Raw genomic sequence first — 60,948 nt, 5'->3', positions numbered from 1 at the left:
AGAAACTTTCTCAAGAGGCTTCTTTGAGAAACTAACGCTTTAATTACTAACACCCTTTTAATAACTAAACTCACCTCCTTGAAAATAATTACGGATAAAATAACACAACAAATATAATCAAACATCAAATGTAATTACCAATAATATATATATATATATATATATATATATATATATATATATATATATATATATATATATATATATATATATAAGGATGTCTATCAAATAAAAATCATCAACTTCCCTTTTTCAATTCAACTTTGTCTAGCACTAGGCCTCTTGAAATAATTTTCTCTGATGTATGGGGTCCCACCTTAGTTGAATAAATAAATGGAAATTTTTATTATGTTATTTTTATTGATCACTTCTCTAAATATGTATGGTTATATCTAATTAAGTTAAAATCCGATGTCTCGTTAAATTTTCCCACCTTTAAATCCTTAGTCGACCAATTTGATTGTAAAATTAAAACCATATACAATGACAATGGTGGCGAGTTTATTTAACTTAGAACTTTTCTTCAGAAACACATAATTTCTCACTTAACCACTCCTCTATACATTCCCCAACACAATGGACTCTCTAAACGTATACATCACCACCTAGTTGAAACTTCCTGCACCCTTCTTCATCATGCATCACTACTGCTTACCTTTTGGTCATATGCCTTACAAACTACTACTTACTTAATAAATCGTATGCCCTCACCTGTTCTCAAAATGAAAAACCCTTTTGAAATTCTATTTTAGAAACCTACAAACTACTCAAAATTACATGTCTTTGGATGCTTGTGTTTTTCGTGGCTTACACCATACACTACAAACAAACTTCAATCAAAATCTCAATCATGTGTCTTTATTGGATATAGCAATACACAAAGTGTCTATCTCTATTTTCATCCACCCTCACAAAAGATATACACCTTCCATCATGTTCATTTTGTCAAAACAAATTTTCCTTATTCCATCAAATTGTCCTCATTTTCTAATGCTAATTCAAAATTCCAAGCCTTAAATTCCATCAATCACTCTTGTAATCCTCAACCACTCACCCTTATCCACACTACACCACTTAACAGTTAACTCCCATGCACAACAAATTCAAAACCACACAACTATCCCAATGTCTTTCTCCTCACCAACCAATGCACAACAACCTCACCTACATATATATGATCCAATTTCTATTTTCTCACCAATTAATACTCCATCTCCCTTGGGTCCTACTTATTTTTCAAATTCAACCAACCAAATCACCTCCCACCTATATTTCATCCTTCCACAACATGACTTACGCTATCCCAACCAACACTCAAATTTCGAACTACACTCTTGATAAACGTTAAATTTATCAAATTTTCATATGCATTTTGTGATGTTTATTTGACATTTTAGTTAAATTTAGGCCTTGCTTTGAATCAAATTAGCTTTAAATTCAGTTTCTACTTTGTCTTAGGTAGAATTTTATGTTTTAGTTATTTTTAATGAATTTTTTATAGTTTTTTTTTCTAAAAAAAATAGGTGATTCTGCAATCTCCTGCTTAAGCGCCAGAGCTCTAGAGGCACAAAATCAGTAAAAAGTTATGGAAGGAGAAATTGTAGAAATTGAAGATAAAAGTTAGAAAAATCAAGAGCAAAATTATTGTTCAAGGATAAATCAGCTGAAGAAGAAGATAATTACTTGAATTAATTAAAGATATTATTTGTTCGAAATTTCTTGTGATTATCTCTTTAATTAAACCTAACTACAATTCTATAAACAGAAGACTAGACATTCATTGTAACAGAGTAGAAGTTCCAAACAGTTCTTACAATTATATTTTAGACTTCCACCTACTAGACGCCTCATTATTCCATTATACACTCTAGGTTTCATTGAATTATTTTTATAAGAGAAATTCCTTCCACCTAGGAGGGGAAAGGATGATCCTTGTTTTCCTTTTATTATATAAATTCAATACTTCATCTTGAGTTCTTTATTTGTCTTTGTACTTGATGCTTTTATTTGATTGGTCATCGTATAGATGGATTCAGGAATTGACTTGTGCTTTGGTGAGCCTTGTTAAAACCCGAACATGAATCAAGAACTTAATTAAGATTATCTCTAGGGATAGAATAATCTTGGTTAAGCCTTTCTAATTCTCTACCATTAATGATGATTGCTTGTGTCGGTATGTCCAAAGGATTGAGTATCGGGCAAGAAGTTTAGAATCTGCGACCATGCAGGAGTTGAGATAGAATACATTAGTGAATTAGGGATGATCAAGAGAGATGAGTAGAGAATTGTGAAGTTATAGTGGATCAAGTGAATTCCAAGTCCAAACCTATACATTCATTCATCAAGATCGGCATCACCATTCAAGTCTAGTATTTCTATCTTTACTTAATTGTTTTACTGACATTTAATTTTTATTGTAATTTATTTTATGTTATTTATTTTTTAAAAATCACAAAACAAAAATAAAAAAACCTAATTCTTAGTTAAATAATTACATGAAATCCCTCCTTTATTCCTTTGGGAGACGACCTGGACAATAGTTCAGTTACTACATCATGATTGGGTTACACTTGACCTATAAGTTGAATTTAATGTGAAATAAAACCCTAACAACTCCCTCACTACCAACATTTACTAGTCCTCCCATTATCCAACCAAATTCGAAAGTCTTACCTTCCTAACAACTTGTGCCTTCTATTCACACCACTCATGAGCCTACCAAATGCAACTTGCATACCTTTTCTTCTGATAATCTTTTTCTTGTTAAAGAATTGCCATCTCCTTCAACCCATCCCATGGTTACACATTCTAAAAATGGGATTTTCAAACCCAAATAAATCAACACAGCAACCAAATACCCAATATGACAACCAATTGAACCCTCTTGCCTCACTTAAGCTCTTAAAGTCCCCAAATGGAAAGCTGCCATGTTTGAAGAATTCACTGCAAATAGAACATGGAACTTAGTTCCTAAGTAGCAACACTTTAATATAATTGGCAAAAATGGGTGTACGTATCAAGCGGAACATAAATGGCTCTTTTGCTCATTACAAGGCCCTGTCATGGACAAAGGGTTTCATTAGCGACCAGGAGTTGACTACACTGACCCATATAGCCCTATCATGAAGACACAAACAATCAAGTTAGTCCTGTGTGTGGCTCTCTCTAAACGCTGGCCTATTTTTCAAATAGATATTAACAATGTGTTTCTTTATGGCACTATTGAGTAGGACATCTACATGACTCAACCACAAGCCTTCATTCATCCACAGTTCCTTGATCATGTGTCCAAGCTTCACAAAGCACTATACAACCTTAAACAAGCCCCCCGAGCCTAGTTCCATGCTTTGAAACAATTCTTGTTTAGCATTGGATTCACGAACTCTAGATCTGACACGTCATTGTTTGTTTATCATTATGCTTCAATGTTGGCTTACTTCCTTGTATATGTGGATGACCTCTTTCTCACAGGTAATGACCCAAAATTCATTAATTCCTTCAAGCTCTCACTTGCCAACAAGTTCTCTTGCAAAGATCTTGGGTTAACAAGTCACTTTCTTGGCATTGAGTTGGTTCCTACACCAGACAACCTCCTCCTCACTCAACACTATTACATTTGTGATCTGCTACACAAACACAGCATGCATGATGCCAAACTAGTATGCACGCTTATGTCCACTTCGTTTAACATCGCCGAATATGATGACACAACGTCTTGTGATGAGCATGAGTACCGTCACCTAGTTGGGTCTCTTTAATACATAGCCTTGACTCGTCCTAATGTTGCTTATTGTGTCCCCAAATTGTCTCAGCATATGCATGATCCCACCATACTTCATATGCAAGCAAAAAAATGCCTCCTTCGATACCTCAGGTCTACATTGGATTATGGTCTTCATCTTCTCCATTCATTGGATCTTCACCTCTGAGCCTTCTGTGACTCTGACTGGGGTGGAGACTCTACTGACATGAAATCCACTACTACATACATTGTTTACCTAGGACCTAGTGCTATTTCCTGGTCTTGTTAAAGCAGAAAATAGTTGCCAAATCATCCACAGAGGTAGAATATTGCACCATTGGGTCTACCACGATTGAAATTCTTTGGTTACGAGAACTGTTCAAGGAGCTTCACCTAAACCTTCTGGGCAAACCACATATTTATTTTGACAATACTGGAGCTACATATCTCTATGCCAATCTTTTGTTTCATACGCACATGAAACATCTTGCCATTGATTTCCACTTTGTTCAAGACTTAGTCAACAAGAAGGAACTCATTGTTTCTCATGTTCCTTCCAGCCATCAACATGCAAATCTCCTCACAAAGCCTCTTAGCTCTACAAGACATAATATATTGTAACAACATTTAAATTCAAATTTTTAGATCCTATTTTCATGCTACTATTGGTGATGGTTGTTATCTAAGGTCACCTTATATAATAAGTGTATCACAAGCATTCGATGAATAAGTTTGAATTGTTGTTCTCTATATTTCTATGGCAAATCTAGGACCTACGATTAGTTAGGACAATCTATTTAAAAATAAATAAATCTAACACATAAATATAGGTAGTGGGTTCAAACACATAAAAATAAGAGATGTAAGATATAAAATTTTAAGATAAATACTTATGATTTTATTAAAATAAGGGTGCTATTTGTTTACCCTTACATGAGAACGAGTTAAGAGGTTCAAACACATAAAATAGGGGATGAAAAATAAAATTTTTAAAATTGAGTTTATCAGACTAAGGGGGTACATTTGTCCACCCTTATACAAGAGTATGCTCACCACTACAAGCAAACACACACACACACACATGAAAGACGGTGTGTTTAATAAATCATTGTGTATAAGTGTCATCTTACTATGATTAATTCGTCTATTTGCTACACAAACACACTTAGTCTTTCTATGTAAAAAATTATTTCCTTTGTTTGTTTTATCAAAACCAAATGAGGCCTAATAAGTGTCCTTTCACCTAGCCAAGTATAATGTTTAATGGCTAAAATAGTGTAATGGTTAAAATAAACCATGTACAATGAGAAAAATATAACAAATAATATAATAATAAAAAATATAAGAGACTAAAAGCTAACATTTTTAAGCACACTATTTGAATACCATCTCAAAATGCATACATGCCACTAATATTGATTTATATTTAGTGTAATAACTTGTGTCATGTATGGATGTTAATTTATAAAAGTTAAATATGATTTTGGTCCTCCAAATATTGACTCGTCTTGGTTTTAGTCCTCCAAAAATAATTTTATTGCCTTTGATCCTTGAAATTTTTAAAATTCCTCTTTTAAGTCTTCTATTTAAATCCGTTAATATTTTTATGTTAAATACTTAAATGTAAGCTACCTTTACCTATTATAGACAATATGATTGAGATTCAAACTGTTATAGTTAATGCACTTGTTGATGTTTATGTTGGACCAAGCAAAACTATCTAGAGTGGGGTAGGGATGAATAAATGTTATTGAAATCTTTTTCTCTTTTCAAAGTTGTTTTACCACCCTCTTAGATTGGATTAATTGAATCAAATGGAATCACCTAATCATAGTTATAAGACGAAAAAACCCTCGAAAAACCTAATTCAATATCAAAATCCAAAATTAATTGAAGAAATATTCAATTACTCATATTACACGACACGTAAAAGGAGATTGAGACAGAAAGATATATGACTCAAGCAATTTTTATTGGTCCAATCATTTCTAACCTACATCTAGTTTGACTTGACATCCCTAGCCAAATCTTTCCACTAACATTCCTTTTTAGTTACAATCACATCCACACACGACAAAACTCAACCCATTGTTGAATCCTACAACAACGTGAGTGAAAAACAAACCCTTTGTTAAACCCTAGAACAAAGTATCTGCAAAATCCTATTTCAAAAATCACTTTTTAATCAAAAAGAGAGTTAAAGGAAAGAGATAACTAAATCCTTAAAGATTCAAATCAAATTTTCTCTTGGTTGAACACAAGCCATAACATTGTCTTCAATCTTCTTGATCAAGGATGATAATCTTGTTGATCCCTATCACCTTAGCATGAAAACCTTCTTGATAGCTTCCCTTCAACTAGTCCCAAAATTAAAAAACAATTTGGAAGCTTGTTGACTCAATGGTGGGTTAGTTATGTATAAAAAGTATGTTAGTTAACAGTTTTAGTTGACTTGGTCTTCTTGTAATCGATTAAATCGTTTTTGCAGACCTGGGTTTTCAATTGAACAATATAATTGATTAAAATACCTTGTAATCGATTAAATCAATCTTACAGAGCCCACAGTGAAACTTTAGAAGCAATGAAACATGAGCTGTAATTGATTAAATTGATATCATAGAGACTTCCTTCTAAAGGGAGAAGCAATCTAGTTGATTATGAAAAATTTGTAATAGGTTTAATTGAAAATCTCATCCAAAATAGAAATAAGCCTCTTGAACCAACATTGGCTTTTGTAATCAGTTACACTTAGGTTGTAATCGATTACCAAGTGCTAATTGTTCAAAGAACTTCCAAAATTTCAAAGACAACTAATCACAACTAATCATGTAACACCCTAAAATGTCGCTAATTATAAATCGATGTTTAATTGTATTTATCGTGTTATTTGATTATATGATTGACTTGAATGAGTTAAGGTATGGTGTAAATTAGTCATGTATGATTTTCTTGATGTGGATGTTGAGTTATGTGGAGTTTTATTGACCTAAGTTGAAATTATGAGATTTCAAATTTCACCTAAACCTATTCCGGTAAAACCGTGATCCTGGATTCTTTAATCGTTGGATCGTCTTCAATTTTTGACTGTAGGTTCTTAACACATGTCCCCACAGTCTGACCATTGAGATTTTCAAAATAATAAATTTTCACCTCTCTCTTAGCGCGAGAAGCACAATTTCAACCCGAGAGGGAATTATGCTGAGCGAGAATTATTGTACTTAGCGCAAGAAAAATTGCGCTCAGCGTGAATTGTCACGCTCAGTGCAAATTCCAACCAGAGAGGGAATTGTACTGAGCGAGAATTATCGCGCTTAGCGCCAAAATTGGACTCCCGCTTAGCTAGACGAGCTCGCTAAGTGAGATCTGCAGATTATAAATACATTCTTCAACATGTAAAAATGATTTTTTTTCACTTTCGTCCTCTCTAAACGCTCACCCAAAACCTAACACCTTCTTCTCCACCATCCATGACCACCGGTGGCCACCACGAACTGCCGTTGCTTGCCGCCAAACCACCACACCAAGAGGGATGTTTTAATCGGAGCGGAATCCTCAGAATCCACCTCAAGGATTCGGTGGAGAAAAATCCTTCAATCCTTTCTTTCATAGCTTCTCTAAGGTAATCTTGATTTCTAAGACTTTCTCTTAGTTAGTTTGAGTTTATCTTAGTGTCTCTTGTGTTTTGGGTACTATAATAGGGTGTTTTTTACACTTCCTTTGAAAAACCCTTGAAAATGAGACATTGTAAAAGCTATCTTTTTATAAAATTGATGTTATTTTTGTGACCTCCACTGAACCTTGGTCACATTGGTGTGATCGGAATTTCAAAATGACGTCTTCTTTTAGTAGAATCTAAAACACCCCCTTAGCCCTTTATGTTTTGGCAAGGGTAATTAACCCCGAATATTGTCATTAACCTTGTTTCCGAAATCTATACTAAATTTCCTTCAATTTGGTATATAGAACCTTGTGTTTGGACTGACGAATGTGAATGAGAGAGGTCTTTAAGTGATGCAAAAAGGAACTGACGTAGAGCTCACTATAGGTGAGAGGAGTTTATTATAATTTACAACTTTTGATTCCATAGTTGGGGTCAGGGAACCTAACTATGGGGATGTGTGCCTATCCTTATTTCATGTTGTTTTTCAAGAAAAACAATGCTTTGACAAATGGGATGCGATATGTCTGTTATTGATAAATTACATTATTGTTTTTATTATACTTGTGTTGTCTGAAGACTTGGGGAGTGTGAATCTCAGGCATGAACTGCATATGTATGTATATGCGGAACGTGATTTACTGATGATATTGTTATTGATGATATTAATTGATAAGAGATGATGGTATTATTGATGATATTAATTGATAAGAGATGATGTTGTTATTGATGATAATATTGATATGAGATTATGTTGTTATTGATGATAATATTGATATGAGATGATATTGTTATTGATGATTATGTTGATGTGAGATGATGTTGTTATTGATGATAATATTGATATGATGTGATGTTGTTATTGATGATTATGTTGATATGAGATGATGATGTTATTGTTGATAATGTCATTGAGATGAGATGATGATGATGTTGAGAATGATATTGAGATGAGATGATGTTGATGTTGAGAATGACATTGAGATGAGATAATGTTGATGTTGATAATGACATTGAGAAGAGATGTTGATGATGTTGAAAATATCATTGTGATGATGCATGTTGTGTATGTACATGGGGGGTGCAATGACCATGTTGGATATCCCTACTGGGAGAAATAGAGCGGTTAAAGAGTTTTAAGCATCTCTGGAGGGGGATGGCTTAGAATATTTAATTATCCACGGTCAGTGCATTGATGGGTGCCCATGTTTTATACTTCATAGTGCATGGAAATAGTATAAATTTTGTTAGTAAGTACTTGTAGTTTCTCATGAGGAGGAATACTTGTACTTGGGGGCATGTCACTCGGTTTGAAACTCCCTTGAGACTTAAGCTGATCACCGTGGGAGGCGGAGGTGGGGGGGGGGGGTGTAATGACCCGCCTTGTCGCTATGATATCATCATCCTAAACCATGATAAATTCAATTTTTAAATAAAAACTCCCTTAATTTTAATTTTTGCTTATGAAAATAAATATAATTTTTGTCTTGACATACATTCACCAAACCATACACATTTACTTAAGAGAATATATATATATATATATATATATATATATATATATATAGGAATAGTAACTCAGTACACTTCATACCCATAATGGAAATTAAGTTTGTTCATACATATAATTAAAATATGAGATTTACATCTTTAGTTCGACAAAAGGGATCATGAACCAACTATGGAGGAGTTGATTAACAAAACACAACTCTCTCCCAAGTCTAATTTCAACGTCATCACGTCGGCTCGGTGGCTCCACAATAGAATCTCACTTTCGGCACCCTACTGCTGTCATTCTGCTCCCACGAACATAGTTCGCGATCATCACAGGTATCAACCACACGATACAAAATTGCAAGGGTGAGTTCATTATAAAAAGAACCAATACTAAAATCCAAATAACCACAATTAGTAAGAAAACATAGGCAAACATCATGAGCTTACACAACATTCGTTAATCAACACACACATTCAACAGTTATTATCATCCATCCATAGACCCAATCAACTATGCTCAGAATGATGCATGCACCTGACCTCAACTCTCAGATGCAATGTGGTACGTACCATATCCAATACCAAGGAAATAGCTTAACCGTGTTCACACGACACCTAACTTAGGAAACCATGCAGTATTTGTCGAGGCCACCCAACTGTGCACCATAACTCCTCCCTCGGTGATCTGCCTGGGCCACAAGGGAGTTCCCTATCTGGTGACACACCCCCTAGTACAAAGTACACACTGCCACAGTTTATACTATTTCCCGTGTCATATGAGGCATGAACCATGGACGTCGTCAAGTACCTGACCATGGATGAATTAAAGCACCTAAGCATCCCCTCAGAAATGCTTAAATCCTTTAACCACTCTATTTTCCCCCACAAGGGACATCCGACAAGTTCAACGCACCCCCCGATGAAGATACACAACATACGACGTATGACCATGGGCGTCGTCAAGTACATGACCATGGATGAATTAAAGCGCCTAAGCATCCCCTCAGAAATGCTTAAATTCTTTAACTACTCTAGTTTCCCTCACAAGGGACATCCGACAAGGTCACTGCACCCCCCACGTATGAAACATGGGCGTCATCAAGTACATGACCATGAATGAATTAAAGCGCCTAAGCATCCCCTCAGAAATGCTTAAATTCTTTAACCACTCTTCACAAGGGACATTCGACAAGGTCACTGCACCCCCCACGTATGAAACATGGGCATCATCAAGTACATGACCATGGATGAATTAAAGCGCCTAAGCATCCCCTAAGAAATGCTTAAATTCTTTAACCACTCTAGTTTCCCACACAAGGGACATCCGACAAGGTCACTACACCCCCCGATGAACATACACAACATGCACATCTCAATGCATTTCCAACATCATCAACATTCCATTTCAATATCATTCTCAACATAAACATCATCTCATCTCAATGACGTTATCAACAACAAAAACAACCTCATTTCATATTCACATAATCATTAATAATAACATCAATTCATGTTGACATGATCTTCATTAGCAACGTCATCTCAAATCAATATCGTCATAAATATCAACATCACCACATATCAATTAAAGTCATTAATAGCAACATCAACAATAAGTCACATTCCGCATATACATATTTCTTTCATGCCTGAGATTCACACTCCCCAAGTCTTTAAACAACACAAGTCAAATAAAGACAATAATTCCATTCCTCAACAATAAATATGTCGCATCCCATTAGTTAAAAACGTTGTTTTCTATAAAGGAAAATAAGCATGCAATAAGGACACATATATTCTCATAGCTAGGTTCCTTGACCCTAACTATGGTGTCAAAACGGTAAATTTTATAATAAACTCCCCTCACCTATCATGAGCTCCCCGTCAGTTCCTCTTTGCGTCACTTAGAGGCCTCTCTCTTGTTCACGCTTGCCTGTCCAACGCAAGTTCCTACTACGCCAAAATGAAGGAAATTACTATGGATTTCAAAAATAAAGTTAACAACAATACTCTGAGTCAAATACTCATGTCACTACATGAAAAGGCTAAGGGTGTTTCGGATTCTACAAAAGGAACATCATTTTGAAATTCCGATCACGCAAATGTGATCGGAGTTCAGTGAATGTCACGAAAATAACACCAATTTCAGAAAAAGATAATGTTTACAAAGTCTCTTTCTCTAGGGTTTTTCAAAGAACACGTAAAATATACAATGGAGGTTCCAAAGTCAGAAAAGATGCAAAGACAAGCTGAAACTAACAAGGAACAAGTGTAAAATCACGGTTACCTTGAAAAAAACCGCAAAGGTCAGATTGGGCTTCGTTCTCTACCGAAACCGCGAGACAAGCTTGGAAGATTTCGCTCCAATTGAAGGGTTCCTCTCAGTGTGGGGTTTCAACGGCGGTTTGTGGCAGCCACCAGTGGTTGTGGGTGGTGGAGAATAAGCTTGGGACATTGGGGAAGGGTTTTGGAAAAAAGAAGGAGAAAGGAATGGTTGCTTTCCAAGGCTACACGAAAAATAAGACTTGAAACACTCAAGTGTTTCTGCTATCGGGAAAAGAAGCTTTTCTCACACACCAAAAGACATATCGCAGATCGCAACGGTTAGAGCGTGGAAATATGCTCTATGAACCTCCAGACCAAATTTCAATAAGATCCAACGGTTAACGAATGCATGAGGGTGATTTTACCGAGACAGCGTTAGGTAGCTTCCTTGAGAAGCTTCCTCGTGAGGCTTCTTTGAGAAGCTTCCTTGAGAGACTTCTTTGAGAAGCTAGAGTTTTAACTATCCACACCCCTCTAATAAATAAACTAACCTCCTTGAAAATAAAACATGGATAAAACATCACAACAAATAAAATCAAACATCAATTATAATTACTAATAATATTTCAGGGTGTTACATGGGGGGGAGGGGGAGGGAGTTGCGTGTGCACGATAGGGTGACTTCGATACTTACTGCCTAGTTTTCTTAAGTAAGTGTCATGTGGACACATTTAGGCTATTTCCTTGATGAATGGTACCACATTGCATTTGAGAGTTGAGGTCGAGTGCATACATCATACTGAACATGATTGATTGGAATTATAGATAGACGATGACTACTTGTTGAGTGTATGTTGGACTAATGAATGTTTATGTATGCCTATGGTATTTGTTAATGTTTTCTTACTAATTATGATTATTTTATTTTTGTATTAATTTATTTTATAATAAACTCACCCTTGCAATTTTTGTATCGTGTGGTTGGTACCTGTGATGATCGTGAACCTTTGTTCGTGGGAGCAAAATGACAACAGTAGAGTACGTGAAGTAAGATTTTTTTGTGGAGCCGCCAAGCCGACATGAAGACATTGGAATTATTTTTGGGAGAGAGTTGTATTTTGTTAATAAACTCCTTCGTATTTGGTTCCAAAATTATTTTTTTAATTGAGGATGTAAATCACAGATTTAATTATATGTATGAACTAATTTACTTTCCATTATGTGGATGATGTGTACTAACTTACTCTCTCTCTCTCTCTCTCTCTCTCTCTCTCTATATATATATATATATATATATATATATATATATATATATTCATTGAAGTAATTGTGCATTGTTTGGTCAATGTATATCGTGAAAAAATTTACTTTCATTTTTTTCATAAGCAAATTAACGGAGTTTTCATTACAAATTGAAATTTTCGGGATTTAGAGTAGTGATATCATAGCGATGAGGCGGGTCGTTACAAATCAAGTGATCAAACTAAGCAAGAGCTAAACCAATTACTAGTTCTAATCGCACATGCCTAGTTCTAAACAATCAATACAATGTCATACCCATTAAACATGTTTTGGCATGTAAATTACTCAAAATCAAAACCTAAACTAAGATGTTGAACCTTCAATCAATAGTTTGTTCCAAGAATTAGATTCCACCAACAATAGAGGTAATATATCACTTTAGTTATGTGTACTTGTTTTTTTGATGTGGAAAGAAAATAAAGGCAACTACAATCTAATGTAAACAATCCCAACAACATCCGCTAACAGTAAGGAGTGAAGCTAGTGAGGGGGAGTATCCCATTGAACAAAGTTATCTTCATGAGATAATTCTATCATAGCTAATGCACCAACGCATTTGTTACCTTCCCGCAAAATGTGGCAAAAGTGAAGTCTTCGTGGTTTAGACCTGTAGTCCTTGATCTTGTTAATAATAGTAGTATAAGGATGATACCCAGTATTTGCATCACAAATCAGATGAAGAGTTGTCTTGCAATCTGATTCGCAAACAACATCATGGTGTCCAAATCTCCATATCAATTGTAATCCTTGATGAATGGTCGTGAGCTCGGCGAAGAGGTTCGTAGCATATCCATAGTGACCAACAAAACCTATGATCCAATCTCCAATGTTGTTCCTAATAAGCCCTCTAAATCCAGAAGGTCCCGGGTTCCCTATTGCGCTACCATCCATATTCAGATTCAAAGTTGCATTAGTGGGTGGCTTCCAAACAACTTCTCTAGGTGGCGCAGGGGTTGTTGAGGTAGTTGCTGCCGAGATAATCTCCTTGTGCACTTGAATCTAGTTAGCTATGTACCAAGTCATCCAAACATATCCTTGAATAGCTTGTGCATTCCTAGCCCGCCAGACATACCAACATATGCACATGGACAACACGACTAGTTACTTCTTAGCTGATAAAGAATCCAGGTTTTAACATCATTACACCAGAAGTTGATGTCCGAGTCTAGGTGGAAATGCTTCCAAATAACCAAAGCTTGAGGAAAGTCTCTGATTAAGTGAATGAAGTCTTCTTCTGTGTAGCCATACCTCCAACAAGAAGAAACAATAGATAAATGTTGCTTAAAGCAGAAAAAGTTTGTAGGAAGGTTGCCATGCATGGCAAGCCAAAGGAAAATTTTTATGTTTTCTAGTATGTTGGACTTCCAAACGCACGACCACTCTCCTAGAGAGGCACTATGAACGTTAGGCTCATGGATTAAGCACTGAAAGGCATATTTGGTCAAATATTCTCCAGAACTTAAGTGACCTCATATCAGTTTATCCTTTGTATGGCTATCTAGAATGATGTTCAAAAGTATAGCAGCAAGCAATGATGTTCGAACAAGCTCCTAATGCCATTTGTTATCCCATGACACATCGTTGATTCTAAGATGGATGTCCATTTCATGCACCTCTTCTAGATACTAACAAAGAAGGTCCCCATCAAACCACTTCTCATAGAACAACGACACCTCTCCTTGCCCAAGTCTAAACTTGAATCCATCTTCTAGTCGATCATAAGCTTTCATCAGTGAATGCTATATATAGGAAGAACATGGCTTAACATGGCCATTCATAATCATCAACCCATTCATATATTTATCTGTAAGAATTTTGACCCACAACTTCTTTAGATGATGCATCAAAGACTAAACATGTTTCCCAAGTAAAGAGATGTTGGCCTCTCGGGATTTGCGTATGCCAAGTCCTCCTTTGCTTTTAGGCTAGGTGATTTTGTCCCACCCTACCCAATGCGTAGAAGGTTTATCCCAAATAAAGTTCCTAACGGCTACATCAATGCGATTACATATGCCTTTAAGAATCCACAAGTTCTGCATAGTATAGGTAGGGATAGCAGATAAGACGGATTTGGCTAAAGTCAGCATGCCCGCCTTATTTGGTAATTTAGTCTTCCACCTAGCTAATTTGCTATTCACTATGTCTATAATATGAGAAAAATCTCTATTATGAACTCTTCCTTTCAACAAAGGAAACCCTAGGTATTTACCCATATTGGTAGTGTGACAAAACTGAAGAATAGAGGCAAACCTGGTAATCTTCTGTCTCTTAACATTGGAGGAGGCATAAAAGGTGGATTTCTAGGCATTAACCTTTAAACCTGAGGCCTTGCAAAAAAATCCAAAAAACCTCCTTGACAAGTCTCACTTGAGCATTAGTTGCTTTGACAAAAAGTAGGCAATCATTTGCAAAGAACAAGTGGGAAACCTTTGGCCCCCTCACTGATGTTTTCATTGGTTGCCAAGTACCCTCGCTAACCTTCGCCTGAATAAGCAAAGCTAATTTCTCCATACATAACAGAAACATGTACGATGAAAGTGGGTTTCCCTGATGCAATCCTCTATTAGGCTTGAAGTTGTCAAGCATTTCATTGTTCCACTTCAAGGCCAAAGAAGTTGAGCAAGTACAATTCATAATGAGACTGATCGTCTAGTAGGGGAACCCAAATTCCATCAGAGTAGCCCTCAAGATATCCCAATTTACCCTATCATGCACTTTTTTAAAGTCAATTTTAAAAAAAAGATAACCTAACTTCCCTTTCTTCTTGTGCATGTGATGAACAATCTCATAAGTTATAATTGCATTGTCAGTTGTGCTTCTGCCTGGTTTAAAGATACTCTATAGTAGGCCAATAATAGAATCCATGTGGGGGCGAAGTCTTTGAACCAACACCTTAGATATAAATTTAAACAAGACATTGCAAAGACTTATAGGCCTGAACTCATTCATGGTAGTAGTATCCACTTTAGGGATTGGAACAATCAAGGTCTTAGCCTGTTGTTGAGGGAAAGTGGCAATGGAGAAAGCTAGAGTAATCGAGTTACAAACTTCATCACCCACAACGTCGTAATATGTCATGTAGAAAAAAGTTGAAAACCATCTGGGCTAGGGGCCTTATAGGGACTCATAGCAAACACCATTTGTTTCAATTCAGTCCTTGAGACAAGTTTAATAAGGTCTATAAGCATGTCTCTGCTGATAGGGGAAATATTATCTAGCTTCAAGCACTGGGGAAAACAAGGCTTATTTGTGCTAAACTAACTCTTAAAAAAGGACTGAGCTTCAGTTTGTAAAAGTTAAGGGTCTGTGCACCAGGTGCCATCAATAAAGAGACCTTTCACCTTATTTCTCTGTCACCTAATAAGAGTTTGGGTATAAAAAAACTTGGTTTTTTATTACCTAGCTTCACCCTATTTGGAACTAGAGGATCTCTTCCTAAGCTAAGGTCTTTTCAAGTTTACCATATCAGAAATGACATTTACATCAAGAATCTCGTGTACCTGTTTAATTTTGGCCTCTAATTCCTTCTTTTTTCTGAAAATATTGCCAAAGATCTCTCTGTTAAAGATGAGTGCTTTCTCTCTTATTCCTTCAAGCTTTTGAGTAGCATCCCCAGTACCATGTTCCACATTTGGGGCACCAAGTCTTTAAATTTTGCGTGAGTAGTCCAAGCTGCACTACTAAAATGAACGTCTTCGACGACGGCAAATCAAAGTTGGCTATATAAAAACCGTCTTAAAAAAGACAGTGGCATTTTTGTAAATAATTGCAACTTTTCAAAGTCAGTTTTCTAAAAACCGTCTTTGAAAACGCTTTACTAAGTCAGTTCTTCAAGAACCATCTTTGAAAAGGCATTTTGACTACTTGAAAAGGCATGTCTCTTTTTCTCTCTGAAAACACCCCCTCATATTCTCACTTTCGAGCCAACACAAACCATATCACTATTTCACAAAGCAAATCCATCCCATGGCGAAACCCTAAGCCCCAATCCTGCGAAGGGTTTAGGAAACAAACTTAGTTATTGGCTCTGCTATGAGGTGAACGAGAATCAAACTCGGTTAGGTCTTTTGGTTTGGGGTTTTGAGGAATTTATGGTTTGTGCGGTTTGGGTTTTAGGGATGAATCAGAGTTTCAGAGCTTAGGAATCGCAAATGCTTGCTGCTTTAAAGCAGAGGGAACAACAATTTGGGGGTTTAAGGGCTTCCATGATGAAGGAGAAGGAGGAGGAACTCACATTGTTTTTGGAGATGAAGAAGAGTGAGGAGGAAAGTAATAACCTTCTTCTTAACAACTCTAAGGATTTTTATGCATCTCTCGGTATACATTTTTGCTCATATTCTTTTTTGGTGTTCAGTTTTTTTTAGGATTTTATTCTTTATAGTGTTCAGTGTATTGAGATGAGCTTCTGAAGCTGTATATATGTTAGTTTGCCATATGGTTTAGGACTTTTAAGTGGGTGAAGAACTTGAAAATAATCTATGTTGTTTGAATTTCTGTTTGTTAACCTGTATGTTTCATGTTTGTAGGGTCAAATGGGGGCGTTAACCACATTTTTAACATTTTGTCTTCTACGCCGACTCCTATGTGGAAGACTGGTGTTGATGATTTTCTCAATTTAGAAAATGATAAGAATGACTATGACTAGTATGTGATACCCTTCTAGTGGTGTATTGATTTCGTACTTTTGTTTTCATTATGTTTCTCATGCCATTGTGTTTATTAGTGCAATAATGGAGTTTTTGTTGTGTAATTAACTACATCATATCCCAATATCGTTGTTTCTAATGGGCACACTAAATAAAAATAGGTGTGGCCCTCCTAGTCGTGTCAGGCATAGGGGAGACTTGCTAAGGTTTATTGAGTTCTAGAGGGCACCACTCAATAAATAGGTTCCTTGTGGTTTTCCTTTTCAATATAAACAATATTGTTGCTACTATCTGATAAGAACGTTGGGAGAATCACATCACAAAAGCTAGTTAAATGTTTGGCTATGTGATTTATTCAATTCCTTCCTGATCAAACTGGATATTATTTTTTTTATATTCTGTTTGTTTTTAGTTTGAGTTATTTCTATACATTATTATTGCTTCTCATTCATGTTGCAAACTTCCTATTTCTTACTTCTCTTAAAGATTCTTCTATGCTTGATGCCGAGACTTGCTTGAAAGCTCTTGAAGCACTTGATAACAAGGATGAACTTTCTTGCTCTGTTTTCTTAAATATCCAAAAAAAATTCGTTTGCTCATTTTATTTTCAAATATCACAATTTATTAATATGGTGGCCATGGAGGTCTGTATCAGCTCTTTATGTTTTTAATAATATTTATCTAATGTGTCCCATTGATGTGTCATTATTTTCTCCTAATTTCTTAACCCTTTTTGTCACCATTTTAATTACTGATTAGCCATAATTGTCAAATTAATTATGCAATTTTATCATTTGGGCCTACTTGACTAATTTTGTGTTTTTAATTTAATTTCAGGAGAATTATAAGCAATTGAGCTTGAATCCGGAATTGGGATTAGACTTGAAGAGAGCAGACAATTTTATTTTATCAAATCCTATCTTATCCAGATTTTATTTCATGTAGATTTTATTTCGTCCAGATTTTATTCCATCCAATCTTATCTTATCTTGTCCAGATTTTATTCCATCCAATCTTATCTTATCTTGTCTAGATTTTATTTTATTTATGGGCTTGGACTTAAAACAAATTTGTAAGTTTTGGGGCTGAGAACCTATATAACAGCACCAGGGTTTTAGTTCTTGGAGTCTTTTTTTTTTGGAGAGGAGAATAATTCTAGGGTTTTAGAATTCTAGTGTTTATTACTGTTCATGCACACTTTTCATGTAGAATAAATTTTTTTTTTTCTGTAATTTCGTTTCTGCTTCAATCTACAATTTTGTTTTCTGCTGATTAATGGAAGGCTAAGTCTCCAGCGTTGTTTTCTCTTCAGGATCAAGCACAAATCTCTTTGAGGTTTTGTTATTACTATTAAATATTGATCAGTTTTTCCTCTTCACCAATTACTCTGTATTTGTTGCTATTAATCCATGCATGTTTAGTGCTTGATTAATTGCCTCTGCGCTTAATTTACGTTCATGCTTAATGATCAGTTTCGTTCATTATTAATTGGTGTATATGTTGCTTAATCACATAATGACAGCCTTATGTTAATTTTTGCTTAATAATTTAATTTAGGGTTGGATTAAGTGGTTAAACTGGTTAGGGATAAATCCTCGTAACCTAGGATAAGAGACTTGCTTGTGAATCAAAGGAAAACAACATGTTTTAATTTTGTTATTTTCTAATTCAATTTTGCTTGCTGTTTAATTTACAAAAACAAATAACCCCCTCCCCTCCCCCCCCCTCCCCAATTCGTTACTGTTTTATTACTATCTGTTATGAACATTTGGTTGACATTGCTCGTTGGGAGACAACCTAGGATCACTTCCTAGATACTGTATTTTTAATGTTTATTTGATTCGGGTACGGCCTCGATCACCCATACTCATTTTCAAAAGCAGGGAGAAAATGATTTCTTATTGATTCATTTATCATTTTAGTTAATTATGATTTGTATCTTACCATTGGAATTTGTCCATGTAATTATTAGGAAAATTATTTCATTTACTTAGGAAGTTGAATGCAGTGAGAAAGTGGTTTCAAATGTTTGATATTGCTTGAAGCTTAGTGCTTTCATTTTAAAATTTCCTTTGGAACCCACCTTGTCATGGGTGGCTTTTACCTGCAGACATAGTGTTTTCTTTTTGGGTCATTGATCAGGTTTTCATTTTCTTTTTTGACCTTATCTGATTTTTGTTTTCCCTTGACCAAATGTCACTTAAACGAATAACAACATCATATGAATTACAATTCTTTCAAACTTGTCATAGGACATAAAATACTGCATAAGTTTTCATGTTCCCTTTTCAAATATTTGCCTTGTAATAACCTTGCTTCCATCATGTAATATGTGGTTCACAAGTTTAATATATTTTGATTATTGACAAACAAAACCCTTGTAGCTTAAACATTTTTTTGCATATTATCTAGTTAGATTCATCTAATATCAGATTTAAGTTTGAATGGGAATGCTTTTCTAGTCTACTTCACATCCTTTTATGGTACATGTGCACTTTATCTATATTAGACTATTGGCCATTCTAGACTGAGTAACATTTGATCATAGCTCACTTGAGGACTTTGAGAACCTTAAAATATTTCAAAATTAAGGTAATGGCCTAATGGGCTGACATATATAACTTATTGGCTAAAATCTAGTTTTATAATTCTCAATATGGTCTCACTGATTTGTAGGCAAAGCAATTCAAAATTATGTGCCAAGTATCTACACCTGCAGGTGCTTAAGAGTAAAGCTTACTTAGTTGGAGATTTAGGCACATCTTTACAAAAATCTTTTCTCAGGTAATTTTGTTTGTTTGTCTTAAGTTTTCATCATCTTACTTGATGGCAATAAAAGTCAAGGGATGGGATTAGGGTAGATGTCCTTCATGTGTAAAGCTAATTTGGCTTAGGTTGAACCCTTTGGTACATGTTCAACTTTTGCACCAAATGATTTACCTTATTTTTCTACTTTATGTGCCCTAAGGGAGATTTGGCATCATGGTCTCTTCAAGATATAAATATAGTTGGAAACCAAGATTCAGGCACTTATTAATAATTTTAAAACATTTTTCTTCTCCTATGTAATTTACTTGTTTCTTGTGAGTTGTTGATGTTTCAAAACTTCTCCTATCATCTCTTCGTTTTTTGTTAGCCTTTATGTTTTAAAATTTCTCCTATCTTCTCTTATCGGTGAAAACTGCCTTGGAATGATAAATTTTCTAAGACGGTTCTTTAAAACCGTTGTGAAAAGTCTTAACTTTTCACGATTGACTTCAAAAAATGATTCAAAACCATCTTTAAATATTTAAAAAAATCATCGTGTAACACTATTTTTTCAATAGTGTTGCCTGGAAGTGAAAGGATTTACCTTTTCTGCTCAAGCACTTGAAATGATGAATCAGGAGAGGATTATGATCTAATCCATGTTGTTGCAGTAGTTATATGTGAGAATTGTAAGCGCCATTCAAAGTTTTTTATACATTGATTTAGCTTCTTCCTCACATGCCTCCTATTGTCGATATTCTTCCGCCAAGTAAAGACTCCACCAACAATATGAAGATCAACAACGCCACAATAATTAAACACAGTAGCCAGATCAATGGCTCTAGCTGGATGAAAGTTGCCACCTGATACTTTAGGAGACAAAAGTATCTCCTTGAAATCCCCTCTCCTGAGCCACCAACCCTGCACGATACTGCACGATATTTCCAAGAGTAACTAAGTAATCCCATAAAGGTTTGTGAGTTGCTAGGTTAGGAGGTGCATGTACTGCTGTGTAGAACCAAACTGCTTGATGCTTCGGTAGGGAGAAAGTTACTGCATGGGTCATAGAGTCAACAATGGTGTAAGCAATGTCATCTCTGATTGAGAGTATCCATAGTCCCCCAGAGTGTCCTTGAGTTTCAACAACATGCCAAGGTTTGTAGCCGAGAGAGTCCCAAAACATTTTAACATTCTAAAATATTGTATGAGTTTCCATAAGTATAAGAATAAAAGGTCTGTGTGCTTTAACTAATTAATGAACATGGCATTTTCATGCATGCCCTACTGCTCCCCTCATATTCCATGAGATAATATTAAAGTCACCAAACACATTCATGGTAACTAAGGAGTGCAGGTATAGGCGTCCCCACCCCCTCACGTGACCATAGCTTGGCCCTTACCAGCAGTCTCAATTTGATCACTTGGCACTAATTCCACGTTCATGCATGTCCATAGAGAGAGAAGACGTACCATTAACTACAACAACTTTGTCTCCTAAGGGTAATTTGTATCTGATGTTAGAGACTGGGTGTAGTTTTATGGTAGACTTGGCACCATCCCCAAGGTAAAAAACTTAACTCGAGGTGTTGATTGGTTCTTTGGGGGCATGTCTAGTTCTCTGGACTTTAGAGTTTGTGCCCTTGCTTGAAGACGCGACATAGTGAAAACCACAATGGTTTACTTACCCGCCTTCCTTGCTTCTGATTGGTTATTGGGGTCCAATTCTTGTTGACTTTTTATCTCCTTTTTTTGTGGTTCTTGCACCACACTACTAGCCACTCACCATGAAGCAGTTGTTCCTCTGGAATATTAATGGAATTAGTAACGAAATCCCCTTCAATGATTTGCTTCCCATTATTTTTGCCAATCACATACATTTATTGGCTTTCCCGAATTAAGTGTGTGTTCTATTACGTTGGGGGTTAGGGCCTGCTGCTATTGCGTCGTCATCGGCGAAGACTGAATATCGTCACCACCAACATTGACTGTGTTTATGGTTGCTCCAACCTGAGCCGATGCAGAATATTTTGAGCACTATTGAGTCAGGTGGGCATAGCAGCCACAGGTTGCACAGATTCAATGTAAGCCCTTATACTTCACCCGAATACTAGGGAGTTGTTAGGTGCACCCAGCAACATTGCTGGTGCACCCAACAATTATGTGAATGGGCAAATGATCAAGGCCGTACCCGAATCAAATAAACATTAAAAATGCAGTATCTAGGAAGTGATCCTAGGTCATCTCCCAACAAGCAATGATCAACCAAACGTTCATAACAGATAGTAATAAAATAGTAACGAATTAGGGGGGTGTTTGTTTTTGTAATTTAAACAGCAAGTAATTTGAATTAAAGAAATAATAGAACTAAAACGTGTTTTTTCCCCTTGATTCAAAAGCAAGTCTCTTATCCTAGGTTACGAAAATTTATCCCTAATCAGTTCACCCACTTAATCCAACCCGAAATTAATCTACTAAGTGCAAATTAACCCAAGGCTGTCATTATGTGATTAAGCAACACATACACCAATTAATCCCTCTCACATGTCCATTAAGCATGAACGAAATTGATCATTAAGCATGAACGTAAATTAAGCGCAGAGACAATTAATCAAGCATGAAGCATGCATGGATTAATAGAAACAAATCAGAGCAATTGGTGAAGAGGAAAAACTGATCAAAATTCAATAGTAATAACAAAACCTCAAAGAGAGTTGTGCTTGATCCTCAAGAGAAAACAACGCTGGAGACTTAGCCTTCCATTAATCAGCAGAAACGAAAACGAATTCAAAGGCAGAAAAAGAAAACGAAATTGCAATTGGAGGCAAAAAATGAAATTTTATTCTACGTGAATAGTGCACGTGAACAGTAAAAACTGGAATTGCAAAACCCTAAAAAATTCTCCTCTCCAAAAAACAGTCTCCCCCTACTAAAATCCTGGTGCTGTTATATATGTACTCAGCCCCAAAGTTTACAATTTTGCTTTAAGTCCAAGCCCAAAAACAAAATAAATAAAATTGGCCCAAATAAAATAAAATTGGATAAAATAAAATTGTCTGCTCTCTTCAAGTCCAAGCCGATTCAGCCCAATTCTGGATCCAAGCCCAATTGTTTATAATTATCCTGAAATTAAGGCTAATAAGTAATTAAAATGGTGACAAAAAGGGTTAAGAAATAGGAGAAAATAATGACACATCAAATCCCCCCATACTTAGCCTTTTGTACTCCTGGGAAAAATCAAAATGCAAAGCAAGGAACAAATCTGGAGACATTAAAAAGAGACAAACAAACACAAAAACATTTACATATTTCTCAATGAATCTCAAGGAATGGGTAACATCCAACACGTAAAGAGTTAAAGAATCAAGGCAGTCATGAAAATCATCCAAGCACCTCTAACATGGCAAGATAGTCAATCAGCTCAAGAATTGAGTGAAAAGTGATAAAACCTCATAAGATATGCACTCTATCTCACAAGTGTCTAGGCTACTGTTTACTCTCAAAGCACCCATGAAAAACAAACACCACATAGACTTGACAAAACTCTAAAATTGACAACCAAACTAGCCAAACACATACACATGAGGATCAAAAGGTCTTTTAAGGTTGTAATGGGGCCAAGGACAAGGTAGAGGAAAGTATGGGATAAGTAGCTAAAACCCAAAGGAATAGAGGAGCAATGGGGAATTAGTGGAAACTAAGTAAAAGTAGTAAACCCAAAACAAAAATTAAGAATTAAGCATAAAAAGTACACCCAAAACAAAATCAACCAAGTCCTCAAAGTAATCCAAGTCTTGAAGCCAAGACCTTATTTATTCAACTTCATTCTTTTTCTGTTTTTTTTTTCTTTTTGAACGTGAACAGTAGCATTTGAAAAATAAAGCAACAATTAGGCAATATATGTATATACATCAAGCATGGCCAAAATACATCATCAAGCATGGCCAACAAAAACATATCATCCAATGAAACATACCCCCCCACACTTATTCCCAAAACAATTCCGAAGCTCCAAAATTTCTTAAGGGTAGGGTGAGATCATGGTTTTTCACTTAAGGCTTGTAATGAGCTTCAAAACAAAGAAAGGGGAACATAGGCTCAAGGGGCTATCAAAGGAATTAATTCAAGGTAGGCTCATTTGGCTAGAGGCTTATAAGAACAAAATGCCTAAATCATCTCCCAACATGGATGTGAAGCAAGAAGTATCAACAAGAGTCAAGCCAAGGCTATTGTGCAAGAAACCAATAGGGCAAAACACATCGAATAAAATAGATGATGATGGCTCAAAATCTCACCAAGGGTAAATCTATCACTTTCAATTCGACCTTTCAAAACTAACTTGACATGTAGAGAAAAACAAGGATTTCAATTCACAAAATGCCAAGAAACTCCTATTTCAAAAACAATTACCCATTACCTGTACATAACCTTGAATTCAAAGAGAAACATGCAATGTTGTACACAAAAACATAAAACCAAAATAACAAAATTAACCTAGAAAACCCCAAATAAAGAACAAAAAAGAACAATCTCCCCCCCCCCCCACACTTAAACAACACATTGTCCTCAATGTAGCACAATCATAAGATCAAGAGCAATCAAAACAATCAATAAATTTGGACAAGTGTAATAAAAGTAAAGAAGAAGATAGAAAAATAAAACTCCCTAAGTCATGGCGGAAGAAAAGTAGGGTGTAGTAAGGAGGTCTCCTCCACCACTACATCCACTAAGGAGGGATTTGTGAGGAATGGTTTCAGCCGGTGTCCATTGACCTTGAAGCTCTTATCGGTGGATTCACTTTTGATCTCAACTGTACCATAAGGAAAATCATTAATCACTACAAAAGGACCAATCCACTTTGACCTCAACTTACCACTCATGAGTCTGAGCATAGAGTTGTACAATAAAACTTTATGTCCAACCATGAAGTCCTTCTTAGCTATCAAGCTGTCATGGAACTTCTTGGTCTTCTCCTTGTAGAATTTGGAATTCTCATAGGCTTCTAAATGGATCTCATCTAACTCACTTAGTTGCAACTTCCTTTCCTCTCCAGCCTGATCAATAGAGAAGTTGCAGGTCTTTACAGCCCAGTAGGCCTTGTGCTCTATCTCTACAGGATGATGACATGCCTTGCCAAAGACAACCCGATAAGGAGACATTCCTATGGGTGCTTTGTAGGCAGTCCTATGCGCCCAAAGAGCATTATCCAGCCTGGTGCTCCAATCCTTTCTGTTCGGCTGCACAATCTTCTCCAAGATCCTTTTTATCTTCCTATTTGAAATCTTAGCCTACCCATTAGTTTGGGGGTGGTAAGGTGTGGAAATTTTGTGCACGACCCCATACTTTTTTAGCAAGGCATACATGGATCTGTTACAAAAATGGGTGCCTTGATCACTAACGATAGCTCTAGGGACTCCAAACCTGCAAAATAGATTAGATCTAACAAAATCTACAACAACCTTAGCATCATTAGTTCTGGTGGGTTTGGCTTCCACCCATTTTGAAACATAATCAACAGCAAGGAGAATATAAACAAAATCAAAAGAGACAGGGAAAGGCCCCATAAAGTCGATACCCCAGACATCAAACACCTCACAGAACAACATGGGTTGTTGAGGCATTTGTTGTCTCCATGAAAGTGAGCCGCCTGCTCTCTGACAAGGCTCACAAGTGCTACAGATTCTCCACGCATCCTTGAAGATGGTGGGCCAATAGAAACCGCAGTCAAGCACCTTGCAAGTTGTCCTATGTATGCCAAGATGGCCACCTGGTGCGGAAGAATGACAAAATTGCAGGACTGAGTCAATCTCATGGTTTGGAATGCATCTCCTAATAACCTGGTCACTGCACAACTTCCACAAATAGGGGTCATCCCAAATATAATGCTAAGCATCGCTCTTAATTTTATCAGTTTGAGCTTTAGATGCAAAGGGAGGAAAAACAGAAGCAACCAAATAATTCACAATATTAGCGAACCAAGGAGTGAGGAAGGAATCATAAATCTTATACAGAATGTACAAATGGTCATCCAGAAAATTATCCCGAATGGGTGAGTCCTTAGATGCACGCTCAATCCTACTCAGATGGTCAGCCACGAGGTTCTGTGCACCGCTCCTTTAGAAACTTGGCATATCTTGGAATTTGCTTGAGGGCATCTAGTAGAGGTATGTTCACCTCTACTTTCCTGAAGGTCTCCAAGATCTCCTTATCCACTTCTTTCATATTTTTGTTTGGAATTGCTCTAAGTGGAAAAGGAAGAGGGATAGGAGGCTACTGCAAGTCATAACTACTATAAGAAGGTCCACCTGCATGGAAATTTTTGTTAGCTCCCTCATGATCAGGAAGCTTTCTCTTTTGTGCAACAATCTCATCCTCTTTTTCAGGTGTAGAATGAAGCTTGACAGGTTCAGGTGCAGGTGCTGCTACTGGTGAAGGCACTTCAATTTGCTTACCAAACCTCAAGGTGATGGCACTCACATTTTTCCAATTCTGCACAGTTTGTGAAGGAAATTTGTCAGAATTTTTGGATTGAGCTTGGTTCAATTGAGTAGCCATTTGCCCCATCTGATTTGTCAGACTCTGAATGGAGGCTCTTGTTTCTTGCTGAAATTACATATTCTGGATGGTCATTTACCTCACTAACTCCTCTAAGGAAGGTTGAGAAGGGGCCTCAGATGCTTGTTGTCTTTGTTGTGGCTGTTGCTACTACTGCATTGGAGGAGGAACATATGGCCTGCTTGGACCAGCAGCATTCTGGAAAGGAGGGACAGGCTGTTGTTGTTGTGGAGGACTTGCCCATCTCAGATTTGGATGATTCTTCCAACCTGGATTATATCTGTTGCTTGAAAGATCATAATTATTCTACTGTTCTTGGTTTTGCTGCTGAGGAGGTCTATTATAAATGTTTGCAGCATAAGTTTTTGGTTGCTCATTGACTCCAGATTGCTGCAAAGAAGGACAAAGATCTGTATGGTGATCTACAGAAGAACATAGACCACAAACTCTTGCAACAGGGGCAGATGCATATTTCTGATTCATGGCAAGATGAGTTACTAGGTTGACCAAGGCATTAAGTTTTCCCTCAAGCTTCTTATTTTCAGCAGATGAAGATGAATCCGTGGCCACCTTATGGACTCCTCTAAGGACAATAGCATTATTCCTTGCACTGAATTGTTGGGAGTTGGAAGCCATCTTCTCAATCAAATTCCTAGCCTCAATAGGAGTCATATCACCAAGAGCTCCACCACTGACAACATCAATCATACTCCTCTCCATGTTGCTAAGTCCCTTATAGAAATATTGCAGAAGGAGTAGCTCAGAAATCTGGTGGTGAGGACAGCTTGCACACAATTTCTTGAATCTTTCCCAGTACTCATACAAGCTCTCTCCACTAAGTTGCCTGATGCCTGAAATGTATTTTCTGATGGCTGTGGTCCTAGATGCAGGGAAGAATTTCTCCAAGAACACCCTCTTAAGGTCATCCCAGTGGGTAATGGACCTGGGAACAAGGTAGTACAACCAATCTTTTGCCACTCCCTCCAGAGAATAAGGAAAAGCCTTTAGAAAGATATGATCTTCTTGGACATCAGGGGGTTTCATGGTGGAACAGACAATATAGAACTCCTTAAGATGCTTATGAGGATCTTCACCTGCAAGACCATGAAACTTGGGCATCAAATGTATTAGTCCAGTCTTGAGAACATATGGAACACCCTCATTAGGATATTGAATGCACAAGCTTTCATAAGTGAAATCAGGTGCAGCCATTTCCCTAAGAGTCCTCTCACGAGGTGGAGGTTAAACCATGTTCTCAGTATGAAAATTAGTAGTCGAATGCTCAAAATCAGAATGTTCAGAATCACCAGCAACAGAATGCTCAGGATGCACGCTATGCCTAAGTAATCTATGAAAGGTTCTATCTATTTTAGGATCAAAGGGTTGCAAATCACTTGGACTGCCCCTAGTCATGCATTATATGCAGCAAATCATGTGGTTCTCAAAAAGCACCAAGGGAGGGTTAAAACTACAACTATAGTCAAATGATATCCAAATGAGCTGAAATTTTGTGAGCGACACCCTAAAATCATGAAAAGATAGCACAAAAATTTCCAGACAAAAATTCAAAGTCTAACTAGGAAAACTGCCTAAGGAAAGTTTAGAAAAATAAGACAATAATACTTAAAAAATAAAAATAAAAACTTAGTAAATGGCTGATTTTTCAAGTTTGAAACTACAATGGACTGGACCCCTGGTCAATTGACACGGCATGGTAAATTTTCTTCTACCCCAATTGCATATATAATAATAGTCATTCTGATCATCGGAGCAAAAGTTATGGTCATTTTAAGTTTTGCTAAAAATAAGTCCCCAAAATTTTTGCCTCTCTCAAATTCAGCCACACCAAGTGCTTATGGTATTTTTCACACAAAATATGGACCAAAAGAAACTATCACACAAAAAATCAGCCAAAAATAACAACTCTAACTATCAAAACAAAAATCGCCAATTAAATTGCAACAGGGAAGGGCTAAACAGGGGATGCATCCCAACGAGCAATGATCAACCAAACGTTCATAACAGATAATAATAAAACAGTATCGAATTGGGGGGGGGGGTGTTTGTTTTTGTAATTTAAACAGCAAGTAATTTGAATTAAAGAAATAACAGAACTAAAACGTGTTGTTTCCCTTTGATTCAAAAGCAAGTCTCTTATCCTAGGTTACGAGAATTTATCCCTAATCAGTTCACCCACTTAATCCAACTCGAAATTAATCTACTAAGTGAAAATTAACCCAAGGCTGTCATTATGTGATTAAGCAACACATACACCAATTAATCCCTCTCACATGTCCATTAAGCATGAACGAAATTGATCATTAAGCATGAACGTAAATTAAGCGCAGAGATAATTAATCAAGCATGAAGCATGCATGGATTAATAGCCACAAATACAGAGCAATTGGTGAAGAGGAAAAACTGATCAGAATTCAATAGTAATAACAAAACCTCAAAGAGAGTTGTGCTTGATCCTCAAGAGAAAACAACGCTTGAGACTTAGCCTTCCATTAATCAGCATAAACGAAAATGAATTCAAAGGCAGAAGCAGAAAATGAAATTGCAATTGGAGGCAGAAAACGAAATTTTATTCTACGTGAACAGTATGCGTGAATAGTAAAAACTGGAATTGTAAAACCCTAAAAAATTCTCCTCTCCAAAAAATAGTCTCCCCCAACTAAAACCCTGGTGCTGTTATATATGTCCTCAGCCCCAAAGTTTACAATTTTGCTTTAAGTCCAAGCCCAAAAACGAAATAAAATAAAACTGGCCCAAATAAAATAAAATTGGATAAAATAAAATTGTCTACTCTCTTCAAGTCCAAGCCGGTTCAACCCAATTCCAGATCCAAGCCCAATTGCTTATAATTCTCCTGAAATTAAATTAAAAACACAAAATTAGTCAAGTAGGCCCAAATGATAAAACTACATAGTTAATTTGACAATTAAGGCTAATAAGTAATTAAAATGGTGACAAAAAAGGTTAAGAAATAGGAGAAAATAATGACACATCAACAAAATTGCCCTTGTTTAAAATTTTTAAAAATAAAGGCGCACCCATTATTCAGTGCTTCTTCCGTGAGTGCTTCTTTTCTTCTTCCTTCTTCCGTTGTTGTTCCTCTTCTGCTATCCTTCTTCTCCGTGCCTGGGCTGCCATTTTCATTCGTTTTGGGAGCTTTGTTTCTGCGTTTCTTCCATCGAGGTTAGTAGCTCCTATCTCCACTCCCCTTTAATGTCCAATGGTGATTTAGTTTAGGAGTTTTTGGCTGTAGGGTAGATGACTTCATTTCTCTGCGAAAATGGTGAAGTTGTAGTGTTTTTCTTTTACGGGAGAAGTTCTTCTATATGAACATACGAAAGAACTTCTTTCGTATGAAGGCAATTCTTCTAACGGAAGAAGGTTCTTCCGTATGAAGGAACTTCTTCTTACGAAAGAACCTTCTTCTGTAGGAACTTACGGAAGAAGTTCTTCTGTAGGTTCTTACGGAAGAAGGTTCTTCCGTAAGAAGATTTTCTTCATATGGAAGACCCTTCTTCCGTATGAACTTACGGAAGAAGTTCTTCCATAGGTTCTTCCGTAAGAAGATTTTCTTCATACGGAAGAATTTTCTTCTGTAAGAACTTACGGAAGAAGTTCTTCCGTATGAAGATTTTCTTCTTACGGAAGAACCTTCTTCTGTAGGAATGTTTTATTTTTTATTTTTAATTAGTTTGGTTATTTTATTTTATAAATTAAGTTTGGTGGTAAGTAAAAAAAAATCAATTAAATATTATATATTAGGTAAAATTTTTGTTTTTTACGTTTTCTATATTTGCATAAAAATATGTTTCTTATGTGTATTATAGATGTGTAGTGATTAGGGTTGAGTGTGTAGGGTTTAGTTTATGTAGTGCATAGTCGATAATGCTTAGGAAAGTGTGATTAGGGTTTATAATGTAAGGCTGAGGATTTATGTAGGTTTATAATTATATGAATAGTTAATTTGACCCAAAAAAATATGTGTTCATCATAATTCGCAGATCATGGTTAGAACCAGAGGTTTAGGGCGTGCCTTATCTAGGGTTATAGACAAAGGCTCGATTAGAGAGGATGGTCATCATGAAGATGATGTTCCCCAACGTCGTAGGCCTACCGCATCCGCTCGTAGGCAAAGGGTAGATGTTGCAATTGTTGAGGATGTTCCTCAGGTGACTGAGGATGTTCTTGAGAGGACTGCGGGCGTAGATGCTGTGGACATAGAAGGCATAACTATTGATGGTGTTGAGGGATCACCTGCTGATCATGCTGAGGGATTTCCTGGTGGGCCACGTGACCCATTGGTCCTTACTTCATTTGCTGACCATATGGCACATAGCATCTGGAGTGGACAGGTATTTTAATTTTTACGTAAATTTATTTGTTTTTGTTGAGTTGTTTGTGATAATGAATTTTTAATAAACCGTTATGATGTGTTCTTCAACTCAGGAACGACTTGAGTTGAAGTTGGTCTCCCATGGTAGGAAGGTTGATAAATTTGGGAGGCCAACGCTTGAGATAGAAGGCCTAGTGGTAGCAACCGGATTAAGTCCATTGATCGGGTGTTTTGTAGTCACCGGTGATCCTGGACTTATATTCGCATTTGTCGAGAGGTGGCATAGGGAGACCAGCACCTTCCACCTTCCAGTAGGAGAGTTCACGATCACCCTGGACGGTGTGGCGGCACTCCTCCATCTTCCCATCATAGGCGCGTTACACAGCTTTGAGCCTCTGCTTGTGGACGAGGCGGTCTTCTTGTTGATGGAGCTGCTTGAGGTCTTCAATGAGGAGGCTAGAGCTGAGACCGTACTGGCGCATAGGGCATACGTATGACTTTCGTGGCTTCGGGAGGTCTATCAGAGTAGATGGCATGCCCGACGGTGGATTGTAGCAGCCCGTGCTTACCTCCTCCACTTGGTGGGTTGCACTTTTTTTTTTCTAACAAGAGTGCAACACATGTTCATGTGGTTCATCTGGAGGGTTTCCGAGACCTGGGTCAAACAGGGGTCTATGCTTGGGGAGCTGCGGCACTGGTGCACATGTATGACCAGCTAAATGAAGCTTGCCAGACCCATACACGACAGATGGCTGGGTACTTGACTTTATTACAGGTAAATGTTGTGTTCGTAATAAGTTAAATTGGATTATGATGTAAACGTGTTTTTTATCTTATGTTCACGTCATGTTTATAGTGCTGGATATATGAGCACTTTCCTAGTGTGCATCAGTGCGTCACTGATGATGCGTATGCTGAGACGACCCCATGTGCCTCCCGGTGGCTGACTACAAAGGCCCACATTTAGATGCTCTGACGATCACGAACGTGTGTTGGATGCCTTACGCTGACCACCGAGGAGTTAGGGGCTTTGACCTGATTTCCTATTTCCAGGGTCAACTGAGATGGGGTCCTATTGTGGTCTTTGTTCAACCAGAGAGGGTGGTACGAAAGTTCGGGTACATTTAGACGATCCCTCTACCGCATGTTAGTGCTTCACTGTCATATGAGGAGATAAACGATAGGTGGATGCATTTCTCGGACCATGTAGCACCTACGGGTGAGATTTGTGTTGTCCCTGGACAGGTATTAGCAGACTACATGGATTGGTTTTTCTAGATATCTCATCTGTTCGTCACATCGAACCAGGCAGGTGATCAGCCCAGACATCCACTTGCCCCACATGATGAGGAATATGTCGAGCCACATATCCCAGAGGTTCTAGTGGCATCTGATCTCCCTAGACATTCAGTGGTAAGATTAGTTGGTTTAATGTTTTATAAATTGATTTTTATTTAAAATTTTGTAATAACTATGTTTTTATGTCTGTCACAAGATGCTTGTGAAGGTTGTGAAGTGATCACAGAAAGGTTGGAGCGTGTGCTCTACCTCAAGATGGTCACTGAAGGCACAGAGTTACACGAGATCATGCAAGATTGCCTCAGGATCGCTAGGTTTTTATGTAATAACTATGTTTTTATGTTTTGCATTGATTTTTGTTGTGCACTTGTCTTTTAAACATGTTTAGAAGTTCAATGCTAAAAGTATGTATATGATAAAACACTTTTTTACAAAAAAAAATCATAATGATTTTAAATTTCTACAACAAATTACTACAAATAAAAAATGAAAAATATTAACCAGTTTAAAAGATAACTACATGTAGATTTTAAACATAACTACATGTAGATTTATGATCTATTACCAATAATGTTTTTAAGTTTATTTTAATTTAAAAATATCAAATAAATAAACAAATAAACAACATAGAATAAGAAAGAAAGTGATATTGTGTATAAAAGTTACAAGAATGACTTGAGGCAAGGCTTGCAACACTTCTGATGGAAAGTAAGGCGTATTGATGGAAAGACTTGTCATATTTGATGATCCTAACACCGATTTCCAATGTTGGGAAAGTTGTGAACAGTCTTTACATTAGGTATGCCAAGATAATGGCATGAGGTCTCTGGTTATTTTACTCCGATGTCACATTCCTTGTTGCTGGTTTCTTCTTAATGGTGACTAGCATGTCATTTGTTTAATACATTTTTATTTTTGTTGAACTTAATTGTGGTAAACCTCTTGCGGTGGCTTTTGAACATTAAATGTTTTTGCGGTCACTGCCACTTGTCTAACCTTGGTATCATAAAAATACATGTGTGTTACAACTACATTAGAAACTACAATAATCATAAAAAAAGCCAAACACAATTTTTCTTTTCAAATTCAAATATTACATTCACTTCAACTTGCTAGAAAGAAATAAAATTTGCATGAAAAACTAGGAAATAAAACTTGCATTCAATCATGTAGCGACGTAGCCATGTCGCCTTCCATTTCCATAACCTGTTTAGTAAAAATAACTAAAATTTCTATTGGCCCAAATTGTTTCCAATAGTTAGACTGTACTAAGACCTTCAGCACATCATCATTAGTTTTCAGCTCAATAATTTCAAATTTGATAACTTTGTCTGAATACTCAAAATGACCTGGTTGTCGAAAAAACAATCGTCTTACTGTTTGTGATGCATGAATTCCATGAAGGGGAATCCCTTCAGGCGCAACTTGCTTTATCAAATCCTTCAGTTCATCAATGGTATATCCTGAAGGAATTTCAAATTTTTTAGGATTTTTTCTTGTGAACGCGTAACCTACAAAGTTGTTTTTGGCTTGACATGTTCCACCTCCCGTTGTAATACCAAAGCGCATCATGAGTAGGGGTCATAGTGCATTCAAGTAAGTTTATTATTCCATCTGGTGTTCTTCCAACACACGAAAATTGATCATTACACATTAACATTGTGTTGACATCGTCATCATTTATCAATTGCATACATTGAAAGCGAATTTGGTTACCTGTATCTGTGAATGGCTGTCGGTAGTGAATTTCATCCAAAAATTGTTTGTCGGTTAACTAAAGGGTATTGTGTATTCTGGTTTTTAGCCTTGCAAAATCACAGCTGTTTGGTACTCGAATGGGCACCGGAGTGGAAGTTTGGAAGTAAACCCCACTATCATTATGAATAATCGATCCATTTGGAAAAATGAAACCCAACCTTGAGTTGACAATCGTCTGACTGCTAGTTTCTCCTAAAAATGCCATACTTTGTGTAACAATTGGGAGAGTATGTGAAAGCAAGCTCATGTGTCATTTTTTAGCGTTTGCCATGTCTCATATATATAGATGTTTTTCACTAACAGATTAGTTCACTTTTTTTTAAAAAAATAGACACATTTTAACATGTTTTGTGTTTATGTTTCCTACTAAACCAATATGGTGTCAAGCTGTATCGTGCATCAGAATGTCTTGTCAAGTTAGTCAATGTCATGTCACGCTCTAATTTTAATACGCATGCATTTCATTATGTGTTGTCAATTATGACAACGATGTATCATACATGCGTAATTGATTTTGGTTGCACCAACCAATTTATTTCTTAACGCAACAACTACTTACTATTTATTGACTAATGGCTTACAACAAATTATATCGCATAATGAATACAATTAGATAAACAATGCATGTTCAGTCTTCATTTAGGTCGACATAGTCTCTTTTGAAGGTCATGAAGCTTGTGTATTGTTGCATTCTACTAATATATGGAATTGGCCACCGCTTTGCCTGAGGATAAGAATTGTTTGACCACAACAACGCTAGAGGCGGTAAAGGACAACGGTCTTTCAAATAAACCTGTTGTACGAGAACAAACATTATTAACTCAAATGAACCAGGGAAATGATTGCATAATTCTAAAAGTTAGACTAACTATCTTCAATGTACCTGAACAAAATGATTTCCAAACATGTGACTAACACATATCATGTGGTGCACAGAAGAATCGAGTGGTGGTTGACTTCTAAGAGGAAAAAATGTCATGCTTTGTTGTTGGGACAACAATACAAGGATTACGTTATACCTTGATGCAATGACATATCCCGTCTCTGTTATATCCATCCACTTGTCCACACTAACCTGAATCAAACAAACATACACATCTAAGTTATTTAAAGTTTGTTCTTAAAAAAAAAAACCTAAACAACATACCTTGGAAAACCCATCAACAAGTAGGGACAACCTTAATTGTTCAAACCTCGTTGTGCCACCGAAGAGGTTGATGTAGTCATCCGACCATCTGCCAAGTTCTTTAATCAATTCGTTGTGCACCAACGACCAAGAATCTTCCCCCATACCTAATAAAGCGGCAATGGACCGATATCCACAGTTACCGTCCGCTTTCATATCCACAACGTTGTGAATGAAACCCTGTATAAATGACGCAAATTGATCCAACATCGGGATAATCCTTGTTGGCTTCGGTGGTTCGAAAGATGATGCACTACGTTTCACTGAAGAGATGCTGTTTTGAACAGAATGAAAATTATCAACATACTCCCAGTAAGACGGATCCCGCTTTGTGGATCTTTGGCTTCTTTTCATCGGTTTCTTCGGTGCACCTTTAGTGTTGACCTTTGACGGAGGAGGGCACATAGAGTTTTGATCAGGGTATGCAATATCTCAAAGTTTACTCTTGAGAGTTACTTTGTCACACACATCAAGTTCCTCAAATCTTTTAGATATGGTCTCAATACTTCGGCCTCACATAACCCTTGATCTGGAAAGCAAAGTCTCCTCCAGAACATATGGATTGAATCCACTGGGATGCTGCCAGCAGTATACCTAGATAGCTCACATGCATAAGGAAGACAGTGTGTGCTTCTCATCACACAACCACAAGAAGAGGGATCGTTGCCAAGATAACATAGACGCTCAACCTCAGCAACAATTTCATTTAAAGTGTTCCTTGAAACCATTCCAAGAAGCCTCTTGTATAAGGTTTTTTTAAATACATGTCCAACCACATGCGTACTGGTTTTGAAGGATGCTTTAATTTCAACATGCTGCAGCGTGATCATGTTGTTTATGGCATCCCAAACACTACACAGGCCTCCAAGGCTATTTTGTAATACTCTTTTTAGAGCCCAATGAGCTGATTCAACCCTACATTTAAAATACACAACAAACATTACAAATATACAACAATTAAATACCATTTATTAATAACCCATACTAGAAAAAAATAACATTTTAATACCTGTTTGTTGTTGTGTTGCCTAGGTGCATGACCTTATTTGGCCAGGCTGTAATAAATTTTTCCTTGTGTGAGATAATCCATGTTTTGTTAACATAGTCAACGAACATTGGCCAAGGTGAACAAGCAATTTAAAACTTGTGAAGGCACTCAGTGAACTGCTATTCGGACGGAAAATCAACCAAAGTACCCCAGTTATCCATCACATAGTCTCAGGCATTTTTTTGACCGATTAAAGATTTGCACTTGACCTTGACATTCTTGTCGATGTGAAACCTGCACAACAAGTTTGTACACTCCGAAAACACAGTTTTCACTACATTCATTGGTGTTAGGTCTCTGTCAGTGACAATAACAACAGGTAGGCGATCGTTTCTTAAAAATAGACCTCGAAACCGTTCCAAAGCCCATACAATATTATTAACATGTTCACCGTCCAGATATGCAAACCCAGCAGAGAATGTCATCCCCGTTGGTGTTACCCCAACAAAGTCAAGTAGTGGGAGTCTATACCTGTTTGTTTTGTAGGTACTGTCTATAAAAAACACCAGAGACATGCATTGCATAACTTTACTGCATCTGGGTGACACCAAAACAGATCACGCACCACAACTTCATCCTTCAATCTATGCCAATGAATGTATTGATCACGTTCAAGAAGATTCATTAGATGTTGCATTTCAGTATCAGCTCCTCTAATGGAAGAACAATATGCACTTCTTGCATTGTAAATTTGTTTGATTGTGGTGCAATTGCTAGCATTGTGCTCCTTCAACGTTAACAGGATGTTTTTTGGTTTCACCATACACTTTGTCATATCAACAATAATTTTCTTTTCATCCTTGGTCAATCGCCCAACATATGGATGTCCAACTAAGGACTTGGCCAATTCATGATTGTGAATCCCACAGATCAACTTCACCATCCAACATTCCCCTCCATGCACTGGTTTCCCACGAAGCCTGAAGGGACAACCACATTTCCTACTCCTAGTGTCTCTTATAACAAATTCTTTATTCCTACACTTGTACAGACCGCTCCTTTCATACTCAATTAACACAAATGAACTTCTTCCTCTACTACCAGTATCTATGTCAGACCTCATAATCATTGCAACAAATCCGTTTTCATGGGCAACTGTTCGAGCCCACTACAAAACATCATCTCGGGTACCAAAGACCTACAACACAACCCCGACATATTAATTTTTATACAAAACATACATTCAACCAAATGACTCAAATTAATGAACATGATTACCTGAGAATTATTAAAAGCATCCGAACAATCAACATGTGGTTGATTCACACCATATTCTTTTTCATTTTCGTAATCCATATGAACTTCTTGTGACATCATATTGTCATACATCCATTGATCTTCGTCCATCTTAACGACATATTAATAAATTGTGCATCATACACAAGTATATACAAATTACCATATTAGCAAAACTAAAATTTGACTAAATAATAACTACATACATATTAACAACTAATACAACTACATTCAAAATTTAAAACTAAATTATTTACTTAAACTAAATATTTTGTATTTCTAAAACACAATAATATTAAATTTTACGAAACATCTAATTTCACAAAAAATTACTTCAAAAATAAATATTTTGCACCGTAATTAACAATAAAAATATATAACACTATAACTAACAACTAATTAAACATTTTACTAATACAACAAAATACAATTATTTTACCTAAATTATTTAATATTTTACCTAAATTATTTAATATTATACCTAAATTATTATACCTAATTAAACCAATTATCCACAATTTCAAAAATATGAAATACAAAAATTATAAATTTTAATATTCATATTTATTAATTTTTTCACAAATTTTAAAAAAATTAAACATTAAAGCTTCTTACGAAAGAACTTCTTCCGTAAGCTCTTTACGGAAGAAGTTCTTCCGTAAGAAGTAGTGTGCATTTATGGAAGAAGTTCTTCTGTTCTTCCGTAAGCTTCTTACAGAATAACTTCTTCCGTAACAAGTCTTTTACAGTTATGGAAGAAGTTCTTCCGTAAAAAATTTACTGAAGAAGAACTTCTTCCGTATGTAACAGATCTACACAAAAAAGCTATAAAATGCATACCTCCGACGAAATAAAAACAACAATAATGACAGCAACCATCAATATTTAACCTTCACCGAACGGCTACCTCGAGAAAACTTGCAAAAACCACCTAAAACGGCACAAACTGGACGACAGTGAAAAAGAAAAGCGTAAAAGCGTAAAAAATTACACAGGCACCATAAATTTAAAGAAAAACAAGACAAGGACAAAATTGACATTTTATAAAAGTGTTGGGTACACCAGCAATATTGATGAGTGTACCTAACAACTCCCCTAATACTAATGTTGGAAAGGAATTTGCTAGTGTTGGAATAGTTACTGCTATAAATTCTTAAAAATTATTGGAGTTAAATAAACCACTTAAAGGATAAATTTTGGAAATTTCATAAATTAAATGCAATGAAATATGGATTATGATATGGAGAATAAAAATATATTTATCCCTTTGTAATTTATAATTTTTTATATTATTTTATTTTAATGTATTTTTCAATTTTACAAAAACAAATTAATATATATATATATATAATTAAAAATATTTTATAAAAATAATTATGAATATTGACATATATTTAAATAGTTTTATATTTATAAATATTTTAAATTCAACCGCCTTTAATACATCTTTAGATCTGACCACATTAGACTAAATCAAGACAGCCAAATCTAACATGTGCATCAAGGGAAAAATAAATAAAAGTAGTATTATTAATGCATCGATTAAAGAATAAAAAATATAATAAAGTATACTATTTAATGCTAATAATATATTTTTTGCAATAAATTTTAATATTTTTTATTAATTTATTAATTAATACTTTTTTGTGACCACCAAAATTATGATTTTTAGTTTTTTTATCAGTATTAGGATTTTTAGTTTTCCAATGAGGCAATGACACTCCAAAATATCTTTAAAACATTCCCTTTTAGATTAGCTATAAGATTAATTTGATATATCGCAGGCTTATTTATAATTAAAATTTGTTGTTCTTCTCAACGGATTAATTTATTAATTAATACTTTTTGGACAAACAGAAAAAAATGACGCAAAAAAATGAACTAACAAAGGACGGTGACTAAATAATTAATATCGTGAACTTGGATAACTTCCTCTCCACTTCAAGGCTTCTAGCGTCGCTTTCAACCTTCATCAAATATCTCCGTCTTTCCTTCTTTATGTTCTATAGACTATAGAATGTGCTTTTCAAAATCGCACCAGTCAACTAGCTAGCTTTTCTTCTTCTATCTTCGTCTTTCAAAATCAAATGTATCTTTTGTTTTCTTAACTAAGCAGTAATTTTAAAAAATATGAAATATAAAATATAAAACAGAAAAATTATATAAAGGAGTATTTTTTTTTTTTTTGCTGGAAAAGGAGTATTTAGTACTACTAACTAATACTTTTTCAATTTTATTCTTATATTTTGTTTTTACTGAAGAATTCTATTCTTATATTTTATTATCTTTTGTAAAACTATCGATGCAGCTTGCAAGAATTATTAGAACAAAAAATTAATGAGAGACGTCGGAGTGAATGTTTATTTAAACATGAGAAATTATACTTGTATATCAAATTGAACAATAAAATATACAAATAAGAGAGAGAAAAAGAAAAGTAAGATAACATTGAATTTTAAATGTAATAATGATAAGATGAAAGAGAAATAGACACAATGTATAATAATATATAAATTATTGTAAGTGTATCATTTCTCTTTAAATATTTGATATAAAATGATTTTGAACGTACGTGGGTACAAGCTTCCCTGAGAAGATTGTCGTGCTATATATTTTTCTTATCCAAATTAAAAAAAAATGCTAATGCTTTTGGATAGGAATGGGAAGTAGGTGTTGCCTCATATCTTGAAATCCACCTGCACTGGATATATATATATATATATATATATATATATATATATATATATATATATATATATATATATATATATATATATATATGTATATGTGTGTGTGAAATAATAATAGTTACTAAATTATTATTAAATAAAACATGACAAAGAATAGTTTCATGACAATTATTTGATAAAAACTAAAGAATAAAAGTATTCAACAAAAAAGATAAACCAAAATAAATTATTCTCATTAAAATAGTAATAGATTATTATTATTGAACGGGACCAAAGGCCTTTATTGTCGTCTTATTAAATTATGTTCTCTTTTCTTTTTCTAATTTCACGCGACTTGCTTGCTACACGTTTTCTTTAAAATATTACTCAATTTTTCTAGTTCTAATCACGCATTTTTTATTATTTATTTTATAATAAAATTTTTCAGATTTTCCCTCTAATTTTAAAACTTGCTCTTGTCTTCTAGCACATATGCTTGCTATTTAGGTTGCAAAGGTGTACGAAACTAGGAATGGAATATAGGTATGTGGTTCAATTTTATATTTGTATGAAATAATATATATTAAGAGAAATGCGAAATAAGACATTTAAGTGAATTCCAGTCTTTTGAAAAATTAGTTCTAGTTTTTCACAAGATAAGATACTTCATATTATGGTTATCAAACTCGAGAGTTTACGTAGATTCATGGGATCTTGATGTTTCAATTGATTTTATCAAGAATCTCATGATTTTAACCACGACGCAAAATCTCTAATGCACTTATCTTCCAAGCTTTATCAGAATTTTTAAAATATTGGCCGAATTATCTTCTTTAAAGGTTGAATCTCACCACTTTATCTAAAATCATAACAAACTCCTTTCGACTAAGTTTCCATCTCGATTCATTCAACAAACTGAAAATGTTTCAACTAATAACAAATGTCGTCTATATCTTGAGACTGATTGGTCACATGAAGGGTTAAAATATATATGTTTTAATCTTTCCTTCTTTTAATCATTGCAACTGACTTTGCATTTAATATCTCTAGTTGTTATGTCTATGCAAGTCTTATCACCTTTAAATGGCCTTGCCTTATTGTTGCTAAACCATCATATTTACCTTAATCTTTGTTTTCCTCTTCCTTCACCTCTAATAATCTCTCTTTTGATTTCACCATGTCTACCACCAACAACTCTCAATCTAGGCCCCACGAATATGGTGATGGCTGTAGAAGCAAATGACTTTGGTGTTTTGATGATGATCATGATGATTTGATGCAAATGGACTTTTCAAGTTTAAATTCAAGACAATGATTCAAGAATACAAGCCACAACATTAAGATGATCACTAGTATTTTAGGAAGGGAATTCCTAATTGATATAGCAAAAGGTTTGGCCAAGTAATGCATGTTAAAAAGTGTTTTTCAAGTGATTTACTCTCTGGTAATCGATTACTAGAGGATGTAATTGATTACCAGTGGCCAAAAATGATTTACAACAGCTACTAAATATTTGAATTCAAATTTTAGACTGTGTAATCAATTACCAGTAGTTAATAAACGTTTTAATTTAAATTTTAACACCTGTAATCGATTACACAAAACCTGTAATCGATTACCAGAGGAGATTTTCAGAAAATAACTTCTAAGAGTCACATCTATTCAAATGGTTTATGAATGACCATCAAAGGTTTATTTATATGTGACTTGGAAACACAAATTGATAGAGTTTTTTCATTGCCCAAAAAGTTTTATCCTCTCAAAAGATTAAGAGAGTTTTTCTTAATTGAAATGTCTTATCCTCTCAAAGATTCCTTGGTCAAACACTTGCATATTCAATAAGGAATTATGATTGATCTTCATTGTACAATCTGTCTCTTTCAAGAGAGATTTCTTCTTTTCTTCTTATTTCTTAAAAGAATTCTGAACACAAAGGAAGGATTGTCCTTGTGTGTTCAGAACTTGTAAAAGGATTTTACAAGAGAGTGGAAAATCTCAAGTGGGTTGCTTGAGGACTGGACGTAGGCACAAGAAGTGGCCGAACCAGTATAAATCAAGTTTGCATTTCTCTCTTCCCTTAAACTTCTTTTATTTATTACTATTTATCTTTGGCTTGAAAGAAGTTTATTTTGAATTGTCTTTTGAGTAATTCATGTTAAGGGTGCATTGTTAATCTAAAAAGAGAGAGTAAAATTTGAATAGGGGAATAGTTCTTGTTATCTTAATTCAACCCCCGCTTCTTAAGATAACTGAGGCCATTTGTCTAACAATGGCTTTAATGAGAAGTCACCGTCTTCCTTGTCTAGCTTTTCGAAAAATCAAGAGGATCATGAATAGCCCATCCCCTGGTGATGGAAGCTTACTTGTGGAGCTTCTATGGAGGCTGGATCTTTGAGCTTCAATGAGGTCCTTTAATGGTGATTTTCCACCATGGAGATGCAGCTGAAGACAAAGGAGAAGAGGTAAGAGGCGGCACCATCCACTAGGGAATAAGCCATGGAAGAAGGAGCTTGACCACCAAGATGAACCTTGGATAAGAAGCTTGGAGAGGATGCTTCAATGGAGGAAAAGAAAGAGAGAGAGAAAGAGAGAGGGGGGAGCACGAAATTGAAGGAAGAAAAAGGGAGAGAAGTTGAACTTTGAGTTGTGTCTCACAAGACTCTCATTTATCAAAGTTACAGCAAGTGTTACACATGCTTCTATTTATAGACTAGGTAGCTTCCTTGAGAAGCTTTCTTGAGAAAACTTCCTTGAGAAGCTTCTTTGAGAAAACTTCCTTGAGAAGCTTCTTTGAGAAAACTTCCTTGAGAAGCTAGAGCATAGCTACACACACCCCTCTCATAACTAAGCTCACCTTCTTGAGAAGTTTCCTTAAGAAGATTCCTAAAGAAGCTAGAGCTTAGCTACACATACCTCTCTAATAGCTAAGCTCTCCTCCTTGAGATGAGAAGCTAGAACTTAGCTACACACCCCCTATAATAGCTAAGCTCACCCCCATGACAAAAAACATGAAAATACAAAAAAAAAGTCCTTACTGCAAAGACTACTCAAAATGCCCCGAAATACAAGGCTAAAACCCTATACTACTAGAATGGCCAAAATACAAGGCCCAAACGAAGGAAAAACCTATTCTAATATTTACAAAGATAAGTGGGCTCATACTTAGCCCATGGGCTCGAAATCTACCCTAAGGCTCATGAGAACCCTAGGGCCTTCCCTTGGATATCTAGCCCAATCTACTTGGAGTCTTCTACCCAATGCCCTTGCGGGATAGGATTGCATCACCTGGTGGCTTTGTCTACCCTCTCAAGTCCCACGAAGGACACTTTTACCTTCGCCCTTGTGCTAATGATGTAATCGACATTGTTACCTTCCTCGAGCATTACCTTTATCACAATAGTTATCTGACTCCCATCACTTCTTTGTTTTCGATAAGCTATATTCTCTCTAATTTAGGAACTTGGCCTAGGGGTTTTGACCCTTACTATAGGTGGCTCAAACGAGTATTTGCTACAAAAGAAGTTGATTAGAAACAATGGGTCATCTTTGATGCCATTAATCTAACCCGCCACAATGTGGAGTTGAATTACCCTTTGATATTTAGCTTCTTCTACTTTTGGTCCACTGCAACAAACACTTTTGTGTTCCCTTTCAGCTTTATGACCATCACGTTGCAAGACGTAGCTACTATCTTGGGTTTCCCCATCGTCGATGATGAGATTCCTTCCTTGTTCGACCAACCCTTTGTAGACCTACGGTGTTCTTTCAATCGATCCACCAATGGCTACCCCTATTTCATCACGACTCACGTGAAGAAAATAAACATTATTTATGACGTAGAACACAAAACTTTTCTCTTGTTCTAGTTCTGTAAGTATTTTATTTGTTTTTCTACAAAAGCCATTGTCTCTGAATATACCTTCCATGATTCTTTGCTCAAATTGGGTAAGTCTAAGGCAGTAGGGGTTTTGTTCTTGTCCTCTCTTTACAAATCTATCTTTATGCTTTTGGAGAGGATGAAAACAAATCAGAACATATCCAATGCTTTTGGTCCTCTTTAGTTCTTGCAACTTTGGATTACTATGTATTTTCCAATGTTTGTGGTTAAACGGTCGAAAACGACTAAGCCATTTGATTGCCATGCCAAAGATCCCATTCCAGGCGAGTCCCATCGGATCAAGTCCACCACTTCTGGTTCTACTCACTTCTTCATAGAAATTATCTTTGGCATCTTAGATGAAGTGGGTGCCTTATGGAATCCCCCAATTATTGACCATGTTGTTCTTGACTGGCTGAAGATGGATCCTCTTGCCAATTCAAAAGCTAAAGCAATACAAACGACAAACTAGGGTAGCATCTTGTCAGCTAGAGACACGCTTTGTGGAGTTAAGCATGCATCCAGGCATAACAAAATTTTTGTGGAACCTTATAACCCACAGTTTGTGGCTTGTCAATTTGACCTTACTCAACACCTTCCTATGGCCTTTCTGACGATGACATTTCCTACTTTTTGTCCTTCACTATTTGTCGACAAGGTAAAGAACATCACTAAACTGGCCCAATGGATGCTTAGCCTCTTTAAATTACATTTGTTTTTGCCTGACCCCAAGAAAACAACTAGTTTTCTCAACTGTTGACCTGCTGTGAAAGACACCTTTTTTTTTCAAAAGGTTTTCCTTTTTACCTTTTGAAAGGAAATGATCATGTTTAACTAGATCCCATTGTTCAAACTCCTAGCCAACACCAACCTTCTCCTTATCCGGTTTCTATTTCAGCCAAGAAAAGGAAGAGCTCCTCAGTTAGAATCACCATTAATCCTTCACCAACTTTGCGAACAGGTACTATTTTGCATTGTCATACCCTAATTTCGTTCGGGGACCTTTGCTTGGTGGCATGCAACTTGTGTTTGGTCATTTTGAGGTGCTTGGCACCCATCATTAGGCAATTTGTGAAGTTCCGTGACGTGCCAGAAATCAAAAGAAAGTATTGATGCACAATCCGTAAGGTTCTGTGACACACCGGAAGTCAAAAGGAAGCATCGTTGCACAATTAGTGAGGTTCCGTAACATTCCGTAAGTCAAAAAAGGGATAATTATGTAATCCGCAAGGTTCCGTAACATTACGGAAAGAAAACAAGTATCATTACGAAATTTGTAAATTTCCGTAACTTTACGAAAAAAGGAATCACCAAAAAAAAGGCAGGGGGTGTATTTAGTAAAAATGGGGGTGTAAATAGCAACCAGGCCCACTTGGGCCCTCCAGAAGATTCCTCCAGAAGGCGGTTGCTTCTGGAGGAAGCCACCTTGCTCGCCTGGGCGAGCTGGGTGGCAAGCTTCTCCCCCATTTTCTTATAAATAGGGGGAGAAGTGAAGAGGAATTTCGTTCAACCCTCTTGGTAATTCAGAATCACTTAAAATTAGTGAAAAAAATTGGTTTCGTGAAGAAAATCCAAGCCGAGGCGCTTCCGTAACGTTTCCGTGGGTGATTTGGCGAAGGTTTTCGGCCGTTATTCGACGTTCTTCATTCGTTCTTCGGTCTTCAACCGGTAAGTTCCCTAAATTGAACTTTTCAATTCATTCTATGTACCCTTAGTGGTCCTCATTTGCTTTTACGTGCTTTCATTTACATTTCCTTTACTTTCCGTACCCCCTTTTGACGTGCTTTAGTCATTTGCTTAAGTTATTTTCTCGCCTAATCAAAAAATAAAATAAATTTCCACCGATCATTTGAATTGTAATATCCGTTAATTTCTGTTAAAATGAATCCCGACCGTTCGGTCATGCCGTAACTGCGTTGGAAACCAAAAAGAGGTAAAATAATAGTATAATAATAAAAAATATCTTTTAGTAAAATAAATCAAAAAGAATCAATCAGACGTTTTTCTTTGGGATTTCTCCTTCTTAATCGAATCGATTAATAACCAAAGTGAAACTAAGGCTAAAATCAATTCATAAACTAAACTTTTGACATTGCCTAAAAAAGCCATTTTCAAAGGTCCAACGCCTTGAAATGGTCTTTCTCACTTCTATTGGTTTAAATGTGGATGTCTAAAAACCCTAAATCAATATGTAACTTTATTACTTCCTTCAAAAATAGAGAAATCATTAAAATGGTCCAAAGCCTTAATGTTTTTCTCATCTTTTCAAAAGAATCGAAAGATTGTTTAATGGTCCAACGCCTTAAATGGTTTTTCATTCAATAAAAACATGTTTTGCAAAAAGGGTAAAAACAACTTAACCCAAACACTTTGTTTTGAAAGAACTACGTAGGTCTGATTTCCTCATCACAATTGAGGAATACATAGGAGCAAAGGGAAACACCCTTGTCGACCACAAAAAGAGAAAAAAATATAAAAAGGGTATAAAGGATATAAGGACATAAAAGGGAACGTAAAAATCAAAGTCATGTTTGCACATTCGATTAAAGGCTGTCGTCCCTTGTGACGGACGTGTGGGGTGCTAATACCTTCCCCGTGCATAAATACAACTCCCGAGCCTTTCACTTAAAAGTTCGTAGATCGCGTCTTTTCCGGTTTTTCCGACGTTTTCCTCAAATAAACGTTGGTGGCAACTCCGCGTGTATTCCTTTCGTGGAACACGCATCTCACGAGTCACGCGTCGCCCTCCCGTTGAAGGGTAGGTTGCGACAGTTGGCGACTCCGCTGGGGAATGTTTTTAGAGAGTTAGGCCATTTAATCTTGTGCAATGTTTTACCATGACTTACTCCTTTGTTGGTTTCCCTTCATTATGTTCTTGTATATATAACTCTTTGATGCTTTTAGTGCATTTTTTGTATGCTTGAGGTAAATATTTATTCATTTGATGCACACAAACACTAACACTATTTGCACACACGGTGAGTTGAAAAAGGGCCCTATACCCGGGTTCGTGGGAACATAAGGAGTGGAGGTGAATCTGTGATCATGCTAGGTCTCCGACTTGCTTGATTACAGTGAACCCTCATCTAGAGTTTTTCTCTTTGAAAACATATTGTTGCTAGTAGTCCCTACTGCTGCAGTATGTTCTTCGAAGGGGATGATACCTCTAGAAACCATCAAGAGAGATATGACTACCTTGGGGGTTATCACTAAAAGCCTAGTTAGCTCTCTCCCTTATAGGTCCCTTAAATAGGGGCACGGAGCAAACACGCTGCGTGCCATTTTTCACACTGCCATGCATAAGTATCATATACCCTTTTGCTTATATTCAGTGATTATTGTCATACTATGTACATTCCCGTGTTGCGCCTTTCGCATATGCATCGCACACGGGTTCTGTCTTGATCCCCTCTGTAGACAAATCAACGGAGGGTCCGTGTCACCGTCTTAAATACATACGTTGGGGCACTTTGCTACCCCTAGATGTTGTGTCTAAGAAGGAGACAGTTTCCCGGGCTCCCGCATTCCTAAATTACATTTGTGTCATATGCATTCCTTCATGCATTCATCCATTCCACCCATGAGATATCGGAGTTTTGATTTGCACCAGCTTTTTGTCTCACTTTTAGTAAACATGGGGACAAATCAAACTGGCAAAAGGTTTTATCAAGTCAAGGTTAAAGGCCTAGATATCACCAGCATTAAGGAATTGGGGCGGTTGATGGAACCTCTCCAAATGCAAGCCTTCCGCAAGACTTACAGAAAGATCTTAGATTTGACCATAGCAGAGGTATCCATAGAGGCCATTGCGTCACTCACCCAATACTACGACCTGCCTTTGAGATGCTTCACGTTCGGAGACTTCCAATTGATACCGACCATTGAAGAATTTGAGGAGATTCTAGGATGTCCTCTCGGGGGAAGAAAACCATATCTTTTCTCCGGGTGTCTCCCCTCCTTGAGCAGAATTGCAATTGTGGTCAAGGACTAAGCAAGAGGTTTGGACCGCGTAAAGTAAACTCGAAACGGCATAGTAGGCCTACCACGGAAGTACCTAGAAGACAAGGCAAGGGATATGGCAAATCAAGAGGAGTGGGTCCCGTTTATGGATGTGTTAGCATTGCTAATCTTTGGGTTCGTCCTCTTTCCAAACGTGGATGGTTTGGTGGACCTAGCCGCAATTGACGCTTTCCTTGCATACCACCATAGTAAGGAGAGCCCAGTGGTAGCTGTCTTGGCAGATTTATTTGACACATTCGACCGAAGGTGCGAGAAGAGTAGCGCACGGGTCATCTGTTGCTTGCCCGCTCTTTATGTTTGGTTGGTTTCACACCTGTTCCGACAAGACACAAGGCATCCATGTCCACTCCGAAGCCATCGCTCGTGTGTTGAAAAGAGAAGATTAGATTGGGACCAGCTATTGGCTAGGATAGGTGGTAGAACAATCAGTTGGTTTCCCCGATGGAAGGAAGGAAAAGAGGGAGTCCTTTTCTCATGTGGGGAGTACCCAAACATTCCGTTGATAGGAACGAGGGGTTGTATTAACTATAATCCCGCGCTCGCTATAAGACAACTAGGGTACCCCATGAGAGGAGCCCCGATGGAAGGAAGCATGTCTCCTTTCCTTGTGAGAGATTTTGGCGCGCAAAATTTCAAGGCTATACAAAGAATCCATAAGGCGTGGGAAGCCCCGTTAAGGAAAGATCAAGAACTTAGGGGCATTCGTAATGGCATCATTGGTGGTTATCATGAATGGCTGAAAGTTCATACACGAGGTTTAGATTGGCTCGCCAAGTTAAAAGTCGTCAGTAAAGAGAGTTTCGAAGCGCCGGAAGAGGACGAAGAAGTTCAAGCTCTCAAAAACGAGTTAGGAAAGGCGAGACTTGCCAAGGAGAAGTTCAAGTTAGCCGCTACACACATCCGGAAGGAGTGTGCCGGATTACGAGAAGAGAATGCAACTACCGCAAGAGCCCTTGAACAAGAGACCAAGAGGGCTCGCAAGGAAGAGTATGGCCGTAACAAATTTTGCGGAGCTCTGTGGGGTAGCAACAGTGAACTCAAGCTGCGAAGGGAAGAGAGGGACCAGTCGCGAGCACATGGCATGGTCTTGAAAGAGGAGTTAGTTGCCTGTTCAAGGTCCAAAAGAAACTTGTCTCAACGTTTATGCGAAACGGAGACCAACATGCTAGCTATCATCGCCAAGTACCAAGAAGAGTTAAGTCTAGCCACGGCCCACGAGCATAGGGTCGCGGACGAGTATGCCCAAGTATACGCGGAAAAAGAGGCTAGAGGAAGGGTGATCGACTCTTTACACCAAGAGGCAACCATATGGATGGACCGGTTTGCTCTTACCTTGAACGAGAGTCAAGAACTTCCCCGATTGTTAGCCAAGGCCTAGGCAATGGCAGACACCTACTCCGCCCCCGAAGAAATCCACGGGCTTCTCGGCTATTGTCAGCATATGATAGATTTAATGGCCCATATAATTAGAAACCGCTAGGAAACTTGTATGGTATCTCAGATCTTGACTAGATATGACTTTCTGAAATAAAATGAGTTGGTCCCATGTTTCTACTCCAAAAAGCTTGTGCGAATCAAATCACTCCTGCATTTTATCTCTAGCATGCATTCATTTTTCTTTACCCACTCCTCACGTTTGGTTTTTTAGGAAAAACACCATAACTAAATGCACCACAAGGCATCCCTATCGCACCAGATCCAAATCTAGAACGATGGGTGATCAAGAGGAGACACAAGAACAGATGAAAGCCGACATGTCGGCTCTGAAAGAACAAATGGCTTCCATGATGGAGGCCATGTTAGGAATAAGACAGCTCATGGAGAAAAAGGTGGCCACCGCTGCCGCTGTCAGTTCGGCTGCCGAAGCAGACCCAACTCTCTTGGCTACCGCACGCCATCCTCCCTCAAACACAGTAGGACGGGGAAGGAACACGCTGGGGCACGACGGCAACCCTCATCTGGGATACAACCGAGCGGCTTACCCTTATGGATTGCTGCCTAACTACTCACCACCCGTCATGCAAGACGATGCGGGCCATATTTCTTTTCCCGTCCTTGAAAGGGAGCCTCCTCAACAGCCCGACGAGGTCCACGAAGACCCTCAAGACTATGCCCGAAGGGATGTCGAGTTCTATCCCCCGATCCCCGAAGGGTCGGCACCCAACATGTTCCCTCAACCCAACCTCACGACACAATCAATAGTTTTGTCCATGGAAGGACCGCCCCCGGCAACTGAAGAAAGGAGGAAACTCGATCTCCTCGAGGAGAGATTGAAAGCCGTGGAAGGATTTGGTGACTATCCGTTCACGGACATGATGGATCTCTGCTTAGTACCCGATGTTGTTATCCCACCGAAGTTCAAAGTACCGGACTTCGACAAGTATAAGGGGACGACTTGTCCCAAGAACCATCTCAAGATGTACTGTCGCAAGATGGGCGCACACTCTAAGGATGAGAAGCTATTAATACACTTTTTTCAAGATAGCTTGGCCGGAGCCGCGGTGGTTTGGTACACTAATCTGGAAGCTTCCCGTATCCGTACTTGGAAGGATCTGATTACTGCCTTCCTAAGGCAATATCAGTATAATTCTGATATGGCTCCCGATCGCACTCAGCTACAGAATATGTTCAAGAGAGAGGGCGAAACCTTTAAAGAATATGCACAGCAGTGGAGAGACCTGGCGGCACAAGTGGCCCCTCTCATGGTCGAAAGGGAGATGATCACTATGATGGTAGACACCTTGCCAGTGTTCTACTATGAAAAGTTGGTAGGTTACATGCCGTCCAGCTTTGCGGACCTAGTGTTCGCCAGGGAAAGAATCGAAGTAGGATTGAAAAGGGGAAAGTTCGATTATGTTTCCTCCACGAGTGCGAATGCCAAAAGAATTGGGACAACGGGGGCAAAAAGGAAGGAAGGAGATGCCCATGCTGTCTCTTCAACGCCCGCATGGGTCAAACCCCCGCAGTCATCTCATGGTACCCATCAGTACGCGCAACATCATCCGAGCTTCTCAGCTCACACCGGGAATGCCTCTAGTTCAGCACCCGTGCAGCCTAAGGCACCCACCCAGAAGGAGGCTCCCCAAGTTCCAACTCCAAACACAACTCGCCCGGCAGGCAATTCCAACGCAATGAGGAACTTTCCTCCGAGGCCATTTCAAGAATTCACCCCACTCCCAATGACATATGAAGACCTTTTGTCGTCCCTCATCGCCAACCAACTGGCCGTGGTAACTCCCGGAAAGGTCTTCCAACCCCCTTTCCCAAAGTGGTATGACCCTAATGCAACTTGCAAGTACCATGGGGGTGCCCCGGGGCATTCCATTGAAAAATGCTTGGCCTTTAAACACAAGGTCCAACATTTGATAGATGCTGGATGGCTGACTTTCCAAGAGGATCGGACCAATGTGAAAACCAACCCGCTCGCCAATCATGGAGGGGGAGCGGTTAATGCCATTGAGTCCGATAGGCCGCGCAGGTATAAACCTTTAAGGGACATGGCAACCCCTAGGAGGTTTATCTTTGAGGCCCTACAAAAGGGAGGTGTGATTCCCCATAGTGGGCATAAGGAGGATTCCTGTTTGCTGCATTCCGGCGAGCTGAATGACATGGAAACGTGTTTGGAAGCAGAGGAATTGTTACAGCGGATGATAGATCAAGGTCGACTGGAAGTTGGCAGTGAAGGAAGAGAAGAGCAACATATATGCATGCAGTCCACGGATGGGAGCAGTGTTGCGAAGCCCAAACCCTTGGTGATATACTTCACCAAGGGCGCGGCTTCGCAAAAGCCCGAACACCCCTTGGCAGCTAAACCTGTCCCTTTCCCATACCAAAATAGCCACGCAGTCCCATGGAGATATACACCTCCGAGGGAGGAGGAAGAAGAAGCCACCGACGTCAGCTCGTTGTCGGCTAAGGTAACAAATATCACGGGACTGAGTGGTGTGATCCGTAGCGGTCGTGTGTTTGCACCCCCGGGCCTACCAGTCCAACCCGTGAACGTCAAGGGGAAAGCAAAAGTGGTGGAGGAACAAGATGACGAAGCACCCCTCACTTCGAATAAAGATATCCCGGTAAAAGGTCTTCCGGAGAAAAAGGATGGTTATGGTAAAAAGGAGGTGTCGCTAGAGGATGCCAGCGAGTTCCTTCGTATAATTCAGCAGAGCGAATTCAAGGTTATCGAGCAGCTCAACAAAACCCCGGCCAGGGTCTCGCTGTTGGAGTTACTCATGAGCTCCGAGCCTCATCGGGCTCTGCTAGTAAAAGTTCTGAACGAGGCCCACGTGGCCCAAGATATCTCGGTAGAAGGTTTCGGAGGGCTGGTCAATAATATCACTGCCAACAACTATCTCGCCTTCGCCGAAGAAGAAATCCCTGCCGAGGGGAGGGGGCATAATAAAGCTTTGCACGTATCAGTCAAGTGTATGGACCACATCGTAGCCAAGGTGCTCATCGATAATGGTTCCAGTTTAAACGTGATGCCTAAGAGCACTTTGGAGAAATTACCATTCAATGCTTCCCATCTAAATCCAAGTTCCATGGTGGTTCGTGCCTTCGACGGCACCCGCCGAGAGGTTAGGGGAGAGATCGACCTCCCAATACAGATAGGCCCTCACATCTGTCAAGTTACCTTCCAGATAATGGATATTAACCCCCCTACAGCTGTCTATTGGGGTGTCCGTGGGTCCACTCGGTGGGAGTTGTTCCCTCTACACTCCACCAAAAGTTGAAATTCGTAGTGAAAGGGCATCTGGTCATCGTATCAGGCGAGGAAGACATCTTGGTGAGCTGCCCATCCTCTATGCCTTATGTGGAGGCCGTAGAGGAGTCATTAGAAACCGTTTTCCAGTCTTTCGAGGTGGTAAGCATTTCGTCCGTGGATTCCTTCTCTGGGCAAGCTTGCCTGTCCGATGTAGCAGTAATGATGGCCCGAGTTATGTTGGGGAGCGGTTACGAACCCGGAATGGGTTTAGGCAAAGACAACGGCGGCATAACTAGCCTGATAAATGCCAAAGGAAATCGTGGGAAGTATGGGTTAGGCTATAAGCCCACTCAGGCAGATATAAAGAGAAGCACTGCCGGAAAGAAGAGCGAAAGTCAAGGCTCGCGGTTGAGACAAGAAGGTGAAGGAAACCCACCCTGCCATATAAGTAGGAGCTTTATAAGCGCGGGTCTGGGGGACGAAGGTCAAGTCGTCGCTATACGAAGATGATGTTCCGAGTACATTGGATTTGGTACGACCATGCCCTCCTGATTTCCAACTGGGAAATTGGCTAGTGGAGGAACGCCCCGACATTTACGCGACGAGCATAATGTAAACCTTTACGGTTTTAAAAGCTCTATAGTTGGGCCTAGGCTTTAGAGTTTTTCTTTTGTTAAGGCTTTGTGTCTTTTGTTCTTGAATTTATAACACAAGGATCTGTCTTCATCTGTTCCTACGTCTCTACCCATTCTCATCCATTTGCATGTTTACTTCTTTATGTTTAAAACGACAGATCCGATGACGAGTCCCTCAAAGGTACTAATACCTGGGACCCGCCTATCAACTTCGAGCAGGAAAGGAATCAAACGGAAGATGAAGAGAACGAGGATGTGGGACTTCCCCCGGAGTTAGAAAGGATAGTCGCCCATGAGGACCAAGAAAGGGGCCTCATCAGGAAAAAACAGAACTAGTAAACTTGGGAACTGGCAGTGGAAAAAGGGAAGTAAAGATAGGCACGGGTATTACCGCACCTATCCGTGAAGAATTAATAACCCTGCTAAGAGACTACCAAGACATCTTTGCTTGGTCGTACCAAGATATGCCTGGTTTGAGTTCTGACATTGTACAACACCGATTACCTCTAAATCCCGAGTGTTCCCCGGTAAAACAGAAACTGAGAAGGATGAAGCCCGAAACATCCTTGAAAATAAAAGAAGAAGTGAAGAAGCAATTTGACGCTGGTTTTCTGGCAGTCGCTCGGTACCCAGAATGGGTTGCCAACATTGTACCGGTCCCTAAGAAGGATGGGAAGGTACGAATGTGTGTGGATTATCGGGACCTGAATCGGGCCAGTCCCAAGGAAAATTTTCCTTTGCCACACATCGATATCCTTGTAGATAATACGGCCAATTTCGCTTTATTTTCCTTCATGGATGGTTTCTCCGGTTACAATCAGATAAAGATGGCGCTAGAGGATATGGAAAAGACTACCTTCGTCACCCTGTGGGGGACATTCTGTTACAAGGTGATGTCCTTTTGACTCAAGAATGCCGGGGCAACTTATCAACGGGCCATGGTAGCTTTGTTCCATGATATGATGCACCAAGAGATCGAGGTCTATGTGGACGACATAATTGCTAAATCTAAATCCGAGGAAGAACACCTTGTCAACCTGCGAAAGTTGTTCGAAAGGCTTAAGAAATATCAATTAAGGTTGAACCCCGCTAAGTGTACCTTTGGGGTCAAATAAGGGAAATTGCTTGGTTTTATCGTAAGCCAAAAAGGGATAGAGGTAGACCCCGAAAAGGTGAAGGCCATCCTTGAGATGCCGGAACCCCATACCGAGAGGCAAGTCCGAGGTTTCCTGGGACACTTGAATTATATTGCCAGATTCATATCGCAGCTCACCGCCATTTGTGAGCCGTTGTTCAAACTCTTACGCAAAAACCAAACTGACCGCTGGAATGAGGGTTGCCAAGAGGCTTTTGGAAGGATCAAGAAGTGTCTTATGAATCCTCCTGTACTTATGCCACCGGTACCTGGAAGGCCTCTCATCTTGTACATGACAATCTTGGACAAGTCAATGGGGTGTATGCTGGGGCAGCATGACGAATCCAGAAAGAAAGAGCGCCTTGTCTACTACCTAAGTAAGAAGTTCACGACCTGTGAAATGAATTACTCCTTGCTCGAAAGAACGTGTTGTGTTTTAGTATGGGCATCCCATCGCCTAAGGCAGTACATGCTGAGTCATACTACCTGGTTGATATCCAAGATGGACCCGGTTAAGTACATCTTTGAAAAGCCAGCTCTCACGGGACAAATCGCCCGGTGGCAAGTCCTGCTATCCGAGTTTGATATAGTTTACGTCACCCAAAAGGCGATAAAAGGAAGCGCCTTAGCAGATTATTTGGCTCAGCAGCCTCTTAACAACTATCAGCCCATGCATCCTGAATTCCCAGATGAGGACATCATGGCCTTGTTTGAGGAAAAATTGGACGAAGATCGGGACAAATGGACCGTATGGTTTGACGGAGCGTCAAACGTTCTAGGCCATGGCGTTGGAGCAGTATTGGTCTCTCCGGACAATCAATGTGTACCTTTCACAGCCAGGCTAGGATTCGACTGCACCAACAACATGGCCTAGTATGAAGCATGTGCCATGGCTGTCCAGGCAGCAATTGACTCCAATGTCAAACTACTCAAGGTGTACGGCGACTCAGCGTTGGTAATCCATCAGCTGAGGGGGGAATGGGAAACTAGAGATCCCAAGCTGATAACCTACAAAGCCTATATCAAGGAAATGGCTAAGACCTTTGATGAGATCTCCTTCCATCATGTTCCCCGCGAGGAAAATCAAATGGCTGATGCGCTTGCCACTTTGGCGTCCATGTTCCAGCTAACGCCGCACGGGGATCTACCATACATTGAATTTTGGTGTCGTGGCAAACCCGCACATTGTTGCCAAGTAGAAGAGGAACGGGACGGTAAGCCTTGGTATTTCGACATCAAGCGATATGTCATAAGCAAAGAATACCCACCAGAGATTGCCGACAATGATAAAAGGACATTGAGAAGATTGGCGGCCGGCTTCTTCATGAGCGGAAGCATACTGTATAAGAGAAACCACGACATGACACTCCTGCGGTGCGTGGATGCCAAAGAGGCGAACCACATGATCGAGGAAGTCCATGAGGGCTCGTTTGGAACGCACGCCAACGGGCATGGTATGGCCAGAAAGATCCTAAGGGCAGGTTATTACTGGCTCACCATGGAAAGTGATTGTTGTGTCCACGTAAGGAAATGCCACAAATGTCAAGCATTCGCAGACAATGTCAATGCTCCACCGCATTCTCTGAATGTCATGTCCGCCCCTTGGCCTTTCTCCATGTGGGGAATAGATGTCATCGGGGCCATTGAGCCCAAGGCCTCGAATGGTCATCGCTTCATCCTCGTGGCGATAGATTATTTCACCAAGTGGGTCGAGGCGGCCTCCTACACCAATGTCACGAGGGTTGTAGTGGTCAGGTTCATTAAGAGAGAGATCATCTGCCGATACGGTTTGCCAAGGAAGATTATCACGGACAACGGCACCAACCTGAATAACAAGATGATGGGGGAAATGTGCGAGGAGTTTAAAATCCAACATCACAATTCCACGCCCTACCGACCAAAGATGAACGGAGCCGTGGAAGCGGCCAATAAAAATATCAAAAAGATTATCCAAAAGATGATCGTGTCGTACAAAGATTGGCACGAGATGCTCCCATTCGCGTTACACAGTTACCGAACTTCAGTACGAACGTCAACTGGGGCAACGCCGTTCTCATTGGTATATGGAATGGAGGCTGTGCTACCATTTGAAGTAGAAGTCCCGTCATTAAGAATCTTGGCGGAATCCGGATTAAAGGAATCAGAGTGGGCTCAAACGCGCTATGACCAACTTAACCTCATTGAAGGTAAGCGCTTAATGGCCATGAGTCATGGGCGCTTGTACCAGCAGAGAATGAAGAATGCATTCAACAAGAAGGTACGCTTGCGCAAGTTCCACGAGGGAGACCTTGTGCTAAAGAAAATGTCCCATGCTGTCAAGGACAATCGAGGAAAATGGGCCCCAAACTACGAAGGACCTTTTGTTGTGAAGAGGGCTTTTTCTGGAGGAGCCCTGGTGCTTACCAACATGGATGGCGAAGAGCTACCTTCACCCGTGAACTCTGATGTTGTCAAGTGATATTATGCTTAGAATCTGGGGCAATTAAGGATGTCGCTGCATGTTCTTTATCTTTGTGTGTTTTCTGGGTTTCCCCCGGGGATTCCCCGTCTACTGTATCTCTCGTTACAATCTTTTAAAGAGGTAAACGTGGGTTCGAGGCTTTAGTCCTCACGTTGGTTTTAAACCTTGTGTTAATTCGTGATCACCTGAGTCCTTCCGCTCAGTTCATGGGATGCCCCAAGCGCTTAATTAAAATTGAACCTAAACCAACTTTCACTAAATTTGCTGCGTTTGAAAACGTTCATGCATACGCATACGCATGCATAATTTGTGATAAACAGGGGCAAAATCGTCTTAGGCCACAGTCAGAGGTGGAGACAAAGTTAAAGCAGCAGAAACCAATCAAGGTAAGACAACGACGCGGTCGAGATTTGCCACACCTCATTGTTTCCTACTTTCAGATACTTGGGGACGGACACAAAAGGAGGCTAGGGTCACTACCAATAGGTCGTCATCCTTAACCTAGCCCGGGACAAGCGGAAAGCGCTGCTGTAAAGCAGCCCAGTATCCTTTGAATTCATAGTAATTATTACCTTTGTTCGATGCCTAATCTATCCTGGGGGGTTTCGATCAGTGCCTTACGGAGTGGCTGGCGGAGCGTCAAAAGCTTTGGTCCCCTCACGCGAGCCATTCCCGTGTACAGTCGTCTCTTAAATCAATCGACTTTAAAAAAAAAGTGCAGGTTAGCTCGCCTGGGCGAGCTGATCTCGCCTGGGCGAGCAAACCCTACATCAAAATATAAAAAACGAGGGAGGGGGACGTTTTTGCATTCAAAAACATCTTCCCCCCCCATTCAAAAGCAATACCCACGGGATTTACAAGTTTGCAGCCCTAGGGTCACTATTTTTCGCATTTTTCGATTCCGTTATGCGCTTTTATTCATCACCAACAAGTAAGTATTTCATCCTTAAGCTTTCTAGCTTTCCATTGGTGTATTTTGATCTTCTTTTGGTGCTCTAAATTGTGGGAATGTGCTCATATATGTGGGGCAATTTTGGTTTGTTTTCTTGCTTGATTGGGTTGAATTGAGGGTTTGTATGAGATGGCTCTAGGCCTATAATACATTTTGAAGCAATGGGGCATGCCACATTGTCCCCATTCTCTCGCTATTGATGCCTAAACGCGCGCCCACCAAGTGTTCGGTGAAATGCCTCAATGGCATTTGCGCATGATTTTGTAGGGAAACAACCTATGGGACAATTTGGTTTGCGCATGTTTTCTATTTTTGGAACATGTGTTCAGTTTCGTAAGGGCCAGAATAATTACCCCACATATACCCTAGGCCTAGGAACCAAAGTTGTTTTTATACAAGAGAACACAAGAGTGGGTGCATATTGGATGAAGCTACCCTTTTTGGCCGGCAATCAGCTATGAGCCACGCTATAATAGTTTCCATACACCTAGATGTTTAGGAATTTTGTTCATCATGAACGTGTAGGTGTAGAATAAGTAGCAAAATACCTTTGGCAATTTACACCTTTGGATATGGTAGCAAAATACTTGGAGGTGTGTACATGTGATTTTTGGGTAGTCAAAATGTCTCACAAAAATATACATATGTTGCATGTTATGTAAAGAAATACCTTACAAAGATACCTAGTTAGCAAAAGAAAAATACTTGAATTTGCATGTGGCTTTAGGTAGCAAAAACACTTGGATAAGCATGAAATGTAGCACCTTATTGTGTAGATAGCCAAGATTCCTCGTGAAATTTGTGTATGTATAGGTATTAGAAATACCCGAATGTGCACGTGTGCAATTTTTGGTAGCCAAAATACCTTGAGTATGCATGTATGCAAAATTTTGCAAAGGAAGTGCATATATGTGGTCTAGGTAACGAAGATGCCTTGATTGTGCATGGGTGCATTTTTTTAATTAGAAGAATATCTTGTGCGAGTGTATGTTCGTAAGGAAACGTGTGCATGCGGTTGCTCTAAATTTACATTGATTGGAGGAGGTTGTATGCCATTTTTTAAAGAGTAGCATTTCTTGGTAAAACTAACTTCCAAATGTTTGCTTTCGCAGGAAATGGCCCCGAGGAAACTTGCCTCAAAGAGATCCAGAAAGGATAAAGCGGCCGAAGGGACCAGTTCCGCTCCCGAGTATGACAGCCACCGTTTTAGGAGCGCGGAACACCAGCAACGCTTCGAGGCCATCAAAGGATGGTCATTTCTCCGGGAGCGACGCGTCCAGCTCAGGGACGATGAGTATACCGATTTCCAAGAGGAGATAGTTCGCCGGCGGTGGGCATCACTGGTTACCCCCATGGCCAAATTCGATCCAGACATAGTCCTCGAATTTTATGCCAATGCTTGGCCTACAGAGGAGAGTGTGCGAGATATGAGATCCTGGGTGAGGGGTCAGTGGATCCCGTTCGATGCAGATGCTATCAGCCAATTCCTGGGATACCCTTTAGTGCTGGAAAAGGGCCAGGAGTGCGAGTATGGCCAGAGGAGGAACCGGTCCGATGGGTTCGATGAGGAGGCCATCGCCCAGTTGCTATGTATACCGGGGCAGGATTTTTGCCCAGACTGCTGCAGGGAGACGAGTGCGAATCATGCGCACCAACATGACCACCCTGACCCAGATATGGATGACATTGCCACTCGGCAACATCCTGCTCAGCGATCATAATTCCGACCTCCCCCTGCCGAAGTGTCAGCTGGTGTACGCCATCCTGACACGGATGAGTATTCACGTGGCTCAGTTGATCGCTGATGCCATTTATCTATTTGCAGGTATGGCGCCGACCAGGCACCCTTTGGACCCAGATAAGTCCAACAGGGCCCTGGGATTTTCCGCGCTGATCACAGGACTCTGCCAGTCGTTTGGAGTCCCCGTTGCACCTACCAAGGTGATTCGGCCGCCCATCACCCGGGCTTTTATTGAGAAGTACTGCACCCAAAGACAGGCTCAGGGGGATGCTCCGCAGGCCGCAGATGCACCGCCACCTCATCAGGCTGGCCTAGCTGGATCGTTTGATACGGAGCAGTATTTGCGGCATTTGGTTCGCCAGCAGGTGGCCAACCACCGGGCACATGTACAGACCCATGATTGTCTTTACCAGTTGAGCCTCAGCTTGCAGAGCCAGGGTATTACTTCTTTTCCGTGCCCTACTCCGGACAAGTTCAGGGCAGAGGTTGCATGGCCTGGAGATTGGCCTGAGGCCCGGCCAGCAGAAGCACCAGCAAAGGCTCCCGACGAGGCAGATGAGGCCCGCGAGGACGAGGAGATGACCGATTTACTTGATTTCTTAGGAGGGAGTGGAACTACATGACTGGGAGATCCCCAGATTCATGTTTTCTTTCATATTTCTTTTTATCATTTTCATGTTATGATTATTTTTATGACTTGAGAGACTAATGTTTGTTTTTGTTGTTTTGGTTGTCATTTGTATCGCGCATACATTTTGTTTGGATTTTTGTGTTAGTGCTTATATCATTATTATCGATGATGTTTATTTGAAATTCTGGAACCGTGTAGAGTTTTTCGTTTAGGAATATCATCCTAAAAATAAAACGAACAAAAAATCATGATAAAAAGAAAAGAAGAGAGAGAAGGAAAAGAGGAGAAATGAACAAATGATAAGTGAACTAAAAAGAAAGAAAAAAAGAGAGAGCAAGGAAGGAGAAAAAGAAGAAAAATAGAAGATAAGTTATCTAGCTAAAGAACCAACATGTTTTTGAAAGAGATGATTTCCGACTTGTGTTTGAATGCTGTGAAATTTTCCCGAGTACCCAAAATGGACTCGGATGAATGCACAAATTGATAAAAGAACATATTTTGGAAACATTGGGTTGACTAAAAATAGAGGAAATGTATCCTGAGCCCTAGCATCACATGACCATAAAGATTTGACACTTGAGTGTCCACATAGGTGCATGCATGACCAGTTTTGCATAAAATTTCCAAATCATCATTTTTGCGTTTGTGTCATGGAAATAATGTGGGACATCCCTTTTATCCTTGAACCAAACCAAACCCTGACATGTATCATGTCTAGCCATTCTACAAGCCTTGAGCCAAAATCCTGACTCACCATAAACCTTGATCTAGGGTGAGAATGTCAATCCTTACCCTCGGAAGCAAAAAAGAAAAGAAGGAAAATTTCCAACCAAAGAA

At 38.6% G+C, this 60,948-nt stretch overlaps 1 protein-coding gene across 1 annotated transcript; it reads right to left on the bottom strand.

Moving 5' to 3' along the window:
* Positions 1–12,944: 12,944 nt before the first annotated feature.
* LOC114398751 lies at positions 12,945–13,355 on the bottom strand. Its single transcript, XM_028360906.1, has one exon. The coding sequence runs from the start codon at positions 13,353–13,355 to the stop codon at positions 12,945–12,947; it is 411 nt and encodes a 136-aa protein (XP_028216707.1).
* Positions 13,356–60,948: the final 47,593 nt, after the last annotated feature.

This window comes from Glycine soja, chromosome 19 (assembly GCF_004193775.1).
Source record: "Glycine soja cultivar W05 chromosome 19, ASM419377v2, whole genome shotgun sequence".
NCBI lineage: Eukaryota > Viridiplantae > Streptophyta > Magnoliopsida > Fabales > Fabaceae > Glycine > Glycine soja.
Note: the sequence above shows the minus strand (reverse complement) of the source record. Positions and strands in the feature narration are given on the sequence as shown.

Coding starts and splice junctions, on each gene's coding strand:
- LOC114398751 (XM_028360906.1), bottom strand. CDS start 13,355: ATGGATGGTAGCGCAATAGGGAACCCGGGACCTTCTGGATTTAGAGGG.